At 42.2% G+C, this 58238-nt stretch overlaps 1 protein-coding gene across 8 annotated transcripts; it reads left to right on the forward strand.

The window, feature by feature from the left end:
- Positions 1–1220: 1220 nt before the first annotated feature.
- CD84 (CD84 molecule) lies at positions 1221–43915 on the forward strand. Of its 8 annotated transcripts, none has more exons than XM_025287518.3 (8): positions 1234–1527; positions 18274–18615; positions 36170–36421; positions 36817–36956; positions 37774–37806; positions 39807–39904; positions 40809–40871; positions 42512–43915. In XM_025287518.3, the coding sequence occupies exons 1-7, from the start codon at positions 1446–1448 to the stop codon at positions 40834–40836; spliced, it is 975 nt and encodes a 324-aa protein (XP_025143303.3). In that variant the 5' UTR covers positions 1234–1445; the 3' UTR covers positions 40837–40871; positions 42512–43915. The 8 variants fall into 8 exon arrangements, with proteins under 8 accessions (XP_025143305.3, XP_006047616.2, XP_025143302.3 ...); XM_006047552.4 differs by having other exon boundaries at positions 1236–1527; positions 36817–36936; XM_025287520.3 differs by lacking the exon at positions 18274–18615 and having other exon boundaries at positions 1221–1527; positions 36817–36936.
- Positions 43916–58238: the final 14323 nt, after the last annotated feature.

Here is a 58238-nt window from a genome sequence, read left to right on the forward strand (position 1 = left end):
GGATGGACTGATTGGATCTCCTTGCAGTCCAAGGGACTCTCAAGAGTCCTTCTCCAACACCACAGTTCAAAAGCATCAGTCCTTCGGCGCTCAGCCTTCTTCACAGTCCAACTCTCACATCCATACATGACCACTGGAAAAACCATAGCCTTGACTAGACGAACCTTTGTTGGCAAAGTAATGTCTCTGCTTTTGAATATGCTATCTAGGTTGGTCATAACTTTCCTTCCAAGGAGTAAGCGTCTGTTAATTTCATGGCTGCAGTCTCCATCTGCAGTGATTTTGGAGCCCAGAAAAATAAAGTCTGACACTGTTTCCACTGTTTCCCCATCTATTTCCCATGAAGTGATGGGACCAGATGCCATGATCTTCATTTTCTGAATGTTGAGCTTTAAGCCAACTTTTTCACTCTCCTCTTTCACCTTCATCAAGAGGCTTTTTATTCCCTCTTCACTTTCTGCCATTAGGGTGGTGTCATCTGCATATCTGAGGTTATTGATATTTCTCCCTGCAGTCTTGATTCCAGCTTGTGTTTCTTCCAGTCCAGCATTTCTCATGATGTACTCTGCATATAAGTTAAATAAACAGGGTAACAATATATAGCCTTGATGTACTCCTTTTCCTATTTGGAACCAGTCTATACAGTAATACAATACACTACAATTTATAACAATTTTATAATTATATATAGCCATATTATATCTGATAAGATACATTATCAGATAATATCTGATATCTGATAATATCTATATTTTATATATAGTTGTATCTATTATTAAACTTATATATATATAACTATATATTATTATCAGATAATACCTGTATATCTGATATATACATTATATTATTACATATATGATTATAATGATCATATAGTACAAATAATTATACAGTTATATACAATTGTATAATAGAATTCTACATGATTATTATTGCATATGCTAATATTAATAATTATGCAATATTAGTTGCTATCACTTACTAAGCTCTTACAGTGTTAACACATTCTTCCCATTGCCTGATCCCTATCACCTTTCTCCTAATAATGCTAACTTGCTCTTCAGATCTGACTCAGCTTGGTCATCAGTTCCTTCAGGAAGCCTCCCTGACACTGTCTAGCCTGGATTAGATGTCTCCGCTGCCCTCCTCATTCCCCTTATTTTCTCTTTTGAAATACATATCACACTACACTGCCTGCTGATGTTCATTTCCATAACAAGAATATGAGCTCCATGAAAGGAGAGAAATCAAATTGCTTTGTGGCTCTTTATACTGCCTGTGCCAACATAGTGTCTGGCACATAGTAGGCATTCAATAAATATGTATTGCTAAGCACTTTATACAGCAGAAAAAAGAATGTAGTATGCCCATCATGAGTTAACTCAACTTCCTTTCCTTTGTGACTATAAAAAGGCAAGAAGTGAGACAGATTATCCACTGAAAGAATGCCGTGCTGTGTGCAGAAGTTTTCAGTGAAAAGGATGGCTCATCACCACCTATGGATCTTGCTCTTTTGCCTACAAGCCTGTGAGTTCTGACCCTTGCTGATACCCTCCTAATTTTCTATTAAGTTTTGGAAATTGCCCTTAAGGAGGCTATTGAAATGTCCTTTTGTCCTGCTTTAATAGAAACACCCTGGGTCTCAAAAGGGATCCTCCTGACTGGGAAGAGACTTAAGATCCAAACCTATCTGTTTTTCAGCTTTATAGTTTATATATCTGAATTTTATCTGTACTCAGCCTCTAAACATCTGAGAAAAACTCTTCTGCTCGGAAGCGTCAGCTCGTGGTAGACCTGCCCAGAAAACCAACAAAGGAATAGATAGTCCAAAACTTTGAAAAACTTAGAAGCAATTTTTTGGGGCATTAGAATGTGTTATATAAATTTTAACAGAGATATGACTTAATTATTTCATTGCTCCAGCAGATTAGAGTGATGCATGACTATAATTATCATTATAAAAACTTCATCTCTTCAAGTTTCCTTTATTTTCAAAGCACATTCAAAGCTATTACTCTGCTTCTGTCCTCCAAAAACTCTAAAATTAATGGAGAAGAGAGTATTATCCATGTTTTATAAATAAATTAGTTCTCAAAAAAGAAATGGAGAAGTTGAACTAAAAATCCTGTTTTTGTTACATAAGGCTTAACAGTAAAGTATAATGGTCAAATGAATATTGCTTGTTGTTAGTACAAAGGAAACTATGTAACATTAACATAGCTTTGGGATTGTTTTGTCATTGCATATATTATCTCACTGAATCCGAACAATTGCCTTGTTTATGTAAAAAGTGTCATTTCTAAAAATACTTACAGTGTCTCTTATCAGCTTTGGAAATGCACTAGCAAATTCCTGGCATGAGTTAGAACACAGAGAATCTAGAGGGTTAGGATTTCTGGAAAAGGTACAATTGGTGCACTGTGGTATCTCTGATTCCCCTGACCGCTTAAAGCTATGGCTCCTTCATGTGAGCTTCCTTGAGATTGTATCCACTGGGCAGGTCAAATTTTTAGAGCCTGTGCTAGTCACCCTAACAGACAAGTAGAAAATGCAAGTAGATGGGGGAAAATATTGGATAGAACCTAAGTGGAAATCTAGGGATGTCCCCAGTCTTTCAAAGAAGGGCTGGACAGGGAGGCATTTAATACCACTTAACTAGCAAAGCATTCACGATATTTATGTACATACTTTCATGTGATACATACTAAGATCATTGAAATAAACAAGATAGATGTTCTTAATTTCATTATGCAAAAAAAAAAAAAGTAGAATCTAAGACTTGAGTTAAACAATTCACCTAAAATTTCACAGCCTGAAATTGGTAGAGCTGAAAATGAACATTTGTTCTGTTAATCCCAGGGCTATAGTTCTTTCTGCTCCACATTTTTCTGACCTTTCACTCATTCAGTTTTCAAGTTCCTGATGTTCTTCAAAGGGCTACTGTACACTACATGAAAGGCAGCTCTAAGATACACTTGCTTCGTCCACTGAAATGGAAATCAAAGTTATTGAATCAGCTAGCAATGAATCATTCATCCATTAGCTTTAGAACTTTGGGAAAATTATATAAAATCCACCTGTTGTCAGAAAGGGGACTATTTCCCTCTTCTGCCTCTTGAGTTCTGTGGCTGGACTAATAATAAAACTGACATAACAACAAAATTTTGTAAAGCAATTATCCTTCAATTAAAAAATAAATTTTAAAAAAATGATATGGGATAGACTGCAGGAGAAAAGAAACATTTTTTTTTCAACTTTTTATTTTATATTGGAGTATAGCTGATTAGGGGCTTCCCTGGAGGCTCGGTGGTAAAAAGAGTCAGCTGACAATGCAGGTGTCACCAGAGACACTGTTTCGATCCCTGAATGGGAAGATCCCCTGGAGTAGGAAATGACAACCCTTTCTTGCCTGGAAAATTCTGTGGACAGAGGAGCCTGGCAGGCTGCAGTCCAGGGGGTTGCAAACAGTCAGACATGACTGAGCATGTGTGCACGCATGCACGCACGTGCACACACACAGAGCCAATTAACAATGTTGTGATAGTTTCAGGTGAACAGCAAAGGGACCCAGCCACATGTATACATGTATCCATTCTCCCCCAAACTCCCTTCCCATCCAGGCTGCCCCATAACATCCCTGGGCTATACAGTAGGTCTTCGTTGGCTATCCATTTTAAATACAGCAGTGTGTACATGTCCATCCAAAACTCCCTAACTATCCTGTCCCCCCCATCCTTCTCTCCTGGCAACCATAAGTTCATTCTCTAAGTTTGTGAGGCTGAGTAACAAATTTTAATTTTTGCACGCAGAGTTCTCATAGAAATGGAAACTAAGAAGTGACCAAAACAAACAGCTTTTACTTTTTAGACAAAGAAACAATAAATTTGTGAAGAATCAACAGGACAAAGAAACTCGGGCTTTTGGTGCTCAGTTAGTGAAGAATGTAAACAGACTTGGGGCTTGAAGTGGTAGATTAAAATAGCAAGATTTGTTTATATAAGCTTCTTGCCCCCAGATTCCCTGTCTTTGTTGATAAGGATGTCCTTATACCTCCAGATGCTATGAGGTTTATTTTCTGCTTTCAGGGGGACAGAGAAGAATCAGAGTTTTTCTCTTGCACTGGCTTCTTCTCAATCAACTTTTATTCATAATAATCAATATGGAAAGTCTCCTGGTGGCCAAGTGGTTATGATTCTGGGCTTTCACTGCCGTGGCCTAGGTTCAATCTCTGGTCTGAGAACCAAGATTCCCACAAATGATGCAGACAAAAAAAAAAAAAAGAAAAAAATCATATGTCATAGTGGCATATTTGGGGGCAATCCATCCTGGGCTGGGTTGGGTTAAGCCAACCCAACACTGTTATTTAGACTTCAAAATGGGAGAACTCTTAGTACAATAAGATTTTTGAGAATCAAAATGATAACCCAGGTATGACAGTTGGCACAGTATTTGAATATAGTAGGTGCTTACCAAATACTAGCTAATGCTGTTGTTTTTCACACCTGCTTTTCATATGGTATTAGGAAAGAGCCAGGGCTTTCTTACACAGAGATCCTGGCCAAGATTCCTCTGTTTAGGATGATCCAAGGAACATGAGCCGGTGAAAAGATGGTACGAATTTGAACTTAGGTGTGTGCTTTTGAAGTTCCCAAAGAGAAAACCAGGGATGAAATATTCCTTTTGTCAAGGGCCCATTAATGAGAGGTGGGAGTTTGTTTTTATAGCAGAAAAACCAGCAGTACTTTCATGTACCATTTGGCTTTGTTGAATGGATATGTTTGCCTCTTAAAGATTATTCTACCAACATTTCCTGAGTGCAAAAGTGTACCCCATATCTCTCTTGCCGCTATTCCTGACAAAGATGGTCCCTGATATTTAGCATTGAGCTTAGATGTCAACACTGACTGTACTTACTTCCCTGGAATGAATTCTGAACAATTTAAGCAGCTGAGATGCAATGGGAAAAGGGAATTAAAAATCCCCCTTTCCCCTGGAAAGCACTGAAATAAGAGGAGTCTGTCATGTGCAAGCTCATGACCATTCCATGTTGGAAAAGTTTTCTTAAAGAGCCAAGACTCAGAGTCTTATGTTTGTGATCTCAGCTTCCTCATCATGACCTGTGAATACTGTGCCTCTGACTGTCCTTCCAAGCATTGTACTAGCCGCCAACCATTTGGGATAAAAACAAGAGCCCACCGCTTTGCTCCATACTCACTTCCTGCTACATATTCTCCCTCACACTCCTTTAATTCTTCCTTTTCTCCATACCTTTCTTGTTTCTCTTTCTTCAATCCCTCCCCTTGCTGCCTTCTCCTCTCTTGTCAACGATAGTAATAATTAACCACTTATGGAGCAGTCACTACATATCTGTCATTACTCTAAGTAGTCTGCATATGTTATTTTGTCTAATCCTCATAACACCCTTTGAGATGGGTACTATTAATATTACAGAAGAAAACAGAGGTCATTTAGCCAAAAAGTGGAGGAAGTAGGATTTGAACTCCTGTCTACAGACTTAACCACTCAGTCAGTGCTGCCTTCACCACTTTGATGCTGAAATAGAATAGTATATTATCTCTGAGGCTGATGGTTATCACATTTTGGGATTTATCATGAGTGGTGATTATTCAGCAGAGACTGGGCTTATCTGTACCCACCTACAGAGGAGGTTGGAGGCTGGTGGGCAGGCCTTTGCCAGTAACAGAAGTTTAGGCAGGCCAGCAAGGTAGAATATCCAAAGAAATAACCATATCGAGACGTGGATCAAGTGCCATTCACATGAGCATGGTTATAGAATGATTTGAATTTGCTTTTTCAAAACAAACAAAGATCCAGTATCAACAAGATCTCAGTGTTCTGCTGAATGTAGAGCACAGTCATGAGGCATTCCAGCAGCTGACACAAGAAATAGGGGAGAGAAAAAGAATGAAAAAATAAATAAATCCAGGAAAGGTGAATGGGCCCCTCTAGATATCTATTTATGGAAAAGTAGGCCCTAACCATCATCCTAGGAGTTGGAGATAGGATTTCATGCCTGGAGAAGAGTACTGGCAAGTGTCAATTTGCCATTAGTCCAAAGTCCTATTAGAGAGGGGCCTTCCCTCATAGCTCAGTTTGTAAAGAATCCACCTGCAATGCAGGAGACCCCAGTTTGAGTCCTAGGCCAGGAAGATCCACTGAAGAAGGGATAGGCTACCCACTCCAGTATTCTTGGGCTTCCCTGGTGGCTCAGCTGGTAAAGAATCCATCTGCAATGTGGGAGACCTGGGTTTGATCCCTGGGTTGAGAAGACCCCCTGGAGAAGGGAAAGGCTACCCACTCCAGTATTCTGGCCTGGAGAATTCCATGGACAGTATAGTTCACAGGGTTGCAAAGAGTCGGACACAACTGAGTGATTTTTCACTTTCAAGATAAAGACAAAGCCTCTGTTGTAGAAAGAGATTTGAGCAGACTACTGCCATAGACCTTCCAGAAGGGCTTAAAAACAAAAGCCCAATTACAGAAATGGAAGAATATATTATGTATGGAGAAAAGTAGGTATCAGGACATTAGCTTTAAATTCCAGTCTCCAAGAGATGCTTGAGGCTGCATCCTTATAACAACGTGAGACTCCAGTAGAGGGGGTAGTGACCCCCTCATCAACCCAATATACCAGAGCAGCCCTGGAGATCAGTGTGTGACCCCAGAGCAGCAAGAGTGCTTCCACAACAGGAGCCCAAAGGTCAATGCTAGGTCACTTGGGCTACTCAAATAATTCCCAAGTCAGACTTCTGTTCTCTTGAACTTAAGAGAAGGATGAATCTGTAATTTGGGGGGTAACTAGACTCAGCTATGTGGAAGTTTGAAAAGAAAGAGGTCTGAGCAGTCAATTGGGTGACTGATGTTAGTGGAGGTACATACCCACTACACCGTTTCCTTCACTATACTCCATTTTTTATTATATGCTTAGAGTGCTGTTGTTATTGTTCAGTCACTAAGTTGTGTCTGACTCTGTGATCCCAAGGACTGCCACACACCAGGCTTCCCTGTCCTTCACTGTCTCCCAGAGTTTGCTCAGATTCATGTCCATAGAGTGCTGAGTAATGATAAAATGATGAGTGACAGGATCTCATCTTTGAGAATCTATGTGTGTATGTGTGTGTGTACTTATTTTGCAGAAGAGAATTCATGTCACCCTAAATCTCAATAAAGATTATATAAAGTAAAGAAAAAAAAAAGCCAGCAGAAAATAGTATACTATTGGAAGGACTGACGTTGAAGCTGACACTCCAATACTTTGGCCACCTGATGCAAGGGGCTGACTCATTGGAAAAGACCATGATGCTGGGAAGGATTGAGGGCAGGAGGAGAAGAGGACGACAGAGAATGAGGTGGTTGGATGGCATCATCGACTCGATGGGCATGGGTTTGGGTGGACTCCAGGAGTTGGTGATGGACAGGGAGGCCTGGCGTGCTGTAGTTCATGAGATCTCAAAGAGTCAGACACGACTGAGAGACTAAACTGAACTGAACTGTACGGAGGTGGTAGGTTCCTTGTTCTAAAACCCTCATAAGCAAGGAGTTTCCATTTTCATGGAGAAATATACAAAGCTTCTCACCGCTAACCCTTTGCTTCCTCTTTGTCCTTCTTTCCCTGCACTCAGAGTAACCAGTTACAACCATCTCTCTTCTGGGTGCTGCTGCCTCTGGTAACTCTCTTCCAGACCTGCCATACTCAGGGAAGCAGTGGATGGGAGGAGACAAGGTGAAAGTTAGCTATGGCTGAAGAAATATCAAGAAATGCTGATTTGAAGGGTCCTAAAGAAGCAAGGGGGTTTGGGTAGCTATTAAGCAACAATACGCCCTTCCTTATTTCCATTCGCATGAAAACCTTCATGCTGGCCTTTTGTAACATCTCCATAATACTCCAGTTCTCCTTTTTTCCATACGAGTTGTCTGGGGGTAATATTTTAATCTCTGTAACAATGTTTTCTTATTTTACATAACAAGCACTTATGCTGCCTAGTATATGCCAAGTACTTTTCTAATAGGTTTACAAATATTAACTCATTTAATATAACACTTCTATGAAGTGCTCCTGTTAGTCTATTTAGAAGCTGATAAAACCGAGGCACAGAGAGGTTAACTTTCCCAAGGCCTCATGGCTAAAACCTGGCAGGAGCAGGATTCAAACTCAGGCAGTCTGGCTTTTCATTACTAAGTCATAGTGCCTGACACAGGGGCAGAAAGAGGGTGCCCCTCAGGGCAACTCTCCCTTTGGGGTCTCTAGTTTCTTCTCTATATGCTGTATATACTGTATATGCTGAGAGCGGTGTCATGTCATCTAATTTTCATACTTCCTCAAAAGTAGTAGAGAAATTTTATTTCATTTACCAGTAGAATCCTGTGGTTTAGCAGGTAATTGGCTTAGTCATGGTCATTTAGCTGATTGGCAATAGAACCTTGGCTCAATCTTGTTTATTGATCTTTTACTCACCATGCTATGATTCCCTAGCCTGTGGACATATGCAAATTTTTCTTAACAATATGAGAATATTGGAGTGGAAAGAATTTACTGTTAGCCAACTGCTCTTTCTTATTAATCAGTTTATACTCTGAACCTTCCTTACCAAGGGCCAGAGACATGTAGAGTTATTTCTTGCCCTCACTGTTTCTCTTATTCTAAGTTTTCTATGTTGCTTTTTATTGCTAGAAAAAGGGAAAGTGAGTCAGTTGCCAAAAAATTATTTATTCTTTTAACAAATATTTAATAATCATCCACTAATTGTAAGGGAAGTACTAGTGACCAAAACAGAAAAAGACTGCATGGCAATTGTATTCTCATGAGGGTGAAAGTTGGAGAAGACAATAAGTAAATATGCACATGCAATGCTTTAGTAGTCATAACTGCTGTGAAGAAAAATAAATAAGGCAAGGCAATAGAGAGTGATGGGAAAGAGACGGCTACTTAAACATGGCGAAGCTTTCTCTGAAGATATGACATCGGAACAGAGTTTCACAGTGAAGGAGTGCTGGAAAGGGTGTTGTAAAAAAAGGACTGCTACTGCTGCTAAGTCACTTCAGTCGTGTCCGACTCTGTGCGACCCCATAGACGGCAGCCCACCAGGCTCCCCAGTCCCTGTGATTCTCCAGGCAAGAACACTGGAGTGGCTTGCCATTTCCTTCTCCAATGCATGAAAGTGAAAAGTGAAAATGAAGTTGCTCAGTCGTGTCTGACTCTTAGCAACCCCATGGACTGCAGCCTACCAGGCAGCAAGTATTTAATAGAAAAGGTTCTAAGGTGTTCTTAGCCAGTTTGAAGAATGAGAAAGTCAGTGTGGTTGGAGTGCGCAGCGGAGAGAAGGATATGAGATCAGGTGGGAGGAGATAGGATCTAAGAGACTAGGGAGGAGTCCCTTGAAACCCCAAATGTACACTGTCTTTGTTTTTAATAGACTCTCTTACTCCTTGGATGGAAAGTTATGACCAATCTAGATAGCATATTTAAAAGCAGAGATATTACTTTGCCAACAAAGGCCTGTCTAGTCAAGGCTATGGTTTTTCCAATGGTCATGTATGGATGTGAGAGTTGGACTGTGAAGAGAGATGAGCGCTGAAGAATTGATGCTTTTGAACTGTGGTGTTGGAGAAGACTCTTGAGAGTCCCTTGGACTGCAAGGACATCCAACCAGTCCATCCTAAAGGAGATCAGTCCTGGGTGTTCATTGGAAGGACTGATGCTGAAGCTGAAACTCCAGTACTTTGGCCACCTCATGCGAAGAGTTGACTCATTGGAAAAGACCCTGATGCTGGGAGGGATTGAAGGCAGGAGGAGAAGGGGACGACAGAGGATGAGATGGCTGGATGGCATCACCGACTTGATGGACATGAGTTTGGGTGAACTCTGGAAGTTGGTGATGAACAGGGAGGCCTGGCGTGCTGCGATTCATGGGGTTGCAAAGAGTCGGACATGACTGAGCGACTGAACTGAACTGAACTGAAGGAGAACTATGAAGTTTAGGTCTAAATGCCCTCTCTGTTGCCATCAATAATTGTTATTTTGTAATCTCTTTGGGTTTTACCCAACTTCTCAGTAAATTTACTTCTCAGTAAATTTCCCTTACTCAGGTCTGAAGAATTTCCCTCTTGCCAGTTAACCTCCTCCTACCCCATCAATATTTCTAACCCAGATAAAGTTTCTGAGTCTTTATTTTTTCCAAACATATTTCTTATTTCTCATATTCTCTATTTCCCTCTTTCAATCAGTGGTTTTGGGCAGCTACTTTATCATGAAATATATATTTGTAAAGTTCACCCATTCACATGGGTTCACCCAGGGAAACAGGAGTTATCATCTAAAACACAAAAGATATATAAGGCTGAGAAAGATGTCCAGCTTCCCTTCCAGGAGGGGAAATCCAGCTCCAGTGAATAGACTGTCCATGGTGTTCTCCGTTCAAGCTGGGGTCATCCTGACCCTCCGGTTACCTCTTCACCATAGCTATCTAGAGGTCATGGGGAACCTATTTTTCCATCCAAGCCCACATCATGGAGTTCAAGCCTTTTCTTGCCTTTGCTTCTCTTCTAGAAGTATTGCCTTTCTCCCACCCTATCCTACTGTGGTCTGGCTATGAGAATCAGGAAATCTCAGTCATTCAGTCACGTCTGACTCTTTGCAACTCAATGGACTGCAGCACACCAGGCTTCCCTGTCCATCACCAACTCCTGGAGCTTGTTCAGACTCATGTCCATCAAGTCAGTGATGCCATCCAACCATCTTATCTTCTGTTGTCCCCTTCTCCTCCTGCCTTCACAATCTTTCCCAGCATCAGAGTCTTTTCCAAAGAGTCAGTTTGCATCAGGTGGCCAAAGTATTGGGGTTTCAGCTTCAGCATCAGTCCTTCCAATGAATATTCAGGACTGATTTCCTTTAGGACCGATGGGTTGGATTCCCTTGCAGTCCAAGGGACTCTCAAGAGTCTTCTCCAGCACCACAGTTCAAAAGCATCAATTCTTTGGCGCTCAGATTTCTTTATAGTCCAGCTCTCATATCACGTACATAGCTTTGACTTATATGGACCTTAGTTGGCAAAGTAATGTCTCTGTGTTTTAATATGCTGTCTAGGCTGGTGATAGCTTTTCTTCCAAGGAGCAAGCATCTTTTAATTTTATGGCTGCAGTCACCATCTGCAGTGATTTTGGAGCCCAAGAAAATATAGTATCTCACTGTTTCCATTGTTTCCCCATCTATTTGCCATGATGCAATGATCTTAGTTTTTTTAATGTAGTGTTAAGCCAAATTTTTCACTCTCCTCTTTCACTTTCATCAAAAGGCTCTTTAGTTCTTTGCTTTCTTCACACTCATTATGAGATATTATAAATATGAGTCATCTCTTTTTCACTGGTCCCCAAGCCTGTTCACAAGTCCCTTCATCCCCTCAGTCAACCTGTTAACTCACTGGCAGTGTTCCCTAGAGCAGCATTTCCTCAAAAATTTTACATTCATCAAAATAATGATAGCAACTATCATTTTTATGTGCCAGGAATTTGTGCTTAGTGTTCTTTCTTCATAATTGCATTTAATAATTACCTATATTTTAAAGCTAAGGAACCTAAGAATCAGAGAATTTCAATTGTTTCCCCCAAATAACATATCTAGGCTCAAATATCCCTAGATTCAAGACCTGTGCCCCTAACTTTACACTTCTTAAGTAGTCCCTCTCCTGCCTCCACTTGCTTCCCACATTACTGAAGATGTGAAGGCCATCAAGCATGACTCAGTTCAGTTCAGTCGCTCAGTCATGTCCGACTCTTTGTGACCCCATGAATCGCAGCACGCCAGGCCTCCCTGTCCATCACCATCTCCCGGAGTTCACTCAAACTCATGTCCATCGAGTCGGTAATGCCATCCAGCCATCTCATCCTCTGTCGTCCCCTTCTCCTCCTGCCCTCAATCCCTCCCAGCATCAGGGTCTTTTCCAATGAGTCAACTCTTCACATGAGGTGGCCAAAGTACTGGAGTTTCAGCTTTAGCATCAGTCCTTCCAAAGAACACCCAGGACTGATCTCCTTTAGAATGGACTGGTTGGATCTTCTTGCAGCCCCAGGTGACTAGTTACCATTTTATCTTCTCTGTTCCAAAAAGTCCACTACATATTAAGCAACATCTATGTGCCCTCCCAACAATTTCATGAGGTAGGTATTACTATATCCTATCTTGTAGCTAAGTAAGATAAGGGCCTTGGTAACTATCAGGAATTGAACACAGACCCATTGGACTCAAACCGTGCGTTTCTTCCATCTTGCCAAGCAAACTTTCTCCTATCCTCACTCCCAACAAGACCTCAAAATATCAATATCCTTTCACACATCCTTTCCTTTTTTCCTTCCACTTCAGATGAAGACATGACCCTCCTCTGACTGAAAACGTATACCTTTCTCTGCACACCATTTCCCTTCCATTTTTTGTTCCACACAAGTTTTAGTGGCCTGTGTATACTTCACTGTGCTTGGTGCTTGGGATTTTAAGACAAGATTCCCAGATTCAAGTGACTCAGTGTCCAGAAACAGACATGTGGGTTCATGACTACCACCCAGTGTGGCAAGTACTATGAGAGAGAAACAAAGAACTCCATGCATAGGGACATCTATCCTAGATCAGGGAAATCTCTATCTTCTTTTCCTCCATACCACACTTCCCCCTTCAACATCATCTATTTTAAAATAAAATCAAATAAATTAGTTTTGTTTGGCTCTCTAGCTAGCTATTTGTTCTATTTTATAAACTTTCTTTCACTATGAAGCTTCTACACTTCTTTACCACCTTTTCTATCCTCAATCCACTACACTCTGGCCTCCATTTGAATCATCCTAACTTGAACTACATTCTCAAAGGCCATCAGTAATCTCCTAATGGACAAATCTAGGGGTCATTTTCAGCCTTTAACTCACTTGAAGACTCTGGATCACTAGACGTCAGTGATAGTTACCTTCTTGAGATTCTTTCTCCTCCTGGGTTTCATGATTTTGTCCACTATTGGTGCCTCTCTTGCCATTGTATCGCTTGATCTATTCAGTTTCTTTTGATAATGCCTCTTCTGTAACTGTAAGCACTTATCACAAGGTTCAGCCTTGGACTTCAGCCTACTCTTCCTGAGTGACCCTCTCCTTCAATCACTTCCTCTACATAGATGATTCCTAAACCACTTGGATTTCAGTTTGATGGCAAGTGACAGAGACTCAAAAATAAGAATTCCTTAAAGAAGACAGAAATTTATTTCTTGTTAGTGTAAAATGTTTGGAGTTGGCGGTTCAGTTGGTAGAATAGTTCACAAGGTCATCAGGGATCCACACTTTTTGAGTCTCCCTGCTCCATGATTCTCAGTACTTGGCTTCCTCTTCTTGATCCAAAATGTCCAAGATCCACTGTCATGGCATTCCAGGCTATCACAAGCAAGGAAGAGATGAAGAAAGCAAACGCCGTCTTCTTAACGACATAAAAGTCAACACAATACTTGCACTTTCGTCCCATGGACCTGAACTTAGTCACATGACCAAACTGAGATTGCAGAAAGTTGGGTGATATAATCTTTATTCACCCTAATATTTATTAGCAAGGTGACCATGCACCTTGCTAAAAATTAGGGATTCTATTACTAAGAATGAAGTAGAAAACAAATATTGGAAAACAACCAGGAGATTCTGCCACAGCCCCCAAACAATACTTTGAATACATTTTTACTTTTCTTATCTTCCATTCTTCTAACTTCTCATTTAGTGGTGCACCATCATCTCACATTCAGAGTTTCTGACATTAAACTTGTCTTCTCCTTTTGACTTCTTCCAAGCATAAACTTAATCAAATTCCAGTAGCTATTAGTTTTCCACTCTCATGAACTAGACACTCAATATACTGTTGAATTTTATGACATGCCTCTTCATTCCTTGCCTTTCTTTGTCCTATCTCTCAAGATTTATCCCTTCCTTTCCATTCCCATTATCACCCCTTGATTCATGCCCAGATGGCTAACAGTAGCCTCTGAAATGGTCTTTCAAGCCCAGCTTTTCTTTCCTCTTATTCCTCCTACAAATTATTACCATATGACTCTAACCCTAAAGCATTATTAGCCTTTGTTCTCAAAAACTTTAATAGCTTCCCCCTGCCTGTGGTGTAGACTTCAAACTCAGGTCTGTCCTAAATCTAAACCTAAATTTACATTTCTAGCCTAATTGTTCTCTACTTTGTTAAGCAAATCTATAGTTATTCAACCTGCATCACACATTCTTCTCTTTCTAAACCTTTATTCAGAACCTGAAGACCTGAGACACTAATTCTTTCCCTTTCTATCTAGTAACATTCTTTTCATTCTTCAAGGTCCTCTTCAAATTCTGTTTCCTCCAAGAAGTTTTTTCTAACCACTGCAGATCAAAGTGATCTATCCTTCTTCAAATTCCTATTGTAATTACTGTCTCTACCATTCATTTGAATTTATCATTTACCAGTTCATATTGCAAAAGTGAGTTATGAGTGTGTATGTGTGTGTGTGTCTTATTTCCCTAACCATATATGAAATTTTTAAAAGGGACAGAGAACTTGTCTTGGTCATAGACTTGCATAGTGCTTTGCGTAGTAAGTCCTTAAGACATTTTTGTGCCACAAATTCTCTCTGAAATTAAGTTTTCTTAAAGTTGCCTCCAACATTAATATAGTGTTTGAATCCCCCCAGCACATAGAAAAATAAATATTAGCATTGGCTGATATGGAGATTCTTAAAACACCAAAGTCTTTAAGAGAAGAATAGAGGCCACCAAGTGCAGTGGTACTGAAAACTGTCCCTCCGTGCTTTTCCTGAATTAGCCCTTAATAATGGTTCTTCATACATTCTTCAGTATGGTCTTGGTGTTACCAAAGTCATCATAGAGATGGACTAGGGAAGTCCTAAAGAGCATATCCTAATTGTTAAGATGAGGATGAGAATGAGAATCGTTATCATTAATAACCTCAGAAATAACGCATTTGGGGAGTTGGTGATGGACAGGGAGGCCTGGTGTGCTGCAGTTTATGGGGTCGCAAAGAGTCGGACATGACTGAGCAACTAATCTGATATGATCTGATCTGATTTTGCCTTGATGGTCAACAAAGAGTTTCCACCCATATATGATTTTTCTGATCACTAATTAGATAAGCAAATTTTATAGTTACTATTGCCATTCTGTAGATGAAGAAACTGAGACTCAGAAAAGCCTCGTGACTTAATTAAGGTTGACCAGCTCATATGTAGAAGTAGCAGCTATGGCTACTCGTAGCACCTATGACTTCATCCTCCCTATCTTTTCTTTGCCTGCTATCGTTTTGTGGGTGCCTCATACCTCCGTTGGGTGTTCAAAGGTACATATTATGCTTGTGCAAGCCCTACACTTTTTCTCAGAAAGCCCAGGAGTCTTACCGGCAGCACTACAGCACGAAATAGTAAAAAGACTTCCTTTAGCTTAGCTATCTGACACCCTCACCGCCTCACTGTTTGATGCCCAAGCACCACTTCCTGAACGATTCGCAATAGGAGACAAGATATACTTCAAAAAGCAATCATTCTGTGGCTGCACAACTGCCCTCCTACTAAGATCTCAGCCTTAGTAAACTGCCCACCATTTCCTGGGGTTGATGAGAAAACCCACCAGAATTATGAGTCTATAGAACCCCCACCTTTTCCATCTTCTCACACTGAACCTGAACCCAAAGAGTGAAATGGAAATTAGGCACAAGGACTTGATATTAAAAAAAAGAAAAAAACCTTGTGAGATCTGGCACCAGGGCCAGTTGTACACTTTGCAGAACCCAGTAGGATATGAAAATATAGGGTCTTTTTACAAGTAATATTAAGAAGTTCATGACAACACAACAGCATTAAATCAAGTTCAGGTCCTTCTGAGCTCAAGTCTCTGTACCCTGCACAGGTCACATGTCCGGTTGGGGACATTCAAGGATTCAGGCTGGGACACTCCAAGTGCCGTTCTACCCGATCTCATCAACACAGTGGCAGAGCTTATCTGGGGAGAATTAATCTTCAAGGAATGGATTTTGGCTAACTCTGACTCCTGCCACCAAAGACGAGCTTAGTCTCTCCTTCTGTTCCCCCAGTAGTTTGGTTGCTATTGCTTTTACTGTTTAGTCCTCATCATATTGTATTACTGTTCACATGTATGCACATGCATCTTATTCTCTGGGCTCTGAGTTCCTCAGAGTGGCCACCATGTCCTATTCATCCCTGAGTGGCACTTGTTTAGTCATGTCCCACTCTTTTGTGATCCGGTGGACTGTAGCCCGTCAGGCTCCTCTGTCCATGAGATTTCCCAGGCAAGAATACTAGAGTGGCTTGCCATTTCTTTCTCCAGGGCATCTTCCCAATCCAGGCAGATTCTTTACCACTGAGTGACCTGGGAAGCCCTAGCACTTAATAAATGTTTGTAGATAAGGGTCCTTAGTCTCCTTCTTCCCCACCCCCCCCCACCCCAGGACCTTGTTACATCTCCATCTCTACTTAGCCCACCCCAACTAAGTCACCAGTCCTTGCCTGGGATATTCCTTCTGAGGGAAAATGTTGGATGTTCTGAAAGGAAAGAGGTTTATGTGAGCAGTCCCTGGCTTGTCCAGAAAGTACTGGGCTAGAGTGCAAGGGTGGTCATAGTGAGACAGCACCATCAGTTTAAGAAATCCCTTTGCTTTTCTGACGCCTCACAATGACTTGTATTCTCAGTGACCTTTATTCTTATCCTCTTTATGCCAAGCCCTGAATAAACTTTAGAGTCAGGCTGAACCCACTTAAGTGAAAAGTTCTGCTCTGCTCTTTGGGGCTTATATGCAGTCAGTACTCATCAGAATGGCCCTGTTAGTGTTTATGGCTGAAGCTCTTCTTGATTGGTCAGTGCTTGTGTCTACTGGTTATTAAATGTTTTGAATATCATACATGCTGGCTCAAAACACCCTCTCATACCATATAGCTCAGTGAGAATAACAGAGTAATGAAAGAATAGAAGAAAAGGGAGAAAATAACACCTTATAATTATATTGCCATTCATTTTACTAACTATGTATTAAATCAGTTTATGTTCATAAGGTAATGGAAGAGAAGAGAACAAAATAAACTTTTAATTTTTTTCTATGTTAGATTTTCATCCTTCAGCTTTATACTGAATACTACAATCCCAAAATTATTCCTGGATTCCCAGAATGAATCACTTCCCTTTCCTAGTCTCTCTCAAAGTGCCATAACATTTATCTTATTTGTAGTTGCCTTATCAAACTTGTTCTCTTCGTTTAAGTTCCAGGGAACAGAAACCATGTCTATTTTTACTCACCATTGTACCCCAGTCTCTTTACATCATGCTTTAAAGAGTAGAGGCTCAACAAGCATTTGTATTATAATCAAATTAATAAATACTCGCTATAAGATCTAGAACAAAGTTGTCCTTGAATAAATACATCCATTCATTCATAAAAGTATAAATGAATAAATGAACTTTGCTTACTTCAGAAGTTGCTCCAAAAGAGCCTAGGCAACACATAACTGAATTTAATTTATTAAATCATCCCACAAATATTTGCTAAGCACCCTCTATGTATCAGATACTCATCTACAGACTGGAGTTATAACAGTAAGCAAAAAGAGCCCTCAAAATCACTAACTTGGGGAATATTTACTCCAGGACCTCTAAAGCACTCTCTGCCTATATCTTCTAGGAATAGAGGCATAAATGTAACTCTTTTTTTTTTTTTTGCAAAGACCATGGCAGCCATCGCAGGCTCTGGTCCCCAGCTCTTCTACCACTTGGCAATTTGACCTTGGGAAAGAAAATATTTAATATCTCAGATCTTAGAGGTTTAAATATGGAGATTTATGGCCTTAATCTCTCAAATTCCATCTAACTCTTATTAGAGTCTAGGTGTCTAGATAAATATGTTTTAATGAAATGGATTGCTTAAAAATTCACTGGGTATGGCAAAACCAATACAATATTGTAAAGTAATTAGCCTCCAATTAAATAAATTTATAATAAAAAAATTCACTGGGAAACTTAATTTTTGAATGAGAATCTTTAGAAAATTTAGCCATCATAACATGTTAAATATGTTTAAAGTAAAATCCAAAAAAAGAGGAAAAAAGATATCATCAAGAACCTGGATCAGCTGTTCCTCAGGGAGATTCAAGCCTGGAGAGACAGAGAATTCTAAAAGGAGCAACAGTCAAATGGTTATGGTTTTGTCAAATGTTTATGGTTTTCTATTTATGTTCTCAGGTCTGGAAGCAGCTGGAAGCGACACAGACATCTTCATAGTGAATGGGATTCTGGGGGAGTCAGCTACTTTTCCCTTAAATATCCAACCATCACAGAAAGTTACCATCATTTCTTGGCATTCCAAAACATCTGTTGCTTTCGTAACACCAGGAAACATGGGAGAAGAACCCACAGTTACCATAACCCACCAAAATTACCATGAACGAATAAGTGTCTCAGGTCAGAACTATAACCTGGAGCTCAGAAATCTGAGGATTGAAGACTCAGGGATCTACAAAGCCGACATAAATGTAGAGACCTCTAAAACGACAACCACCAGGTCCTACAACCTTCAAGTCTATCGTAAGTTGTAGACAGAGAGAAGGCTTGTTTTTTTATTTTTACTTTGCAGTTTGCTATGTAAAAACACCTTTATTTCTGACAGTTGGGTTCCCTAAATCTTTTCATACTTATAAGTACTTACATAAATATATTGATGCTTATGGAGAGGGTATGGCTTTGCTTGCATTTAGCAATGTACTCTTCCTGTAAACCTTGTTTTTCTTTTCTATAAAATGAAAATAATCATACTATTTACTTCCCATAGTTATTGTGAATATCAAGTAAGATAGAGTATGCAAAGTACTTTAAAAAAAAACCCTTTTTATTTTGAAATAATTATAGAGGCATAGAAAGGTGTAAAGAAATGTATAGGGAGTGCCTGTGTGCATTTCACCCATCTTTTCCCAATGGTAACAGCTTACATAACTAGAGTACAATATCAAAGCAAGGAAATTGGCATTGGTACAACCTATAGAGCTTATTTAGGTTTCAGCAGTTATATAGGCACTCATTTATGTGTATGTGTGAAGTTCTGTACAACTTAGTCATATTAATAGCTTCATGTAACCATTACCATAATCAACAAACTTAAGTGGACCAACATCATAAGATTACTTCATCCTTTACAGTCACTCATTACCACCCTCTTTCTCCTCCCAAACTCCTGGAAGACATTAATCCACTCTTAATATCTAGAATTATGCTACTTCACAAATGTTACATGGATAGAATCATGCAGTATGCATGCTTTTTTCATTCATCATAATTTCTTTGAGTCATCCTAATTATTGCAACTATCAATAGGTTATATATTTTTATTGCTGGATAGTATTTCATGGTATAGATGTGTTACTTTGTTTAACCATTCACCTACGGAGGGATATTTTAGTTGTTTCTAGTTTGGTGCTAAATCACTTCAGTCGTGTGTGACTGTTTACAACCCCATGGACTGTAGCCCACCAGGCTCCTCAGTCTGTGGGATTTTCCAGGCAAGAATACGGGAGGGGGTTGCTATTTTCTTCTCCAGGAAGCTTCCCAAACCAGGGATCAAATCTGCATCTCTTATGTCTCCTGCATTGGCATCGTCTAAGAAGCTATTCTAGTTTGGGGGCAATTACAAATAAGTTGCTATGAATATTTGTGTACAAGTTTCTACATTAAATGACTTTCTGTTTCTTTAAGATAAATGCCCAAGAATGAAATCATATGGTAAATCCATTTTTCTTTTTTTGTTTATTGTGATTAAATATATATAACATTTAACATGCTAATTATTTTTAAGTGTGACACTCAGTGGCATTAAATACGTTCACATTGTTGTGCAATCATCATCCTCTTCAGAACTTTGTTTTCCCCTTTTAAATAGATTCTATTTTTTAGAGCAGTTCAAGGTTCATGAAAAAATTGAGTAAAAGTACAGGAGTTCCCATATGCATCCTGCCGCCGACAACATAACTAGACTCCTACATTGTCTATATCTCCCACCAGAGTGATACATTCATTACAATTAATAATGTATATTGATACATCATTACCAAAGTCCATAGTTTACATTAGGGTTTGCTCTTAGTGTTGTACATTCTATGGGTAATGGTAAAATATAATGATATTTATCCACCGTTATAGTATCATTCAGAATAGCTTCACTGCCTTGAAAACCCTCCGTGCTCTGCTTATTCACCCCTCCACACCACCCCTGGCAACCACTAATCTTTTTACTGTCTCAATTGTTGTTGTTTAGTCGCTAAGTCGTATCTGACTTTTTGCAACACCCCCCCACCCCGACCCCACCATGGACTGCAGCATGCCAGGCTCCTCCATCCTTCACTGTCTCCCAGAGTTTGCTCAGATTTATGTCCATTGAGCTGGTGATGCTATCTAACCAGCTCATTCTCTGCCACCCTCTTCCCCTTTCACTTCAATCTTTCCCTGCATCAGGGTTTTTTCAAAGAGGAAACTGTCTCCATGGTTTTGTCTTTTTCAGAATATCTAGTTGGAATCACATAGTATGATATGTGATCCCCTTCAGGTTGGGTTCTTCCACATAATAAAATACATTTAAGTTCTCTTCATACCTTTTCATGGCTTGATAACTCTCTCCAAAACTTTTGAGTCATTTTTAGTGTTAAAAATATTGCCAAATTATTTTGCATTCCCATCAAAAATGTATGAATGATTTGATGTATCTAGCATTTAATGTTGTCAGTATATTTTATTTTGGCCATTCTGATGAGTGTGTAGTGATATTTCATTTTGGTTTTTAATCTTAATTTCACCAGTAGCTAATGCAAAATGCTTTTAAGAGGTAAAATATTAGTACAGTTATTATCACTAAAATTGAATTCACTGGCAGGTGTGTGGTGTGTTATGCAGTGCTGTTCAAGATATGGTCTGTATGTGGCAGCATCTTATTGGAAATGCAAATTCTCAGGCCCCAGTCCTTACCTTTGGTGGTGAAGTCCAGGAATCTGTATTTTAACATTCTCTCTGGACTATTCCTATGTGTGCTACAGTTTGAGAAGTGCTCATCTAGAACTGCCCTGTCCAATATGGTAGTCAGTAGCTACATGTAGCTCCTAAGTATTTGAAAGATGATGAGTACAAATCGAGATGTGCTGTAAATGTAAAATACACACTAGATTTTGAAAGGTTGCTGCTATGAGCTGTGAACGACACTGGGATTCTTGGCCTCTGGAGGAGGAAAATTTGATTCAGGGCCAGTGACGAGGCTTGATCACTCAGAGCTTTTTGTGTAATATAGTTTTATTGAAGTATAAAAGATATAGAGAAAGCTTCTGACATAGATATCAGAGAGGACAGAAAGAGTACCCCCTTGTTGGTTTTTAGCAAGGATTTTTATACCTATTCAGATCAGATCAGATCAGTCACTCAGTCATGTCCGACTCTTTGCAACCCCATGAATCGCAGCACTCCAGGCCTCCCTGTCCATCACCAGCTCCCGGAGTTCACTGAAACTCACGTCCATCGAGTCAGTGATGCCATCCAGCCATCTCATCCTCTGTCCTCCCCTTCTCCTCTTGCCCCCAATCCCTCCCAGCATGAGTCTTTTCCAATGAGTCAGCTCTTCTCATGAGGTGGCTGAAGTACTGGAGTTTCAGCTTCAGCATCATTCCTTCCAAAGAAATCCCAGGGCTGATCTCCTTCAGAATGGACTGGTTGGATCTCCTTGCAGTCCAAGGGACTCTCAAGAGTCTTCTCCAACACCACAGTTCAAAAGCATCAATCCTTCGGCGCTCAGCCTTCTTCACAGTCCAACTCTCACATCCATACATGACCACAGGAAAAACCATAGCCTTGACTAGATGAACCTTTGTTGGCAAAGTAATGTCTCTGCTTTTCAATATGCTATCTAGGTTGGTCATAACTTTCCTTCCAAGGAGTAAGTGACTTTTAATTTCATGGCTGCAGTACCATCTGCAGTGATTTAGGAGCCCCCCAAAATAAAGTCTGACACTGTTTCCACTGTTACCCCATCTATTTCCCATGAAGTGATGGGACTGGATGCCATGATCTTCGTTTTCTGAATGTTGAACTTTAAGCCAGCTTTTTCACTCTCCACTTTCACTTTCATCAAGAGGCTTTTTAGTTTCTCTTCACTTTCTGCCATAAGGGTGGTGTCATCTGCGTATCTGAGGTTCCTGATATTTCTCCCTGCAATCTTGATTCCAGCTTGTGTTTCTTCCAGTCCAGCGTTTCTCATGATGTACTCTGCATATAAGTTAAATAAACAGGGTGACAATATACAGCCTTGATGTACTTCTTTTCCTATTTGGAACCAGTCTGTTGTTCCATGTCCAGTTCTAACTGTTGCTTCCTGACCTGCATACAAATTTCTCAAGAGGCAGACCAGGTGATCTGGTGTTCCCATCTCTTTCAGCATTTTCCACAGTTTATTGTGAGCCAAACAGTCAAAGGTTTTGGCATAGTCAATAAAGCAGAAATAGATGTTTTTCTGGAACTCTCTTGCTTTTTCCATGATCCAGCAGATGTTGGCAATTTGATCTCTGGTTCCTTTGCCTTTTCTAAAACCAGCTTGAACATCAGGAAGTTCACGGTTCACATATTGTTGAAGCCTGGCTTGGAGAATTTTGAGCATTACTTTACTAGCGTGTGAGATGAGTACAATTGTGCGGTAGTTTGAGCATTCTTTGGCATTGCTTTTCTTTGGGATTGGAATGAAAAGTGACCTTTTCCAGTCCTGTGGCCACTGCTGAGTTTTCCAAATTTGCTGGCATATTGAGTGCAGCACTTTCACAGCATCATCTTCCAGGATTTGGAATAGCTCAACTGGAATTCTATCACTTCCACTCGCTTTGTTCGTAGTGATGCTTTCTAAGGCCCACTTGACTTCACATTCCAGGATGTCTGGCTCTAGGTGAGTGATCACACCATCATGATTATCTGGGTCTTGAAGATCTTTTTTGTACAGTTCTTCTGTGTATTCTTGCTACCTCTTCTTAATATCTTCTGCTTGTGTTAGGTCCATACTATTTCTGTCCTTTATTGAGCCCATCTTTGCATGAAATGTTCCCTTGGTATCTCTGATTTTCTTGAAGAGATCCCTAGTCTTTCCCATTCTGTTGTTTCCTCTATTTCTTTGCATTGATTGCTGAGGAAGGCTTTCTTATCTCTTCTTGCTATTCTTTGGAACTCTGCATTCAGATGTTTATATCTTTCCTTTTCTCCTTTGCTTTTCGCTTCTTTTCTTTTCACAGCTATTTGTAAAGCCTCCCCAGACAGCCATTTTGCTTTTTTGCATTTCTTTTCCATGGGGATGGTCTTGATCCCTGTCTCCTGTACAATGTCATGAACCTCAGTCCATAGTTCATCAGGCATTCTATCTATCAGATCTAGGCCCTTAAATCTATTTCTCACTTCCACTGTATAATCATAAGGGATTTGATCTAGGTCATACCTGAATGGTCTAGTGGTTTTCCCTACTTTCTTCAATTTAAGTCTGAATTTGGCAATAAGGAGTTCATGGTCTGAGCCACAGTCAGCTCCTGGTCTTGTTTTTGCTGACTGTATAGAGCTTCTCCATCTTTGGCTGCAAAGAATATAATCAATCTGATTTCAGTGTTGACCATCTGGTGATGCAAAGAAAATTTATACCTATTAGCAAGCTGCTAATTAGAGAAAGAAAATGCCTCAAAACTGAGAAAGTTGCACCAGACACTTCACCCACAACATGCATTTAATATAGCATTGGCACAAGGTGAGTTATCCTGGGTCATAAAACAATTGACATGAATCTTGAGGAAAGGCAGATTTCCAAGCAAATACATAGTTTCATTAACATAGCTTAAGAGAACATCTTCATAAGAAAAACGCATTGACTAGCTCAAGGTTTGAGAAAAGTTCAGGCAACCAGGTGTCGTCATGGCAACACAGAATTTTAAAAGAAACCTCCTTTTAATTTTGTATAGAGAAGGGAAAAAAACATCTGACACTTGTAGTTTGTTTCTTCCTGCCACTTAAAAGAGTGAAAAAAAAGTGTCTGTTACTTGCAGTCTATTTCCTCCTCTTGGGGACCCCAAACCTTCCTGCCTGTTACCCTCTCAATTTCAAAGTCTTATCATCAAAAAAGAAACCCATAAAATATCTCATTAATTATTTTATATTGGTTCCATGTTGGATATGGTGAGTTAAATAAAATATATTATTACATCCCCTGTTTATTTTCACCGTTAGAAAACCTTAAATGACATAAGTGAGTAACATATTTTCAGCACTAATTTCTAGCATAGAGAATATTTGAACCATGTCTCAAGGATTTTACCATCTCCATCTGCTCCACAGTAGAAAACACAGAAATATGGCTAATACAATTCAGGTATATAGTTAGTCCACTAAAATTCAAGCTCCATAAAGGCAGAGACTTGTATATGATGTGTATCACTATATCCCCAGCTCCCACCTTGCCAGGCATACAGTGGGTGCTGCAGAAGTATCTGTTGAATGAAAGAATGAGTTAAGCATAGTAGTCCTGGGTCCTAATATAATGTCTGGTGATTGTAAGTGCTCAATTAATATAACATAATTGAAAGAACCATACCCAAGTTGGACACTTCAGAAAATATCTGACTCATTCAAGACCTTTGCTTGTGAAAATAAAGAGGGCATTCAATTTTTATGATATTTGTTTTCATCCCTTTATATGTTTAGTTTTACCCACTCATTCTTTAGATGTTTTACCATCTGTAGTTAAGGCTGCTGCTGCTAAGTCGCTTCAGTCATGTCCGACTCTGTGCGACCCCATAGATGGCAGCCCACCAGGCTCTGCCATCCCTGGAATTCTCCAGGCAAGAACACTGGAGTGGGTTGCCATGTCCTTCTCCAATGCATGAAAGTGAAAAGTGAAAGTGAAGTCGCTCAGTCATATCCGACTCTTCGCGACCCCATGGACTGCAGCCCACCAGGCTCCTCCGTCCATGGGATTTTCCAGGCAAGAGTACTGGAGTGGGTTGCCATTGCCTTCTGCTGTAAAATCTTAGAGAATTCCCATACAACAAAATCTGTGCTTTTGGAGTAGTGAGCTGAGAAGACAAAGAGAAAAAAACTGACATTTACTGGACAGTACTTGACTGACATTCTACTAATTTTTAAAAATACATGAAGATTATACATATTTAGGCAACATATGCCAAAAGATAATACAGTGAAATGCAACCCTCCCTTCTCAGGGGCAGTCACTGTTATCAGTTTATATTGCCTCTTCAATAGAAAATTAAAGTACATATGAGCATAAATAGAGTGATGATAGATAGACAAATTGATGGATAGTAGAGTGGTCTATCTGTGTAATAACTCATTTAATCCTCTCAATCACCCTAGCTAGAGAAATTTGTTGTCCCCACGTTATAATTGAGGGAGCTGAAGCTCAGTACCACTGGATACCTTCTCCACAATTTCATAATTAGAGAACAGTGGAGCCTGGATTCTGAAGCTGATCTCCAATGGCCTCCCCATTCTTTGACTTGGAAAGATGAAAGCCTGTCAGCCACAACTCTGATCTTCACTGCCCATCAGCTTTGTGTAGGATATGTCAGGGGAGTGTGTAATTTCCTCGGTTCTGACTCACTGCAGCAAAGATTTGAAATGGCAGACCAGTGTTACAGCTCGGTTACAGCTGTTTTATTTGGCAGTCAAAGGATAGTACACCCTCAAGGTGTGAAGGTGGGCTGACCCAAAAGGAGAGAGGCTCAATCTTGGCTCCTCTTTTTAAATGTTTTGTCTCCTCCCCTTGAGCCTGCTCTGTGTAAATTGGGCTAGCCAGGAAGGCTGTTTGTTTCACCTGAGGTTCTCACTCCAGTCCTCAGATTTTCTTTTGTTTCATTTTTGTGGGCTTTTCCCTTTCTTTGTCTTTTAGCCACCACCATTTTGGACCCCTTTTTCCTATTCTAACTACCTAACATTCCCCCCTCAAGAGGTGGGTGGCCCTATTCCCAAAGAATTGGGGTCTCTCTGGCTACTTCCTGCCGAGCTGGGACACCAAGGGGCATTGGGCCTCCCCCTCTTGCTTATCGCAATCCTCAGAGTCATTATAGCGGTGTCCATCTAAGGGTGAGTGATATTTCCCATGGTCGGGTGTGGTTGAACTGGCACCACATGTTGTAGCTTGTTGACCTGAGCACAGATAAAATGGGTTGGACAATTGATAATACATGGAGCAATCATAAGCAGCATCAAATGGTGATAACAGGGATTAGTAGGGATATTAGCCAACTCCAAATCCTCCCTTACCAGGAGAAGGATTCCCAAGAAGAGATTGTAGCCACCCCGAGAATGCTCCAGCTCGTTCTTTGAGATCCCATAGGATCTGAATGTTTTTCTTGAGGACTGTGAGACTTTCTTTAACTTAGCTCGAGGTATTTACCCAGAAACAACACATTTCATTCAAGATGGCTCAAGTCCCTCCTTGTTCAGGGATCAGGAGAGCTATCTCCTATCTATTTTGGAGTATAACCCCTTCCAGGCTGTGTTGGCTCTTAAGAGCTGTCCTGAGAAATCTCATCCCCAGAAACTTAATTTTGGGGGTGTTCATTAGAATGGCACTCATTTGTGGTCCTGAAACAGTTTTCTGAGATCTCCCAGGGGCTCATAGGTGTATTGAGTGTCTTCTTCTGTTTTTTTTTTTGTTTTTCCCATGGCTTGACTCATGAGTAGTGAATCCAGGAATCATGTCCTGAAAACTTGACTGCTGTAGGGGTAGAAAGTATTACAGCGTAGGGGCCCTTCTATGTGGGCTGGAGTTGAGCCTTTGGGGACCCATCTTTCCAGACTTTAATTAGGACTTGAGTCACTGAAGCATATAGTGGTGGCTCTTTAGAATCTTTTGGGTCCTGGTTGACACCCCACAAGAATATATCTTGTTGGAATTGCCCAATGACCACAGTGTAAGACTCGAGGGTCTGAGCCTCTGGATCTAGGAAGAGGTCATTGGAATAAACAAATTTCTCACATATAGCATCTCATAAGGACTAAGACCAACCTGTTCCTTAGGGGCAATAGAGGTGTGGAGGAGAGCTATTGGTAAAGCCTCCTTCCATCCCAGGGAGATCTCCCGGGTTATCTTTTTATCGCTGATTTTAAGAATTAGTTGGCTCTTTCTACTTTTCCTGAAGACTGAGGCTTCCAGGCACAATGGAGATAATAAGTAATGCCCAACGCTTTAGAGACCCCTTGGGTGACTTTAGAAGTAAATGATGTCCCATTGTTACTTTGTGATGACTTGGGCAGGCCAAATCTCAGAACGATTTCATGGAGCAGTTTTTTACCATCTCCTTAGCCTTCTCAGTCTGGGTGGGAAAACCTTCAATCCATCCTGTGAATGTATCTATCATGATTAGTAGGATATTTATACCCTTGAGAAACTGGCATCTGGGTGAAGTCCATCTGCCAGTCTTTTCCTGGCTAGGTCCTACACCGTTAGACAGGCTGGGCCAGCTGGGGTCTTTGAGCTTCTTGGGGATTGTTTAATTGGCAAGTGGGACAAGAGGAGGCCAATCGCCTTACAGCTGTTTGGAGGCCTGTTCCTCTGAAGGACCTTTCTAGTAATCTTTGGAGGGCATTCTCCCCTAAATAAGTGGTGGTGTGTAAGGAGTTAACCAACTTCCATTGAAGGTTCCCAAGCAGAAAAAGGAGTCCCTCCTTTTGGAACCACCCCATATGATCTTCCTGAAAGCCCTCACTCTTAGATTTAAGAGTCTCACCTTCAGTATATGAAGGAATTTCTGGCAAATTAGCCTGTGGAACTAAGGTGGCAACCACTATTACATCACTTTTTTAATGCTGCTCTCTTAGCTGCCTGATCATTTGCTTGGTTCCCTCGTGCCACTTCTGTGCTCCCTTTTTGGTGTCCTTTACAATGGGAGACTGAAACCTCATCTGGCAGATGGGCTGCCTCCAAGAGCCTAAGGATTTGATCACCATATTTGATTGGGGCCCTTGGGTGGTCAAGTGACCTCTTTCTTTCCAAATAGCAGCATGTGCATGTAGCACCAGAAAGGCATACTTGGAGTCAGTGTAAATGGCTACTCTTTTTCCTTTTCCAAGCTCTAAAGCTTGAGTCAGGGCTATAAGCTTAGCCAATTGGGCTGAAGTACCTGTTGGAAAAGGTTTAGCCTCTATGGTCTCAAAATTGGAAACTACTGCATATCCAGCTCTTCTTTTTCCATCCAAGACAAAGCTGCTTCCATCAGTGTACCAGATTTCCTCAGAATTGGTTAGAAGATCTTCTGACAAGCCCTCTCAGGGTTTTGTCCAGTAATCCAAAGTTTCTAGGCAAGAGTGAAAGGGGAGAGAGCCCTTGGGGGTAGGTAGGAGGGTAGCTCAATTAAGAACCTCATAAGGGGATATAGTCAGGCCTGGATTTTCCATCAGCACTACTTAATATCTGAGGATCATTTGATCAGACATCCATAAATGGCCTCTCCCATTCAGGAGTTGTTTCACTAGGTGGCTGGTAAAAGTAGTTAGTTTGCCCCCAAAGTGAAAGTGAAAGTGAAGTGAAGTCGCTCAGTCATGTCCGACTCTTAGCGACCCCACAGACTGCAGCCTACCAGGCTCCTCCTTCCATGGGATTTTCCAGGCAAGAGTACTGGAGTCGGATGCCATTGCCTTCTCCGGAGAGTTTAAAGAATCTTCTATCAGGACTGCAATAGCAGCAAGATTTCGAAGGCAGGGAGGCCAGCCTTGGAAAGTTGGGTCGAGGCTCTTGGATAAGCAAGCTACAGGCTGGGGCTCAGGTCCCAACCTTTGAGTTAACATTCCCAAGGCTATTCCTTCATTTTCATGCACATACAGGTGGAATGCTTTTTCTGGGTCTGGCAATCTCAAGGCTGTCCTTGAGTTAAGGCTTGTTTTAGTGTATCCTCTGCCTCCTTTTGAGGACTTCCCCACATCAATGGGATTAAATCACCCCCTCCCTTCAAGCTTTCATATAAGGCCTGGGCAATTAGACCATAATTGGGTGTCCAGATTCTACAATACCCGGTTAGCCCCAGGAAATCTTACGGTTGTTTTCAAGTCGTGGGGGAGGGCAACTGGAGGATTCCTTGTACTTGATCAAAGGACAACCTCCTAGATGACCCATGTGTAATCTGAACTCCCAGGTAGGTGACCTTTGTCTCGACCATCTGTGCCTTAGCACAGACTTTATATCCCCTCTCTGCCAAAAGTTAAGAGTCTGAATTGCATGTTGTTGGGCATTTTTCTCATCTGGAGAGCAGACAGTAGGTCTTCTACATATTGTAGTATTTTCCCAAAGGTCCCAGAATCAGATCTAGGAGATCCCGGCTAAAAGCCTGCTCAAACAGGTGGGGGCTATCTCTGAACCCCTGAGGTAATACTGTCCAAGTCATCTGTTGGTGTTTTTCTCCTGGAGCCTCCCAGTTGAAGGCAAAAAGATATTGGGATTCTTTAACCAGTGGTATGCAAAAGAATGCATCCTTAAGATCCAGGACTGTCAACTACTTGACACTGGGCAGGATTTATCCCAAGAGTGCATAGGGATTGGGTACTGTGGGATGGAGGGGGACCACAGCTTCATTTATAATCCAGAGATCTTGAACCATCCACCAGGTCCCATCCTTTTTCTTTACAGGGAGGATTGGGGTGTTACATGGTGAACTGGTGAGGACCAATAGCCCACAGGCAAGGAATTTTATTAGCGATTGTAGTCCTTTCCAGGCTTCTCTTCTGAGAGGTATTGTTTCCAGTTTGGAAGCCAAGTGGGATCTTGGAGGACAATGAGGACCAGTTCAGCTTGGTGGGCTTGTACAAGAGTTCCCTGGTCCCAAACCTGGGGGTTAATTTTGTCCTCCCATAGTTTTTGGTCCCTCCCTATTGGAGAGGGTATACTGGGTTCCTCAGTAGTAACCAGAAGCTGTAGAAAAGCTTCCCGTCACAAGGGTGGTCCCCAGTTTAGTGAGTTTATCTCTTCCCAATAAAGAAGTAGGACACTCAGGGACCACCAGAAACTGGTGGGAAAATATTTGTCCATTCCAGCAACAAAGAAGTGCTTGGGTGAATCTTTTTGTAATTGTTTTTCCTGTAGCACCCAAAATGGTACAGGTTTGGGAGGAGAAGCCTCCAGAATAGGAGGTCAGGACAGAGTAGCTAGCCCCTGTGTCAACCAAGAAATTCTCAGACCTACCTGCCACATCCAGCTGCACCCTTGGCTCCAGCCCCGTGATGATTATCTGTGACAGGCAGGCTGGCTGGAACGGGCCGCTTCAGTCCTGTTGAACCATCGTGAGGGAAGGCTTGGTGCTTGGCCTTGAGGCTCTTGGGTCCCAAGGGCAGAATGCCACCCAGTGTCCCAATAGACGGCATTTGTAGCAAGCCATTTAGGAGACTTGTCATGGTTTGGACACTCTTTGGCCCAATGTCCCACCTGTCTACAGATTAGGCATTTGCCTTGTGCCTTGTCCTTTAAGAACTCGGGGTTTGCCATAGTGCTTCCCTGGAGGATGGCCAGCATCTGGGTATGCCTCGTCTCTTTCCTTTTCTCCCTTTCCTCGGCCTTGACATCCCTCTCTTGTTCTCTGTTATAAAAGGTACTGGTGGCTGTCTGGACCATCCCATTTAAAGAAGCAGAAGGGTCCTGCTGCTGTAGTTGTTGTAAGTTTATCCTAATATCTGATGCACATTGGGACAGGAATTTGTCCTTTAAAATCACCTGTTCCTTGTAAGAGTCGAAGTCCAGATTGGTAAACTTTTGGAGGGCCTCTTTTAGCCTTTCCAGAAAGGCAGTGGGGTTCTCGCTGGACTGCTGACTTATTGCTGAGACCCAGGCATAGCTGATTACTTTTTGCTGGGCTGCTTTTAGTCCTACCTTTACACAGATCAGAAAGTGATCCCTTTCCCAGATGTGCTCAGGGTCATTATAATTTCAGTTAGGATCTGAGGAGGGGACTGCAGTTTCCCCCACTGGATATTTATTGCTTGACTTGTTGAAGCCCTGTAGCATACCCTCAGGCTTCCTTTATGACCCTAGCATATCAGGGTCAGATAAAGTTTGACTCAATATGACCATAATGTCCTTCCATGTCAAGTCAAAGGCCAAGGTAATGTGTTGGAATGTATCTATATATTTGCCTGGGTCATCTGGATAGCTTTCCAGGTCTTGTTTTATCAGTCTTAGTTCTAAGTGGGAGAAGAACTTATGGACCCAGGTTGGTCCAAATTCTCCTCCAGTTTCAACTAAGGGACATACTTGAGTTGGCTTCTGTGGAGGGGGTGCTCCCGGATATGGGGGCATATTTGGATACAAGGAAAGAACACCAGGCAACTCAGGAGCCATGGGAGGTGAGCCTTCATGGGAGGCTTCCTTCTCTTGGTTGTCTATGCCTAACACTATTTGCCTAGTAGGCTCACTTTTAGGGCATACAACAATCCCATACTTAAGACAGAGTTCCTTCATATCTCTTAGGTGGAAGAAAATTTGGACATAGGGGATCTCTGTCCATTTCCCTTATCTTTTGCAGAATAGGTCTAACTGTAGGATGGTATTGTAATTTAAACTCCCATCCTCAGGCCAGTGTTCCTTATCCCCCAGAGAATACTGTGGCCAGGAAGTGGCACAAAAGAATTTTAAGCAACTTTTCCTTAGAGGATCAAACAACTTTCAGTTATCAAGGATGTATCTCAAGGGCACCTGTAAGGAAGTTGATTGGTTATTTCCCATCTAAAAGACAGTGATGACAGAGAGAAAAAGAAAAAAGGAGAAGAAACTAATAGACCTTCTTCTATTTTTATGGGTGGACTTCCTTAGGGGTGAGTCTTTCTAAAGATTATCCTACCCAGTACTGTTGCAACCTGAGAGCTAAGGGTCAAGGTGCAGGTCCCCAGGGAGTTTGAGGCTTGACAATCTCCTAGAGATCAACATTTCATTGTCATAGGCCCACTTTAGGTAGTAACAGAAGTAATGGCAAAGGAGAGGGTTACCTGGTCCTGTTAGGGGCATTAAGAGTATTTTAATAATAAGCTGAGTGGTAATGTTGCCTACAAGGGGGCAGGGTCTTGGTTGCAGGAGTTAGTAAGTGACTTGAGAACAAATTGGTAAGAGGCAACAGACCAGGTGTTCCATAAAAGTGGAGTGGAGATTTGATCGGGGTTATGTTTGTAACCTTCTCCTTGGAGAAGGCAATGGCAACCCACTCCAGTATTCTTGCCTGGAAAATCTCATGGATGGAGGAGCCTGGTAGGCTGCAGTCCATGGGGTTGCTAAGAGTCGGACACGACTGAGTGACTTCACTTTCACTATTTTTGTAACTTTAGGGGAAGGGTGGTAAGGGTTTGGGCCCAAACGGCCTGCAGGATTCACTCCCAAAGTGGCAAACATTGTCCCTGGAAGCCCAATTGCTCTTGAAGGGATGCCACCAACAGATGGACCTCTAGCAGGCACTGTGGGCCTGTCACCCGCCCTAACAGGTTCACTGAGAGGCGCTGTTGATACACATGTTGTAGGAAACATGGAAGATGAAGGCCTGAATCTCTAGAGGGATTGGATATTATACAGTACTTCCCTCCCAAGGGCCAGCTATTTTCTGGTTGTCCCTCCAGAAGATTGTAGAGGCAACATTGTGGGCCTGTAAGGGGCTCAGGAAACGAGCATGAAACAGGAGGGAAGGGGCCAGGGCACAACTTTTGAAAGAATGACATAGCCCAAGGGCATAGGCATAACATAAACTGATTAGAATCAAATGGGTCCAAGATGGCAGACAAGTCAAATTCAACTAGACCTTGATCCTCAATCTGCAAGCTGAATGACACACCCAAAGGCTCCATGACAGTTCCAAGGCACTATCAAAAGACCAAGGAGTGGGTGGCTCCCCAATTGTTGGAAAGATCCTCCAACCCATTGGCATATGACATCGGCCAGCTGACAAAAACTAACCACACATTTCACGGCCAATGCATTCACCTTCTGTGATGGCACACACTCTGTGGCCTGTGCTTCTCTATGAATCCAAACAAATCTGCCTCTTACCTATCACTGTGTCTCTCACTGAATTTTTTTGCAATGAGACATCAAGAACCTGAGCTTCATTAGGTCCTGCCATATGAGTTTGAGTCCCAATCTTAGGTAAACAGTTTCAAACACAACTTCTGGAGATGGAAAGATGATGACCTGCCCAATATTTTGTAAACAGTGGCACAGATGGAGAGAGGAGCTGAAGAATGGGAGAAAAAGCAGTGGGAAAAGCATGCCGAGGAACCCCCTTCATAGCCTGTCAGAAAAACTGCTAAATGCCTGACCTGTACCCATAGTTTTCATTGGCCTGATCCTTGGCACAAAGAAGATTAAGAACAGAATAACCCTCACCCACTTGGGCAACAGCTACTGAGGCATAGCAGATAGTGGAGCCTTCAGTACACACTGGGTAGTAGCCCGTGCCAGAGACCCTCAACTGCACCCACTGCTTCTCACCTGTTCACAGGGGGTTCAAGGAAACAAGAAACTCGAGATTGTAAAGGAATTAAGATTTGTTAGCCATATGTCCTTCCAGCGATTGGGGCAAGGACCTCTTACCTTAACTGGAGGTCTTCTGGAATCTGAGACTGAGCTGTGTGAACTTTCTGCTGAGTTTGTTTTTGCTGTCCCTGTTTTCAGCATACTAGGCTTCTCGTCACTTCCACTGGGCTGGGTTTCCTTGGCATTCAGCTTCCACCACGTGACCTTTTGCCACGTGACTGTTGTCGGGCTTCTTCTGTGCTTGGTCTCTGCCTCATGGGGCTGAGCTGAGGTTGTTTCAGCCAGGTTACATCCGAGTTATGGCACCAGATATATCATCAGGGGAGTGTGTAATTTCCTAGATTCTGTCTTACTGCAGCAAAGATTTGAAATGGTGGACCAGTGTTATAGCCTGGTTACAGCTCCGTTTTATTTGGCAAACAAAAGGTAGTACACCCTCGAAGCATGAGGGCAGGCTGACCCAAAAGGAGAGAGTCTCAATCTTGGCTCCTCTTTTTATATGTTTTGTCTCCTCCCCCTGAGCCTGCCCTATGTAAACTGGGCTAACCCAGAAAGCTGTTTGTTTCACCTGAGATTCTCAGTCTGGTCCTCAGATTTTCTTTTGTTCCATTTCTGTGGGCTTTTTCCTTTCTTTGTCTTTTAGCCACCACCATTTTGGACTTCTTTTTCCTGTTCTAACTACCTAACAGTAACATCTCTTTGCCTGCTGAGAAAAATGAGATGAAATCCTATTTTCACCACTATCCACCACCTTAACATTCACTAAAAAAAAAAAAAAAAAAAAAAAAAAAAAAAAAAAAAAACTTTCTAAAAACACGTGAACAACAAGCAGAGACTTGAAACACTGTTGTTAATCAAGTTTCTGAGGAAACACACAATTAGGTTCCCTTTTCACTATGCATATCTGTATCTATCACTGTCACAGCTAATCAAGGTCTTTACTCCAAACTTATTTGGAAACTTTTTTGCCAAGTCATCACTAATTCTGATCTGGAAAGTTCCCCTCTAAGAGACTCTTCCTGGAAGAGGGCATGGCAACCCACTCCAGTATTCTTGCCTAGAGGGTCCCATGGACAGAGAAACCTACTGGGCTACAGTCCACAGGGTCACAAAGAGTGCAAGCATGCACAAGAGACTCTTAGAACCAGAGTTTCTGATTAGGTTGGAATCAAAGTCTTTGCAGCTCTTACTTCCCATTTTGTACATCCTCACAGGTACAAACAAATGGTTTCTGTCTCTACATTGCCAAATGTATTGCTTTTACAGACTCTACGTTAATTAGAAAGTTATGTCCCAGTTCCTTCCTGTATTCCCTCCCTCGCATGGCAGTAGTAGAGGGGCAAACCACATCACAGCAGATTTGCCAAGAATGAACTGAACTTATAAACTCTGAATATGGTCCTTTTCTTATCTCCTGGCAAAGGATCTTTCCTGTACTTCTTCCAGCTCCAGATCTAGTTATTGCATGAACTTACATTTAATTGGTTTTTTTGTAATCCTTTACACCTAAAACTTTTATCATTTACCTTTTGGTTGTTTTAGTAAAAACATTTTTTGAAATGAACTTTTAAAGAGGTTTGAACTTTTCATCATGGGCACTTTAAAACAAAATAAATGAAAAAAAAAAAAGAAAAAGAAAACACACATTGACCAGAAAACAGAGCCGAACAAAAATGTTTAAAGATTGTTGCATACAGTGGGGTGCTGATAAATTTTCAACCAGTTCTTAATGATGTGTGTGTCTGTATACACACACTATAAACTGTATTGACATAAAGGAGATGTAGCACACAATTGTATAAGTGATAATATACAATAGACTTTATTGTAAATTCCATATAGCCAGTTGTTCTCACAGAATGCATTCACTGGTTTTCGCTGAGCATTTATATCGTTATTCATGCATATATTCATTTGTTCATCAATGATGAGAGCAACTTCTTTGCTGAACTGGATGATGGTTCTCAAATTCTAGAATATTTCTGACTTTTTGTGTGCTAGTCACAATGTAAAATCTTCAGCTTTGTTTGTTTGTTTAATCTGCTTTAGAACCCTCTCCTCCATTCCTTTCTTAAGTCTGAAGTGACAATCAGAAAAGCAATAAATCAAGCCCTAGTTTGTAGCATTTGCCAATTCCTTTGATGTAAATACTCCCACTACAGCTGATTTTAAGTCATGCAGGGTTGGGAAGACTTTTTACATCATTACAAGGAGTAAATATGATAGATATAAATAACTCCTAGAGCATAGATAACAGTAAATTGCGACTTCCCTATTGGTCTAATGGTTAAGACTCCGCACTTTTACTGCAGGGGGCATGGGTTTGATCCCTGGCTGGGAAATTAAGATCCCTCGTGGCACTGCCAAAAAAAACAAATAAAAAAGTAAATTGTCTAAAAACATTAGAAAGTGATGAGTTTTGAGGATTTATTAGCTTTGTTATTAATAAAATGTATTTCATTGTAAGTTTTTAACAACCCTCATGAAAATGTCTGAAAATTTAATAGTTGACTCCCTCAGGCTGATATAGGTCATCTCCAGCTTACCCCTGGCTCATGTGTTTTCTCCTCACAGGTCGTCTTGAGAAGCCAAAAATTACTCAGAGTTTCGTGACATCTGTGAACAGCACCTGTAATGTCACACTGATGTGCTCTGTGGATAAAGAAGAAAAGAATGTGACATACAGTTGGAATCCACTAGGGGAAGAGGGCAATGTCCTTCAAATCTTCCAGACCCCTGACAACCAAGAGGAGACTTACACATGTACAGCGTGGAACCCTGTCAGCAACAATTCTGACTCCATCTCTGCCCAGCAGCTCTGTGCAGGTAACCAAGCATCTCTGGCCATCTCTTTTGGAGTCTCAAAATTCACTCTGACCTGCTGCAAGGCCTGAAACTGGCCCAAGTTCTCCAGAGGAAGGTGCCTTCGTTATGCCATGGCTGGACCCAAGGTGCTTCTCTTCCTAGTAAGCCCCAGAGAACAGTCCAAAGCCTTCTGGCAGATGCCAGACATTTCAGGGTATTCTGAGGCAGTCCCCACTCAGCTGCCTGATTCAGTTTCTGATCTTGACCTTTAATAGCAGGCAGTACAGTTTTCCTTGTAGCTTTGGCACTCCTGGAGGGCACCTGGTATGGATAGTGCTCTTGAATGTGAACAAGCTTGCCTAACCTCTCTGGCCCATCTCCCGAGAGTCAAGTCTCATTGCATCTTTTGTTTTCAGACATCACAATGACCCCTCATACTCGCCACACTGGACTGATAAGTGGGCTGGCTGTGCTTTCTGTGCTTATAATCATTCTACCTTCAGTGGTTTTGTTCCTTTTGTGCAAGAAAGGAGAAGGTAGGAGATTTTCTCACAAGGTAAATGTAGAAATGTACCTTCATTTTTTCTGGGGTTGAAGTCAGTTATCCAAGGTGGGGTGGAAATGTCCTTTGTTCCAGGGAATTAATCTTTCTAGACTCCTCAGTGCCCCATCTTACCATGTCCCAGAAAGACAGCCCCGATTACTGTATTACATTACCCTGAATGGTCTTCCAAACATGTTTCTGGGATCAGCAGGATGCCATGGGTCCAGAACTTGGGTCCAAGTTTAAGTGAGTAAGTAACTGTTAGTCGCTCAGTCGTGTTTGACTCTTTGCAATCCCAAGGACTGTAGCCTGCCAGGCTCTTCTGTCCATGAAATTCTCCAGGCAAGAATACTGGAGTGGGTTGCCATTTCCTTCTCCAGGTCTCCTGTAGGGAAAATCAGAATTGGACACCTCAAGTCAAAGAGAGCCCCTGGGTTCAAGTTTAGCACTGCCATTAACAAGCTGTGCTCCATGGGGCACAGGTATTTACCTCTCCGACTTAGTGTTCTCACACGTGAAATAAGATTTGGACTAAGTCTCCAAGGTCACTTCCAAGTCCACCAAAACTGACCTTTGAAATGTCATCGAGGGACAAGTACTAGTTGTCACTAGATCCCTTTGGGTCCCTCTGGATCATTCTGTAATTGTAACCATTCTAAACTCAGAAAACCTGATCTTGGGCCCTAGGGGAGTCCACCCTCCTATTCCTCTTAATTCTGTGTCCACTCAAAATCTTCCTTTCCCACCCATCATAATAGCAACCATGGATGTAGAGAGGCTCTACCTCTGATTCCATGTTCCTGACTCTCTTTTGGGTCTGATTCCTCAGGTTCCTTCTGGAAGAACTTCAGTAAGAACCCTGGTAAGTTCTCAACCACTAGTTTCCCTGGATGACAACTGGAAGAGATGAGTTCACAGTAGAGTGGTGAAGCCTAAGCTTGTACTTTGCAGACATCTGGGGTGAAGGTCCCAGCTTGACCATTTATCAGCTACCAATTATTTTATCACCGTCTTGGTTTTCTCAGTTGTAAAATACACGTAAAACCAGGATGTGCAGCATATACTTACTGAACAGATTTCATGAATTACACATATAAAGTACTTGGCCAAGTGCCTGGTACATCGTGAGTACTTAGATACTATCCTTACAATTTACATACCTGGGCTTGGCACAGAAGGAGGCATCCTGGGGGAAGAGAGTCTGTAATATGAACTGTAGCTCAAATAATCTCTTGATGGGGAGAAGTCACACCACCTCCTCAGGCCATAGGTGATCTTCAGGGCTCCTCAAAGAGGCCTTTGCCCTCAATCCCTCACAGCCTTGTTGAAGGGAAGAAGGCCTATTTTTTCATCTGCAAATGAAATAAGAGAGAGCACTGAATCTGGTTCACTCACCAAGTCTGAGGCAGGGACTGCTGCTGCTAAGTCGCTTCAGTCGTGTCCGACTCTGTGCGACCCCATAGACGGCAGCCCACCAGGCTCCCCCTTCCCTGGGATTCTCCAGGCAAGAACACTGGAGAGGGTTGCCATTTCCTTCTCCAGAGGCAGGGACTGGGACAGGACTAAACTCTGAAACACTTGATCCCTGTAATAATAGCACTCAGCCCAGACCTGTTGTCTGCAGATATGTTGGTGCTTTGGAATATGAAGGCCCTCAATTCTGGCTATCTGTTTTCAACTTGACCCTCAAATGTTTCACATTAGGAGCAAAGAAAAGCAGTACAATGGGAGAAATGCATCTATTAGTCCATGAATTCTTAAAACATTAATCACTCAGTTGTGTCCGACTTTTTTCAATCCCATAGCCTGCAGCCACCAGGTTCTTCTGTCCATGGAATTCTTCAGGCTAGAATACTGGAATGGGTAGCCATTCCCTTCTCCAGGGGATCTTCCCAAACCAGAAACTGAACCCTGGTCTCCCCTTGTAGCTCAGCTGGTAAAGAATCTGCCTGAAATGCAGGAGATTCCGGTTGTATTCCGGGGTTGGGAAAATCCCCTGGAGAAGGGATAAGCTACCCATTCCAGTATTCTTGGGCTTCCCTGGTGGCTCAGATGGTAAAGAATCTGCTTGCAATGTGGGAGACTTGGGTTCGATCCCTGGGTTTGGAAGATCCCTTGGACAAGGGCATGGCAACCCACTCCGGTATTTTTGCCTGGAGAATTCCAAGGACACAGGAGCCTGGCAGGCTACAGTTCATGGGGTCACAAAGAGTCAGACATGACTAAGCCCAGCACAGTTCCCATATTACAGGCAGATTATCATCTGAGTCACTAGATGAACCCTGAATTCTTAAAAGTAGGAATTCTTAAATTCCTCTCACTGAGCTTGGCAGGTAGAGAGTTTAACAAATGTTTGAATCAATCAGTCAAGTAACATATATGTGTGGAGTACCTCTTACATGTCTAACACTGAGGTGGTAAAAGAAAGATATGTACCAGAAGAGACCAACACAGTGTGTAACTAGAGAGAATCAATCTAATTGAAAAACTAAGACCGTCACGTGAAAAGACTGGCCATACAAAGCAGTCAATGCTAAATGCTGGAGACACTAAGGAAGACCCTGGGTGGAAAAGCTACCTTCAGTGCCCACACAGAGATTGGGGAGAATCTCTTTATCCTAATGTGAACTGAAAAGAATTCCCACTGAGCTCTGGGTAAGACCTGAGCCAGGTGTCTCCTGTACCACATGGCATCCCTAAGAAAGAGACAAGCAAGGATTCAAACATCCATCTCAAGACGACAGGAGTCATTTAACCTCTTGGGGTTTCATTTCTTTATTTGAAAAAAGAGGACATTAAATCATCTCTAAAAATTCATCCACATTTTCATGTACTGTGGTTCTATGCTTGTTTATGACTCAGATGCTTCCTCAAAGAAAACAATATACACATACATCACAGTTTCAAGAAACACCCAGCCAGCAGAGTCCAGGATCTATGATGAGATCCCCCAATCCAAGGTAAGGTGGTGCTACTCACAGGTCTCCACCACCACCCCAAACAGGGAGTCATGGGTAACAGCCACAGGCCAAAGGCTGGGGGTGCGGGATCTGACCAAGAAATACCATGTTAGGGAAATGATCCTTCGAGTCTTTCTATGAGGACAAGAAAGTGGCCATGTGTCCCCCGCTGGTAGCCTCCTGGACTTGAGACCTCATGCTTCTAATTTTGGGCCTGGCTCCAGGTTAGATGTCATGACTAAGAGTAAAGCACCTTCTATAGGGGACCCATACCAGGGGAGCCTCTGATACGAGGGGAGAGTTTTATGTGGCCACTGACCAGTAAACAAGTTGCTAAGGGGATTTCAAGTGCACAAAACAGAGAGAGGTCCACTTGAACTTGACTTCTTGGTCTGGCTGCAGCAGCAGCTTATTCTCCACAGGCTGATTCACTCTGTCCCACAGCCTGGCCTCCCACCTTCCTTTTACCTTTCTGCCCCTCCTTCACCTCCACCCGTAACCAGGCTTCCTCATGGTATCACCTTCCTCTGTCCTTCTACCAGCCTGCTCTCCTGAAGTCTCCAAGGAGAGAAAGGGAAATTGAAGTCTGCCTGGTCAATCCAGCCCTGTACTTGGACCAATAGTTCAGCTGGGTTCGTAGAGACCATGGAAAGCTAAAATTCTGATTAAGCAAGACTCAGTCTGACCACCAGACTGTTCTTCTTGGCTTCTGAGGTTCTTGTCCAATTGCTACCTATACCCACTCCAACTTCACCCTGATCCTCTCCACCTGGATGGGACCAAAGGTGAAGCTGGGAGAAGAGACCACTTAGTGAAAGTGAGAGCAGGGAGGGCTGATGGGCAGAGGAAGAAGTAAGAGATTTGCCTGGGCTCCCTCACTGAGGGCAAGATGGGTGTTTTACAGGTGCTCCCCACCAAGGAGGAGCCAGTGAACACAATTTACTCCATAATGCAGTACTCTGATAAGGTAAAGTCTGTCTGATTTTTATCACTGTTGTCCTGTCTGTTCCAACTTTTCTTTGGCATCTTATCTAACCAAACAGGAGTAAAATGGTTCCCTTGGGACTCTGTGCTTCTCAGGATTAATTGCTGATAGCCTTGATCTCCTTCCACACATGCACACAGCTCTGCTTCCCAGGTCCAAGGCCATTTACAAGCTGGCTTCCTTGATTTCTGTTCCCAGCCTTTCCATGAAGGAGCATCTAGGTCTCTGAACTGCAGTGTGGAAACTTCAGCCTTTAATAACATCCAGAGCCACTGCTAGCTCACAGTGTATAAATTGGACGGCAGGTCTGCCATGCCCCAGGCAGACACAGGGCCACACCAGATGCACAGATAGGCAGGGAGAACACAGGTTGAATCCCAGTTGCCACTGGTTCCCTCAGCAGACCTTCACAGGGTGACATTTGTAGTGCTCTAGTGATACTCATGTTCCCTGTGCCCCAGCATCCTTCTCTCAAATATGCAAAGAGGGAAGGCAGGTCCTGACCTTTGACAGGACTTTCAGTTTGGGGAACCTGTTTTGGTGTTGTTACTATCTGAAAGTCCTTGTTCCCACCACAATCAGGACAGCTTTGGGGTCTCTGAGTGAATCCAATATTTTGGAAGTGTTTCTGTCTAATAGCTGAGCTAATAGGCAGGAAGCTAACCAGGAAAGATAAATTTGAACCCAGATGTCTAGGGAGAAAGGGATGATAATGATAACAAGTGACGAGTGGGAGGAAATATTGGGATGTCAAAATGGAATGCAAATGAATTCATGAATAAGAATTAAAAGCTGATTCTATGAGTCATCTGTAAGCTGGACAAGTAGGAAGGTCATAAGGGAACTCAATGCACAGGTCAGTTTGAATGTCAAGATAAACCAAGTGCCCTGGAGAATAAGACAGAAGGACTTTGACTTCCTCAAGGACCAGAGATGGAAGGAGAGAGAAGAAAAGGAAGAAAATGAGTGAGGAAAGAGGAGGAGGGGAAAAGGGGAAGGAGAAGCAAGTGAGAAGCATGGAGCCAGCATGTCTGCACCAGGATTAGAAGGAGAATGGGAGGAAACAGAAGAAAATACACTGGGAAGTAGTAGATTTGAAGGATTAATCAGGGACTCCTGGATTGAGACATCTCATAGTAAACTCTCTAGACAAGTTGGTTGGCAATTACTAGTTTGGTTAGTATGTAATTTAAAACCCAGGACTCAATGAGCCAGTGGAAGAGTTGTCCGCAGTATTCTAAGTAACTATAGCATATGACACCAGTGAAAGTGGGGCACCACTACATATAAGCCAAGGTGAAGTTACTGGGGTAAAGGAGAAATGAAGGCTTAACTAGGAACAAGGAAGGCAGGTCACATGAGCCTGAATGCCGCTTCAAGCCTATAATCAAAATCAATGCAGATACCTTCATTCCCACCTGCTATTTTTTCTGAGTTAAGAGGGCTTCCAAATGGAGTGACTGGAACAGAGGTAAGGGACTCAGCAAAGAGCAAAATCCTACTACCCCAGAGTACCCCAGAACCAGGAAAATCTAAGGTGTCTCTCTAAAGGCTCCCTGTGGGACTGGAATTCCAGAGCAGTGCCTTTACATCAGCATTTCCCTCTTCTCCCTTTTGTACAGATGGAGAAAACCAGCACTCAGAACAGCAAACCTCTTGGGACTTCAAGCTATGAAATTGTGATCTAGGCTCCCAGATGGAATTCTCCCCATGGAAACTGAGCTGCAACCACACATACTGACAAATGATCCAGACCGAGACTTCCTCTGCCCAGACCTTACCCAGAAATTACAGATCACCAGATTCCAACATGTAAGCAAAGAAGGAGACATTCTGTTGCTGGGCATAACTTGTACTGAAATACACAAATGGATCATGCCCTTTCTAAGATGGCTCACTTCCTAACAAATAACAAGGCAGATCCCTTGGCACAGTGCTTCCCATTCCCATCCTTCTTCACACTGCAGCACATGTAGAAAATAATTTTTATGATACAATTGAATAAGCAATCAAGATTGCTCATGGCTGGAGGCTGAATATGACTGGAGGGGATGACTCTTCCCAGCAATCCCATATGTGGAGCATCAATATTTACACACCTGTAACCTGCCATGACACACCACTTAAGAGCCTCTGTTCATACTCAATATATGGGAGAAGCCCTGGTGCATGGCCTCACCCAGTCCCCCTATACCTTGGGCAGATAAGCCTCTCACTCAAGTGCATGACTTGATGTATAGAGTGTAGACTGCATTTCAGGCTCTGTTTGTCCCTTTGCCTGGGAACATTTGCTCAGGCTATACCTGGCTGGACCAGCCCAACCCTATATCACTGTGTGGCATGGAAAGATGTCAGAGCTGTGGGTCTCAGCTGTGCAGACACACTCTTCCAAAAGAGTGTTGGAACATGTTCTTTCTGTAGGGACTAGACTTCTGGGGCATTTTTCTTTAGACTCCACTTCAGAAACCTCATAATATTTTTTTCTGGCTAAGTTTTCCTTCTGTATCCCTCTGTAATGGTTCATTTGTGTGTCAATTTGATTGGGACATGGGTTGCCCAGATATTTGGTTAAACATTATTCAGGGTGTGAGTGTGAAGCATGAGATAAGCATTTGAATTGATAGACCTTGTAAAGCAGATTAATTCTCCTCCCCCTCCCTCCATGTGGGTGGGCATCACCATATCAATTGAAAACCTGAATAGAAAAAAAGACAGAGTAAGGGAGAATCTATTCTCTCTCACTGCCTGACTGTCTTTGAGCTGAGGCATTAGTCTTCTGCCTTGGATTTATTTGGACTGGAACTTCCACCATCAGCTTTTCTGGTTCTCAGACCTTTCAACTCAGACCTCTTTAGCTTGCTTACAGATCTCAGAATTTCTCAATCTCTGTAACCACATGAATCAGTTCCTTTATAGCTATTTCCTATAATTCTGATTCTCTACAAAACCAGGCTAAGATACACCCCAAACTGCCTGATCACCATGAAAAAGAAGGCATCTTCAATAAAGCCATTCTCCAAAAGAAACTCAGTTCAGTTCAGTAGTTCAGTCATGTCCAACTCTTTGGGACCCCATGGACCACAGCATGCCAGGCCTCCCTGTCTGTCACCAACTTCCAGAGTTTACTCAAACTCATCTCCACTGAGTCAGTGATGCCATCGAACCATCTCATCCTCTGTCATCCCCTTCTCCTCCTGTCCTCAATCTTTCCCAGCAGCAGAGTCTTTTCAAATGAGTCAGCTCTTTGCATCAGGTGCCCAAAGTATTGGAGCTTCAGCTTCAATATCAGTCCTTCCAATGAACACTCAAGACTGATCTTTAGGATGGACTGGCTGGATCTCCTTGCAGTCCAAGGGACTTTCAAGAGTCTTCTCCAACACCACAGTTCAAAAGCATCAATTCTTTGGTTCTCAGCCTTCCTTATAATCCAACTCTCACATCCATACATGACCACTGGAAAAACCATAGCCTTGACTAGATGGACCTTTGTTGGCAAAGTAATGGCTTTCTAATATGCTATCTAGGTTGGTCATAACTTTCCTTCCAAGGAGTAAATATCTTTTAATTTCATGGCTGAAATCACCATCTGCAGTGATTTTGGAGCCCAGAAAAATAAAGTCAGCCACTGTTTCCACTGTTTCCCCATCTATTTGCCATGAAGTCATGGGACCAGATGCTGTGATCTTAGTTTTCTGAATGTTGAGCTTTAAGTCAACTTTTTCACTCTCCTCTTTCACTTTCATCAAGAGACTCTTTAGTTCTTCTTCTAACTACTCAGCTATATTTCTGGCATTTTAGGGAAACCCAAACATCAAAACAAAAGACATTTAAGGAAGCAATCATTCTCCAGAGGAGCTTGGGAGATGATAACACACATTATGAAACTGTGTCCACCCAGTTACTAAGGCTTAGCCCAGAGAGTGGTGGAGTTCAAGCTATGGTTAGTGACCCTCCCTCTTCCCCTAAGGGGAACTTTCAGGTAAACATTTGAAAAAATTGTTTCCCTCATGTATTAACAAGCATAACCAGCTAAATCCTAAACCACCATGAACAATTCCAGTCTCAATAACAGAAATGAACTGTTTTTAGACAGAATGAAGGTTTAGTCCCCATTAATGGGCCCATAGAATCATCTAGCCCTGACTATCATTATCACTGTGTTGGGGGCTTCAAGATCTCCAAAGTATAAGACGCACATGATGTCTGATTTGGTCTAACTACAGCACAAACACTACAGTCAAATCCTGAACTACATGCTACAAGGGGTGGAGTGACCCAACACAGTCAGAAGAGACCTCATAGAGGAAATGAAGCTGAAGGTGGACCTCAAGGTGTGGATGGGATTTGGCAGAGAATGAAGAAGACAGATGGCCTCCAAGTGAGGAAGGCATAGAGAAAGAAAACAGCAGGACCTGTGTCATGTATTTTGAGTACCTCCCCAGATACACCATGCATGATCACAGTCCCTTGCCTATGTGTGGCATAGTGCTCTGCTGGAATGTATGGCCCCATCCCTTGTTCATTTATACATCCTTCAATGCCCAGCTCAAATATCACCTTATCTATGAAGCTTTCTCTAGTCAAAATAACTATGGTTCTTTTTGCACTCCTTTCCCCACCCCTATGGTCTTTCTGTCACTAAAACTCATTTCATTCTACCTTACAGTATAGATAATTGTTTGTTTCCTTATGTATTGTTCATTACTTAGAGGCAAGGCCCATGACTTCATGATCATGAAAAGGTGATCATGGGACGTATTAGCTTTATTCATCTCTGCCTCTATCATCAGCCAACATGGTGCCTTGTACCTTACTTTATGAGCTATAAATGCTGTTGAATAGAATTGAAAATGATCAGCTCGCTTGAAAAAAGGGTATATATTGGAAGTACTGATGAATAGAAGCCAATAAGCATAGTGGAATCAAATTACAGCAAGCACTAAATATCAGCATGAAAATATCAGAGGCTATTCCCAGTACAGGGGCATTTGGAGGGAAAAGATTTTCAGAGTTAGACAGATCTTCTTAAAACATCAAGTAGAGCAATGAACCAGGTGTAAGGCAGTCACCCTAGGGAAGGGTATGGAAGAAGAAATAAGAGACATAGTCTCAAAGGATGGAGAAGTTTCAAAGTCACACTGAATAAGATATTTTTCCTAAAATAAAAGTACTTCTTTATGTGAGTTGAGAGATCACTCATGAACATATTCATTCTGTAACTGCTGCCCTTGCCTCTCCCTGATGTGCTTACTGAGTCATGTTCTTAGTATTATTCTAATTCCCCAGTAGAAAGTAGGGGTTGGGGAAGAAAGGAAAGAAGGAAGGAAGGGGAAAGAAAGGAAGAAAGAAAGATGAAGGGAGGAAGGAAGAAATGAAAGAACTAGAACTAAGAGTTCCTTGGGTCTTCCCAGGAGAACAAACCTGGGGTGCAGTCAGCGCACAGAAATTCTTCAAGTGACTTTCAGGACTCAGGAACACCGTGTTTGATTCTTTCCTATGAATCTTCTGATTTATGAAGGCATAAGCTACTCACCGCATTCCCATTCAGTTCTCAGATTATCCTTCTGTAATATGAATGGGATCTTATTTTCCCCTTCACATCTTTCCATATAAGCTATATTATGACCAACAGGTCTATAAAATCAAACTATTCTTTCAGTGGAACAGAATCTGTACTTTTTAACTGGTAGAAAATTGCTTTACAATGTTATTTTGGTTTCTGCCATGCAGCAACATGAATCAGTTGTAATTATATATATCCTTTCCCTTTTAAGCCTCCCTCCCCTGTACCCATCACACTCCTCCAGGTCATCGTAGAGCTCCAACTGGGATCCCTGTGCTATACAGCAACTTCCCACTAATTATCTCTTTTACATATAATAGTGTATACATGTCAATGCTACTTTCTCAATCTGTCCCACCCTCACCTTCCCCCACTATGCCCACAAGTCCGTCCTCTGCTAGGTTCATCAGTACCACTTTTCTAGATTCCATATATATGTGTTAATATAAGGTATTTGTATCAGATACTTGTATCAGACCAAGATGTGCCAGCTTTTTTTTTAGTGTTCTTTGAAATTGAAATCTCAGGGGCAGAGGCCTGTAGTGGAAAGCAGTGCTAAGGCAAGACATTCCCTCTCAAGTCACCATGGGCTTTTTACCAGGGAGAGAAAGTGAAAAATGCTACAGATTTTTCTGCATGCCTCTCAGAAAAAGAGAGTGAAGCTGATTTTAAATGAAATTTTTTTTAAAGCTATAGAACATTATTAACTGCACAGGCCACAAGAGAAGAGTTTTACTGGGCCACTTCTGGAAAGTGGGCATAGGAAGGAGTCTGGCTGGTCCAGGCTATGCCAACAGAGAGCACTTCTCATGTTCCTCCTGGAAAACAGAAATGACCGGACTATATTTTCTTCAAGATACATTTCTTTCCTTCTATTAGGCTTTTCCCTGAATTTCCCTTGATTTGTAAACATTTTCTCTCATGTAACTTCTGACTGTAAAATGAAGCTTAAGGACATAATAGGAAGAAGTATAATCAGATCAGATCAGATCAGTCACTCAGTCATGTCCGACTCTTTGCAACCCCATGAATCGCAGCACACCAGGCCTCCCTGTCCATCACCAACTCCCGGAGTTCACTCAGACTCATGTCCATCGAGTCAGTGATGCCATCCAGCCATCCCAACCTCTGTCGTCCCCTTCTCCTCTTGCCCCCAATCCCTCCCAGCATCAGAGTCTTTTCCAATGAGTCAACTCTTCGCATGAGGTGGCCAAAATACTGGAGTTTCAGCTTCAGCATCATTCCCTCCAAAGCAATCCCAGGGCTGATCTCCTTCAGAATGGACTGGTTGGATCTCCTTACAGTCCAAGGGACTCTCAAGAGTCTTCTCCAACACCACAGTTCAAAAGCATCAATTCTTTGGCGCTCAGCCTTCTTCACAGTCCAACTCTCACATCCATACATGACCACAGGAAAAACCAGAGCCTTGACTAGATGAACCTTTGTTGGCAAAGTAATGTCTCTGCTTTTGAATATGCTCTCTAGGTTGGTCATAACTTTCCTTCCAAGGAGGAAGCGTCTTTTAATTTCATGGCTGCAGTCGAAGTATAATGAGTGGTCACAAATGTGGGCTCTGATGCTAGAGTACCTGGGTTTGAATCCTGGTTTCTTGTTTTAACCTCTCTGTGCCTCAATTTGCCCATCAGTAAAATCGGGATGGAGAAGGCAATGGCACCCCACTCCAGTACTCTTGCCTGGAGAAATCCCATGGATGGAGGAGCCTGGTGGGCTACAGTCCATGGGGTCGCTAAGAGTCGGACATGACTGAGCGACTTCACTTTCACTTTTCATTTTCATGCATTGGAGAAGGAAATGGCAACCCACTCCAGTGTTCTTGCCTGCAGAATCCCAGGGATGGGGGAGCCTGATGGGCTGCCATCTATGGGGTCGCACAGAGTCAGACACGACTGAAGCGACTTAGCAGCAGCAGCAGCAAAATTGGGATAACACTGGCTCTTACTGTGTAGGATTCGTGTGAGTATTAAAAGAGGTATTCCATGCCCACACACAGTAAAGCCCTGGACCATTATAGGTCTGTTATTATAGGCCTGAACGGAGAAGGCAATGGCACCCCACTCCAGTACTCTTGCCTGGAAAATCCCATGGACGGAGGAGCCTGGTAGGCTGCAGTCCATGGGGTCACTGAGGGTCGGACACAACTGAGCGAGTTCACTTTCACTTTTCACTTTCATGCATTTGAGAAATAAATGGCAACCCACTCCAGTGTTCTTGCCTGGAGAATCCCAGGGACGGCGGAGCCCGGTGGGCTGCCCTCTATGGAGTCTCACAGAGTCGGACACGACTGAAGCGACTTAGCAGCAGGCCTGAAACCATATAAGATGCTAAAACCAAAGTTATAAAGGTCCATGCAACAGAAATGTATCTGACATTGTGCTAAATTAACTTTGTATATCAAACTTTTAACTCTTAATCCTCCTAGATCAAGATCTGCTCCTATTGTTTCATTTACCACACCACATCCTAATTACCTGATAGCATACCTGTCTCCTCAACTAGTGAGAGAACAGGGGCTATGTCTGAATAATAGTGAAGGAAATAAAGAGCTACTTGAGGGCAGGGAGCCTATAATATTTAACTGATAGCTTACTTTGTATATCAACTGCTACACTGGATGCTGTAAAGTGGAAATTAATTCTTCTAGTTTACATTAAAGCTAAGGGAATAAAAATCTTAGCAAGGATTTGAACTTAGGACTTCTTGTCACCAAGAACCATGTTGGACTCTACCATGAGTGTGAGTAGAGTCCATACTTGGACTCTACCATGCTGCCTGCTCTGGATTCCCAACACCTGACATTTTGCCTCAGGTATAGCCCACACCTGGCACTTTGTTTGACATGTAATAGGTGGTCCACAAATATTTGTTGAATGAATATGTACATATAATGATATTTTAGAGATACTAAAACTGCTGCTGCTGCTGCTGCTAAGTCGCTTCAGTTGTGTCCGACTGTGCGACCCCATAGATGGCAGCCCATCAGGCTCCACCATCCCTGGAATTTTCATTTCTGCATGGATGTCAGAAATCACCTTAAATTCAGTGTGCCCCAAATTGAACTCACAGATCTTTCCTCAGCCTCCCCAATTTGCTTTCAGTCTGTTTTCCCTGTGCTAGTTAATAACCTACCAAAATCATAATAGCTGACAATTATTGAGTGCTTACTATGTACTATTCCCACCCTGATGTTTTATATATATTCACTCATTTAAAGCCAATAAGAAATATTAAAACTTATCTACCCTAAAGAAAATGCAGCCATCATCATTTTGCAAATTAAGAAACTGAGTCACAGAAAGGCTAAGTAATTCAGACAAGCAAATATTAAAACTTAGAAATCAACTCCTAGCCTTCCAACTCCAAGGTCTGTGTCCTGAATTGCTGTTCTTTGCTGCTCTACCCATCATCAGCTACCAAAAGCAGAGAGCTTTTTTATCCTTGTCTTCTTTCTTTCCTCTTTTCACCTCAACTTCCCTGCTATATCTAATCAGCTGTTAGGGTCTGTTGCCGGGAGCCAGCACGGGAGTTCCCACCCATGACAAGGTCATGCGGGAGAGCTCTGACGGGCAAGGTGAGTCAGGGCTCAAGGGCCACCCCCTGGATCTGTCTGAGTGTCTACCCCAAAACCAAAATCTGTCTGTTTTACTATTTCACGACTTTCACCAACTCTTCTGACATTAACGGGGGGCTATGCCCAACCACTTTTCTCTGTAAGAAAATCAACTTTAAACTCTAGTTAATAAGTCTCCTGGGCATAATAGGAGTGTTTCAATTCAAACCCCTCTGATGACTTTCTAGCTTGCCTGACAGGTTTGTTCGGACTCCTGCAGCTACGCATGTGATTGCTCACAGCCTCCCAACCACAAGAGGCACGGGAAGTTTAAGATATTCTAACAAGCAGAGTTTCTCAGAGAGTTAAAATTGTTAGAATAGAACTAGTAGAGGATTTCTTTGTTGAGCTAATGCTTGCTGCCAAGTTTCCATATCCCTTACCTACTGTGTCCCTGGGAGTGTATTGATTAATATAATTGGTATATAGAAATGTAAGTAGTAGCTTTAATGTTTGTAACCTTGGACCCTTGAGTTAATTCTTTTCTTGTTATAGCCCACCACACTTTTGCCCTATAGGAATGCAACTTTATCTAATGCTTTTGGGGGGTGGTGCCTGACTTTAGAATAATCACCTTTAGAGAAAAATAAGTTTTCTGAAGAAAGGGTCATAAAATGTTAACAGGCCTCCCAGCCAGAAGATGATGTAAATCACCTAAAGCTTTTGCATATGATAAGTTTGCAGAAAGAAAGCCTGGCTTCGATAAGGATCAAGGACTGCTGACCTTGCATGACTCTACCCCGCTCCCCCCACCCCCATTATCCTCTATGCACAACTTAAGGTATAAAAACTACTTTGGAAAATAAAGTGTGGGCCTTGCTCATCAGGCTTGGTCTCCCTGTGTCGTTCTTTCTCTTTCCTTTTCCTTTTCAGGATGATTCCCTGGAGCACAGGGGCCCTCTGCATTCACTTTCCTGCCTGGACTTCTAAGACTCACTCGAGAAGCTGCCTAAGGTGGGGCACCTTCAGCTATTCGAGAGGGCGCCTGTGGCCTATGTGAACAGAGCAAGTCCCGTGCTGGGGCTTTATTGGCTTTCTGACTAAACCAAGGAATATCAGCCTCTTTTCTGTCCTCTATTTTCTCAACTACAAAATTCTTTCCTTATCTCTTTATCTATCCTTTTAATCACCGACGCCGTCCTCCCGAGGGAATCCCTGGATATAATTGGTATATAGATTGGTATATATAATTGGTTCAGTCCAACCGGGCTGGACCCCGGTAGTCTGTCAGTTCCAGCTCCTTTCTATGGCTCCTCTCAACCATGTCCCCTCAATGTGTCTAATCCTCAAACACATTCTGTCTCTCCATCCCAGTCTCTCAGTTCATTCCTTTAACATTCATTACCTGGGCTGCTATCACATAAAAATCCATCTTTCTATTGTAAAACAAGGAACTTATCAATTCATTTTCCTGTGGGACCTCACCCCTTAACAATCTGACCCATCGAGAGTTTCCAGGCCCCTCTCCTACCTCTTCTCTAGCTCCAGCCACATAGAAATATCATGGATCCATGAACATATCAAATCCTTTCCCACTCTCATGCCTCTGCCCATGCTATGTCCTCCACTTGAAATGCCTTTCTCTCCCTTCTATCTCTGACTTTTCCATATTTCAAGGATCAGACTAAGTATCCTCTCTTTGTGTAGCCTTCTAAAACCTCCCATGCATGCTTGCTAAGTCGCTTCAGTTATGTGCAACTCTTTGCAACCCCATGGACTGTAGCCTGCCAGGCTTCTCTGTCCATGGGATTTTCCAAGGAAGAATATTGGAGTGGGTTGCAACTTCCTTCTCCACTAAAACCTCCCACCCAAAGCTAAATATATAGCTTCCTGTTTACATCCTATAACATTTAGTACATAAATGCATAAAAGTAACATTTATCATATTCTATGATAATTATATAGCAGTGGCATTTTCTCAACTGTGTCCCCAGGTGGCCAATAAGTTGTTTTGGCTCAGAAGACTCTTCTCTTCTTTGTGTCTGTAGTACCTAATTAACCTTGGATCCTTAACAAAAAAGAATTAGATTAGTTAACTGATTAATACAAACGTGAAGATTATGCTCACCAGTGCTGTCCTCATTAGTATAGTGGTGAGTAGCCCCATTTGTTATGTGGGAGACCTGCATTCAATTCCCCAGTGGGGAGGCAACACACTCTTTGGGGCTTCCCTGGTGGCTCAGACGGTCAAGAATCCACCTTCAATGAGGGAGACCTGGGTTTGATCCCTGGGTTGGGAAGATCCCCTGGAGGAGGGCATGGCAACCCACTCCAGTATTCTTGCCTGGAGAATCCCCATGGACAGAGAAGCCTGGTGGGCTACAGTCCATGGGGCCACAAAGAGTCAGACACGACTGAGTGACTAAGCACAGCACACATGCTCACTAGCAGTAAATGCTACCTAAATCTATTTCAGGAGCTAGATGCCATGATTGTAACAGGGTAGCTTATCTTTTCTCCATGTCATTTTTTATTTCTTGCATTTGTAAATTTCCATTAATAAAATTATTTACACATTGTAAGTGCCTAAGAAATGAGACCACAGGCTTCATTTCAACAAGTAAACAGAAAAAGTGTGTGATGATGCTTCTATTCTTTTCTTATCTTTGTTTTTCACAAGAAAAGAAGAGATAAGGTAAGTAGCTAAAGCAGCAAATGCTCTATTAACAATATGACAAAGCCTCTGTACAGCTGAGAACTCAGACCCTGAGGAGACATAAAAGCACCTTGGGCTGAGGGGAATTCAGAAACAGAATAGCAAAAATGAAGTCTGATGCAAGAGGCATGACCAGGATCCTGAGACAGGATGGAAAATCTAGAGAAAGGGTACCAGAAACAAGAAACTGGAGTGCAGCAGAGCCATATGGTTAGAGATGGAGCAGGGAGTTCTACCTTGATCATCCTAGAAACAGAGAAATTAGGCACTTAGTCACATGTTTGGGGCCCTTCTCCCTCCAGGAAAAAAGTATGTCTTATTCATCTTTCCACTAACAGCACTCATCACAGAAGTCATTGCCTCAGTTCAGTTCAGTCGCTCAGTTGTTTCCAACTCTTTGCAACCCCATGAATTGCAGCATGCCACGCCTCCCTGTCCATCACCAACTCCTGGAGTTCACTCAAACTCATGTCCATCGAGTTGGTGATGCCATCCAGCCATCTCATCCTCTGTCGTCCCCTTCTTCTCCTGCCCCCAATCCCTCCCAGCATCAGAGTCTTTTCCAATGAGTCAACTCTTCACATGAGGTGGCCAAAGTATTGGAATTTCAGCTTTAGCATCATTCCTTCCAAAGAACACCCAGGACTGATCTCCTTTAGAATGGACTGGTTGGGTCTCCTTGCAGTCCAAGGGACTCTCAAGAGTCTTCTCCAACACCACAGTTCAAAAGCATCAATTCTTAAGTGCTCAGCTTTCTTCACAATCCAACTCTCACATCCATACTTGTCCACTGGAAAAACCATAGCCCTGACTAGACGGACCTTTGTTGGCCAAGTAATGTCTCTGCTTTTGAATATGTTGTCTAGGTTGGTCATAACTTTCCTTCCAAGGAGTAAGCATCTTTTAATTTCATGGCTGCAGTCACCATCTGCAGTGATTTTGGAGCCCAAAAAATTAAAGTCTGACACTGTTTCTACTGTTTCCCCATCTATTTCCCATGAAGTGATGGGACTGGATGCCATGATCTTCATTTTCTGAATGTTGAGTTTTAAGCCAGCTTTTTCACTCTCTTCTTTCACTTTAATCAAGAGGCTTTTTAGTTCCTCGTCCCTTTCTGCCATAAGGGTGGCATCATCTGCATATCTGAGGTGATTGATATTTCTCCCGGCAATCTTGATTCCAGCTTGTGCTTCTTCCAGCCCAGGGTTTCTCTTGATCTACTCTGCATATAAGTTAAATAAGTAGGGTGACAATATACAGCCTTGACGTACTCCTTTTCCTATTTGGAAAAAATCTGTTGTTCCATGTCCAGTTCTAACTGTTGCTTCCTGACCTACATATAGGTTTCTCAAGAGGCAAGTGAGGTGGTCTGGTATTCCCATCTCTTTCAGAATTTTCCACAGTTTATTGTGATCCACACAGTCAAAGGCTTTGGCATAGTTAATAAAGCAGACATAGATGTTTTTCTGGAGCTCTCTTGCTTTTTCCATGATCCAGCAGATGTTGGCAATTTTATCTCTGGTTCCTCTGCCTTTTCTAAAACCAGCTTGAACTTCTGGAAGTTCACAGTTCACGTATTGCTGAAGCCTGGCTTGGAGAATTTTGAGCATTACTTTACTAGCATGTGAGATGAGAGCAATTGTGCGGTAGTTTGAGCATTCTTTGACATTGCCTTTCTTTGGGATTGGAATGAAGACTGACCTTTTCCAGTCCTGTGGCCACTGCTGAGTTTTCCAAATTTGCTGGCATATTGAGTGAAGCACTTTCACAGCATCATCTTTCAGGATTTGGAATAGCTCAACTGGAATTCTATCACCTCCACTAGCTTTGTTTGTAGTGATGCTTTCTAAGGCCCACTTGACTTCACATTCCAGGATTTCTGGCTCTAGGTGAGTGATCACACCATTGTGATTATCTGGGTCTTGAAGATCTTTTTTGTACAGTTCTTCTGTGTATTCTTGCCACCTCTTCTTAATACCTTCTGTTTCTGTTAGGTCCATACAATTTCTGTCCTTTATCGAGCCCATCTTTGCATGAAATATTCTCTAATCTCTAATTGTCTTGAAGAGGTCTCTAGTCTTTCCCATTCTGTTGTTTTCCTCTATTTCTTTGCATTGATCGCTGAGGAAGGCTTTCTAATCTCTTCTTGCTATTCTTTGGAACTCTGCATTAAGATGCTTATGTCTTTCCTTTTCTTCTTTGCTTTTTGCTTCTCTTCTTTTCACAGCTATTTGTAAGGCCTCCCCAGACAGCCTTTTTGCTTTTTTGCATTTCTTTTCTATGGGAATGGTCTTGATCCCTGTCTCCTGTACAATGTCATGAACCTCAGTCCATAGTTCATCAGGCACTCTATCTATCAGATCTAGGCCCTTAAATCTATTTCTCACTTCCACTGTATAATCATAAGGGATTTGATTTAGGTCATACCTGAATGGTCTAGTGGTTTTTCCCTACTTTCTTCAATTTCAGTCTGAATTTGGCAATAAGGAGTTCATGGTCTGAGCCACAGTCAGCTTCCGGTCTTGTTTTTGCTGACTGTATAGAGCTTGTTCATCTTTGGCTGCAAAGAATATAATCAATCTGATTTTGGTGTTGACCATCTGGTGATGTCCATGTGTAGAGTCTTCTCTTGTGTTGTTGGAAGAGGGTGTTTGCTATGACCAGTGTGTTCTCTTCGCAAAACTCTATTAGCCTTTGCCCTGCTTCATTCCATATTCCAAGGCCAAATTTGCCTGTTGCCCCAGGTGTTTCTTGACTTCCTACTTTTGCATTCCAGTCCCCTATAATGAAAAGGACATCTTTTTTGGGTGTTAGTTCTAAAAGGTCTTGAAGGTGTTCAACTTCAGCTTCTTCAGCGTTACTGGTTGGGGCATAGACTTGGATTACTATGATATTGAATTTTTTGCCTTGGAAACAAACAGAGATCATTCTGTCATTTTTAAGATTACATCCAAGTACTGCATTTCAGACTCTTTTGTTGACTATGATGGCTACTCCATTTCTTCTAAGGGATTCCTGCCCTCAGTAGTAGATATAATGGTCATCTGAGTTTATTTCACCCATTCCAGTCCATTTTAGTTTGCTGATTCCTAGAATGTCGACGTTCACTCTTGCCATCTCCTGTTTGACCACTGCCAATTTGCCTTGATTCATGGACCTAACATTCCAGGTTCGTATGCAATATTGCTCTTTACAGCACAAAACCTTGCTTCTATCACCAATCACATCCACAACTGGGTATTGTTTTTGCTTTGGCTCCATCCCTTCATTCTTTCTGGAGTTATTTCTCCACTGATCTCCAGTAGCATATTGGGCACCTACCGACCTGGAGAGTTCCTCTTTCAGTATCCTATCATTTTGCCTTTTCATACTGTTCATGGGGTTCTCAAGGCAAGAATACTGAAGTGGCTTGCCATTCCCTTCTCCTGTGGACCACATTCTGTCAGACCTCTCCACCATGACCCACCTGTCTTGGGTGGCCCCACATGGCATGGCTTAGTTTCATTAAGTTAGACCAGGCTGTGGTCCATGTGATTAGATTGACTAGTTTTCTGTGATTATGGTTTCAGTGAGTCTGCCCTCTGATGCCCTCTCGCAACACTTACCATCTTACTTGGGTTTCTCTTACCTTGGACGTGGGGTATCACTTCACGGCTGCTCCAGCAAAGCACAGGCACCCCTCCTTACCTTGGACAAGGGGTATCTACTCACCACCGCCCCTCCTGACTTTGGACGTGGAGTAGCTCCTCTCGGGCCCTCCTGTGCCCGCACAGCCACTACTCCTTGGACGTGGGGTTGCTCCTCTCATCCGGCGCCCCTGACCTCGGGCATGGGTAGCTCCTCCTGGCTGCCCGCCCTGGTCTCGGGCGTGGGGTAGCTCCTCCCGGCTGCCTGCCCTGGCCTTGGGCGGGGGGTAACTCCTCTCAGCCACTCCTGAACCATTGCAGCCTGGCACTCTCAGTGCCACCCCTGATCTCGGGCGTGGGGTCATTGCCTAAGACAGCTTAATAAGTATTTGTTGAACTGAAGTCAGATTGGGACCCATATATCAAGAGTAGAAAAGAAGTCTTGGAAACCACTTTCAGAGCCTGTTTCTAGGGAACTGGAGAGTAGGATTGTCTGGATCACCCACAGTGCCACCTTTTTTGATGAGGAGACTAGGTGTGGTTCCCTCAGAACTATGGGTGAAGGGCCTCAGGATGTTTTGTAAAACTTAAGTGACTTGCTAAAAGGTGATAATGTGAAATAGCAAATGGAAGCTTCTAGATATGAAACCACTTCCTTTAGTCTAACTTATCAAAGAAGCCTCACATCCTTTGCTCTGAGCAACTCTTTGCAAATATGCTTGGCCTCCCACAGATAAATCTCTTTGTCCTTTTCTTGTTGGGCTGAAATTGAACCCATTTCAGAGTCCTTGTGAAGGACTCTATAAACAGATACAGATAATCTTGAGAAGATTTTAAAATTTTTCGGCAAAAACAATACAATATTGTAAAGTAAAAAAAAAAAATTCGTGGTGTTTTTCTAGTGCCCTTTGAGGTTCTGGCAGATTTCATTTAATTTAATCTAAACATTAGCCTTAGGCCTCTCCCTCTGTCTGAAATGCTTTATCACCCACTCCTTACCCTCACTGCCTCTAATACACAACTTCACTTTGTTAATGTCCACTCATTCCTCAGGGCTCAGCTCAAATGTCCCTTCCTTGGGGAAGTCTTCCTACACCTATCACTCCACCATAGACAGAGTGATCTTTCCAAAACACAGATGTGACAATGCCATCTGGTGGCAGGCAGAACCAATAAATTGCTCTAGTATATACCTTTCCATCCACAGGAGTTCACAAGCTCAAAGTTTATAACTAGAACTTCTTTAGTCAGAGAAAAAAATGGAAAAGATATTGTCATCTAACACCCCAAAGGCACTGAGCCTAGAAGGTCTTGTGAACTAGTTCTACCGCCATTAATGAGATGATAATTTCTATGTAATTTTAACTGTTTTAAAGCAAAGAAAATACTGGAAAACTTCAAAATTCACTGAGCACTATTAGTATAACTTTGATTCTAAACTACTAAAGGATGATTCTCTGAAAAGAAAAATATGGAGCAGAAATAAGCAAACTGCATCCTATGGACAAATCCAGCCTATTAGGTATTCTTATATAGCTCGTAGGTTAATAGTTTTTACAGCTTTTAAAAATTGGAAGAACTCAAAAGAAGAACAATATTTGGTAATATACAAAAATTATATGAAATTCAAAATTCAGTGTTAATAAAATTTTACTAGAACACTCCCAATACTCATCCATTTATGTATTGACTGTGACTGCTTTCATGCTACAAGAGCAAAGTGGAGTAGCTGCAATAGAGACCAAATAGACCCAAGTCTAAAATAGTCACTATCTTGACCTTTACAGAAAAAAAAAAAAAAAAAAAAACCTGTCATTTCTCAACTCCTTATATAAACCAGTCTTACTTGCAAATATAAATATTCAAAATCTTAATT

This window comes from Bubalus bubalis, chromosome 6, assembly GCF_019923935.1.
Source record: "Bubalus bubalis isolate 160015118507 breed Murrah chromosome 6, NDDB_SH_1, whole genome shotgun sequence".
NCBI lineage: Eukaryota > Metazoa > Chordata > Mammalia > Artiodactyla > Bovidae > Bubalus > Bubalus bubalis.

What these genes read in the sequence shown, in the direction of transcription:
- CD84 (XM_006047552.4), top strand. Translation starts at nt 1,446, where the DNA reads ATGCCGTGCTGTGTGCAGAAGTTTTCAGTGAAAAGGATGGCTCATCAC. An exon ending in CTACAACCTTCAAGTCTATC is followed by an intron (nt 18,616 to 36,169) that starts GTAAGTTGTAGA and finishes TTCTCCTCACAG; the next exon opens with GTCGTCTTGAGAAGCCAAAA. An exon ending in GAACTTCAGTAAGAACCCTG is followed by an intron (nt 37,807 to 39,806) that starts GTAAGTTCTCAA and finishes TTTATGACTCAG; the next exon opens with ATGCTTCCTCAAAGAAAACA.